The sequence below is a fragment of the Diceros bicornis genome, chromosome 25 (genome assembly GCF_020826845.1).
Source record: "Diceros bicornis minor isolate mBicDic1 chromosome 25, mDicBic1.mat.cur, whole genome shotgun sequence".
In the NCBI taxonomy this organism is placed as follows: Eukaryota; Metazoa; Chordata; class Mammalia; order Perissodactyla; family Rhinocerotidae; genus Diceros; species Diceros bicornis.
The window spans coordinates 10,917,207-10,978,154 of record NC_080764.1 but is presented as its reverse complement, the minus strand read 5'-3'; the positions used below and the strand labels follow the sequence as shown (position 1 = coordinate 10,978,154).

General features: G+C 52.4%; 1 protein-coding gene across 6 annotated transcripts; it reads right to left on the bottom strand.

The window, feature by feature from the left end:
* Nucleotides 1–7,568: 7,568 nt before the first annotated feature.
* Nucleotides 7,569–28,015, bottom strand: CBX7 (chromobox 7). Of its 6 annotated transcripts, none has more exons than XM_058568339.1 (6): nt 27,794–28,015; nt 25,560–25,603; nt 18,796–18,861; nt 14,709–14,775; nt 11,446–11,797; nt 7,570–11,113 (listed from the first exon to the last, which is right to left on the bottom strand). In XM_058568339.1, exons 1-6 carry the CDS (start codon nt 27,860–27,862, stop codon nt 10,959–10,961), a joined length of 753 nt encoding a protein of 250 aa, XP_058424322.1. In that variant the 5' UTR covers nt 27,863–28,015; the 3' UTR covers nt 7,570–10,958. The 6 variants fall into 6 exon arrangements, with proteins under 6 accessions (XP_058424320.1, XP_058424322.1, XP_058424319.1 ...); XM_058568338.1 differs by having other exon boundaries at nt 7,571–11,116; nt 27,794–28,013; XM_058568341.1 differs by having other exon boundaries at nt 7,571–11,116; nt 11,446–11,518; nt 27,794–28,013.
* Nucleotides 28,016–60,948: the final 32,933 nt, after the last annotated feature.

The window sequence follows — 60,948 nt, the reverse complement described above, 5'->3', positions numbered from 1 at the left end:
CCTCCTCCAGAAAATAGTTATTAATTTCAACAGGAAGAAGAGTAACTTCACAGTGGAGAAGCCTGGCAGACACCCCCTTAATCAAATGATCAAAGTGGACACAAGCAACGGGACAAACCAGAATCACATGCCACCTGATGGGGTACAGTGAGAGCAACACCGCATCACTTTGCTGAAGCTCCTGCCGAAGATACATGACCTGAATCTAGTCAGAGGGAACATCAGCGAAGCCCCAGTTCAGGGGCACGCTACAAATCACTCACTTACCTGTCGTTGGTCAAGTAGCACACCTAGCTGTGGGGGGCTGGGGAGGGGCCTGGGGAGGGGGCTGGGAAAGTGAGCGTTCCGTTGGATAATTGCCACTTCCTCCCCTCCCAAAGAAAGGAAGGTTCTATTAGCAGGATGATGAGTTGGGCGTTGATAGGCAACTGTTATGGGCTGAATTGTGTCCCCCCACAAAATTCATGTCGGAGTCCTAATCCCCAAGACCTCAGAACGTGACTGCATTTGGAGAGGGGGCCTTTAAAGAGGTGATTAAGCTCAATGAGGGCCTATAGATGGGCCCTAGTCCAGTATGACTGGTGTCCTTATAAAGAAGAGGAGATCAGGACACAGACACACACAGAAGGAAGACCATGAGAGGACACAGGGAGAAGACGGCCGTCTACAAGTGAAGGAGAGAGGCCTCAGGAGAAACCACGCTGCCGGCACCTGATCTTGGACTTCTAGCATCCAGAACGGTGAGGACATAAATTTCTCTTGTTTAAGCCACCCAGTCTGTGGTCCTTTGTTATGCAGCCCTAGGACATGAATACAGCAACTAACAGTGTCAGCCTCAGCGAGACACTGGGAGAGCCAGCCCACCAAAGGCTCCTTCAACAAGAAGTGGGTACAAGACACTAGGGAGTTTGCAGCTGTTGGAACCACTTTATTCCCTCTTCGCTGTTGTGTCCCCTGACCCTGATGTCCACGTCAGAAGCCTATTGGGAAAGACCCCCTGTAGGAGCCCACCTGCCAGTAATTCCTGGGGAGCTACTGGCCCAGGTGACCACTCTGTTCACATGCCACGAGGCCCTAGAACACGTCATAAAGTCCAGAGTGGAGGTGTTCGCCAGGTCTGTTTGAAAAACTAGACTCTTTGTAGCTCGGGAGGCCCACCCTCCCGTCCTTTACCCCTGGACATGCCCTCTAGCTGCTGCCCATTCAGCTCTGATTGGTCCCTCTGCTACTCTGACCTCAGCCACTTTTATACCTTCCAGAAATTGCTCAATCTTTTGTTGATGGTCCCTGTTGCTGTTCTCCAGTCCTGCTATCCATCTTTCTCTTGTTTTAGCTTTCATTTTATTGATTGGTTGCTTGATGGTCATTTTACTGGGATTTTAGCAGGGAGGAGGGATGATCGCTCGCGCTCGGCTTGCCATTTTGAACCCAGAGGTGCAGGCGGCGTTAGCTGAGTGGCTGGAGAGATGAAAGAATGCAGGGAAAAGTGAACGAATAGCAGACGAAAAACGTGCACTCCTTCTCGAGGACAAAGCATATCGTACTCGGGTAACTGAGGGCTGGCAGGTGGACAGCTCCTGGGCCAGCCTGACCACTACGCTGGCTTATTCAACCAGCACCCTGCCCGGTCCTCCTCTGCTGCCCCGAGACTCCCCTAGCCACACAGCTTCCTTGGCAAAACTCCTTCCTGTCTGCGGTGGGCAGGGGCCCACATCCTGCCACGCCCTCCCAAAGTCGGAATGCACTCAGTGGGGAGAGAGGCTGAAGAAACCACCGGAAGCCACAGGACGAGGGCGGGAGAAATCAGACTTCCAGGAAAGAGGACCAGGGTGTAAAGGTGTTTAGGGTCACACCAGGCACAGACTCCATCTGACTCCATCTCAAAGGTGGGGTCCAGAAGAAGACCAAAGGCCCTGTCGTGCTGTGCGAAGGGACGGACGGGGAGGCCTGACCCGGGGCATGTGGGGCTTGCAGCTCCCAGTCCTGGGACCCGGCTGTTTCCTCCCCTTTCCCCTCAGATTTTCAAGGACAACTGGGAACCTTTGGAAAGCCAGGAAGGCTGCTGGCTGCTCCCCCATAGTCCAGACAAGGGCTGTCTCCCTCTGCCCTCAAAGTGCCCCCTCCCTTCCCCCACCTCCGGGGGAGGTGCTCGTCTTTCCCCTCCTTTGCGCAGTAGCTGGCCTTGTGGTTCTCCACATGGCTTCCCAGGCGCTGTGCCCTTCTCTCCTCTCCACTGCCCTCTCCAGACTGGGGGTGGGGTGAGAGGACGGGGGTCCACTTGCCTTAAACCCTTCCTCTCTTGTCTATCTTTTCTCTCACTGCCTCTTTCCCCCTCCCTCCCTCCCTGCAAAGTTTCACCGAAACTTCTTTCGCTTTCTTGCTTTCTTTCGTGTTCTTCGTGTTCTTCGGCTTTTCCTTCTAGGAGGCAGTGAAGAGTGAAACTGGGATGTTGACAGCTGACCTCAAGAAAAGTCACTTGCAGGGAGCTCTCTTAAGGCCTCAACTAGGAGAAACCAACAAGGGGGCCACATGCCTTCATGGAAAGAGCCAGAACCAGGTCTCAATCTAGCCGTCTACCAGAGCTCACAAAGCGAAAAGCAGCAGCTGTCCGGTGTGGTCCGCAGAGCCTGGAGTCCCCAAGACCCTTTCTGAGGTCTTCGAGGTCAAAAGGTTTCTGTAATAATGCTTAAGACATTGTTTGTCTTCCCCACTCTCATGCTCTCACGAGTGTCTAGCAGAATTTTCTAGAGGCTACATGCCATAGGATATTGCAACAGACAATGCAGAGGCAGGTACGAGAATCCAGCTATCTTCTATTAAGCCAGACATTAAAGAGATTTGGGGAAAAAAAAGTAAAACAAGCCAATTCTCGAATTTTTTTGTTTTGGAAAATATAATTATTTTTCATAAAATGTTATTTATATTAACATGTAATGGGCTTATTATTTTTAAAAGTGAATTTTAAATATTTTAAAAATTTCTCCACTTTGATTTCTAATAGGGTAAATATTGGCAGACAACCCACATACACAAAAGCTCTTTGGGATTCTCCATAATTTTTAAGAATGTAAATGGGTCCTGACATAAAAGAAATTTGAGAGCCGCTGTAGAGAGGTTAGTAATGAGACACAGGTTCAAACTCCTGCTTCAGTGCGTCTGAGCTGTGCGGAGTTGACTAGCTAACCATAACCTCTCTAACTCTTTGTCCCTGCCCATAAAAGTGGGGGCAGTGATAGCGCCCACCACAGAAGGCTGTGCTCAGGTAACACGCCTGAGAGTGAGGCTGTGCACCTGTCCCAGCGTGCCCATGCGACTTTTCTTGGGGACCCAGAATTAGGGTCAAGGCTCAAAGCTGAGGGCAAGGCATGCTAAGTCCTCCGCTTCCTAAAGGGAGCTGTTGAGGAGCTGCCGCGGATGAGGGCCGACTCACCCCAGTGCAGGGACTGAGAGGCAGCAGAGCGCACCCTTCACACACCCACCCACTGCCTTCTCTCCTCCTCTGAACCCCACATCCGCATCCCAGCAAATGTGGGGTAACACTGACAATGGGAAGGATCTGTTCCAGCCCTCTCTCCTCGGCTTGTAGACGGCCACCTTCTCCCCGTGTCTCCTGACTTCGTCTTCCCTTCGTGTCTGTCTCTGGGCCCAAATTTTCCCCTTTTATGAGGACACCAGTCACGGTGAATTAGGGCCCATCCTAATGACCTTATTTTCACTTGACTGTCTCTGTAGAGACTCTATCTCCAAATAAAGTCATATTCGGAAGTAGTGGAGGTTAGGACTTCAATATATGAATTTAGGGAGGCAGGGGGAGAGGCTCACAATTCAACCCATAACAGACACTGAAGCTAAGACAGGTTACTGCACATGGACCACAAGAGCAGATCTTCAGCGTGAGACGTGGAACTGGATCCCCCACCAGTCAGACAGCAACAAGGACCCGATGCTGGAAAAACCAGGGTGGTGAGCGTGCCTGAGGTGCTGCAGCCTCGGCGCAGCCTTGACTCGGGAAGGGCTACGGAGATGCAGCACCGGGATACACGACAGCTCTGGGCCTCGAATGGTGGAGTTGGCTCAGTGTGAAACCCTGAAGAAAGAAAACGGCAGCCTCAAGTCAGCCCACTATCCACTCAGGCCATGCTGTGAAAGCCAGAAGGCCTCTTCTGAGTTTTTTTGTTTTGGAAAATATAGTTATTTTTCACATATATATATATCATATATTTTTTTCATATGACCGCTTTAAAGAGCCCGTCTCCCACAGCCATGGGGCATACCCGGCTGACCATTGGGCCCAGTATTTAGTTGTAAGAGGTGCTGCAAAGGAGACTTAATGCACAGCCTCAGCAGGCCTCTTGTGCTAAGTGGAGGGCCCTGACAGGGAAGGAACAGAATCTTAAGCCTTGGGATAAGAACATTTGGGATCAAGGGACCAGAATCCTCTGATGCCTCAGGCTGGCCTTGGAAGCCCATCACCCTGATGAGGGAGGAGCAGACCCCTCACCCGGTGACCACGTGAAGGCCTCACCTGAGGCAGACACCCCTCAAGATTACACTTTTCCTTCTCAAGAGTCACCTTCGCCTCCCCTCCTTATCCCAGCACAGATCCCAGGGAGTCCTGCCAGCGAGACCCACTAACACACACGACAGGAACGTGGGGCGCACACGTGGGCTAGGTTTGAGGGTTTGAGACTTGGAGGGGAAAATAAACTGGACAGGGAGAAGTACTGACGGGAGAGCGCTCTCTGCAAGTCAAGGTTTAACAAACTGACAAGGACACTGGTGCCAGACCCAACACGCTGCAGAGATAGCTCCGTGAGCCTGGGTGTCGTCATGACGACAGCTGCTACAGGATGGAGATGCTGTCATGAGGAGTCTGAACGCTGAGGGAGATCTGCCCTGAGCTAACATCTGTTGCCAGACCTCCTCTTTTTTCATGTGAGCCACTGCCACGGCATGGCCACTGACAGATGAGCGGTGTGGTTCTGTGCCCGAGAACTGAACCCAGGCCCCCAAAGCAGAGAGCACTGAACTTTAACCACTAGGCCACCGGGGCTGGCCCTGAATCCCTGTTTGATGTTTAACTGATGACAGCTTTTAAGCCTCACCCCTCCTTCTTCCTCTTGCGCCCCACATCTGAGCAAGCTAATAAGAAAGCCTCATGCGCCTTCCTGGGCACCAGCAGGAGATTCACACCATGCAGGCCTCTGCTCAGCACAGGAACGCTCAGCCCGGCCCACCCTCCAGCCCCACGAAGACCCAGACCAGCTCCTTTCCTGGCTCTCCCGGGCCATTTTGACCTGCTTGAGAGGGCTACCCTACTCGCCCCAGAGACCTCAGTTATGTATGTAATCAATGTTTTCATACCCTCCTGGTGTGTGTGGCATAAATCTCAACATCTGAAACAAATTTTGGGTGAGGGGCTCCAGGTGCTTCTGCAGGTGACCATAATAGACGCTAAAACAGACTTGGCATAGGTTTGGCGAAGGAGCCAGAAGGCTCAAGCTGGTAGAAATTTGGAGATGGATTTATTACATCTGACCATGTTCTCTTGAAGAGGGCAGACTGTATCTCAGATTTGTGCCCACTAGAGAGCACTCACCGTAAATAAGACTCAAGAAACAGGACAGAATGATCCATCCATCCATCTGACGGTGGATGACAGGCAGCCTCTGTCCTTGCCACACAGTGCCTGCACAATCAGCCCACCAGTGGATGAAAGGGAGGCTACACGTGGGCCCAACAGCATGGGCTTCCTTTCACAAAGCTGGTCCCAAGGCTAGTTCCCACAGCTGATGAACGTCCAACCTGTCAGAGGCAGGTACTGACAGTGAGCCCTCGATATACGGCCAGCCCTCAAGGAGATCAGCTGGAAACTTCGTGGCAAGTTGATTGCATTAGCCTCCCTTCCCGCTGGAGAGGCCAGCAGTTCACGCTTACCAGATGGCAGACCCACTCAGGACGTGGCTTTGCCTTCGCTGTCCACGGCATCACCACCATCTATGCCATCGCCACCATCATCACCCTGCAGAGCTGGGGCACGGTCCTCCAGGGTTAGTGTATGCACTGAACCAGTGGTGCCGCGTCCAGGGACAGCCAAGGCGGGGACGCTGCACAGGCCCTCCTCACCACTGCAACTTAGACCCTGGTAGACCAGAGGTCCTGCTGCCCAGCGGAGGGAACGTTTCTGCCAGGGGACAGTGTAAGGAATTCCCCAGAAACTGGAGCTACAACTACCGGCTGGTCACTTCGCCAAAAAGAGTGGTTACTAAATTGATGAGGTTAACTGACCATGATTACAAGAGATGCCGGGGTCAGCGCTGTGGGCAGAGAGGAGTTTGTCAGAGATGCTGGGGTCGGTGCTGTGGGCAGAGAGGAGTTTGTCTGCCACCGGGCATCTCTTGGTGCCCAGTGGTGACTGTAAACAGGCACTTGCTGCAACCTCAGCCTGACTGGGCAAGGACTAGTTGACGAGGCTCAGACTCTCCATGGACGAGAGGCTGAGTCTCCCCACCGGGCGAGTAACCCAGCCAGCGGGAACACTGGCTGAGTGCGGGGCAAGTCGGGAAGCAGGGAGACGACGAGTATCAATTACAGCCTCGGGGCCAGCAGCAGCACCGAGGACTGTGGTGTGTGCCACCAACCATCAGTTATCAAGTCTTCATTTACAGAGATTATAACTGGTCCCCTCTTTGAAGACTCAGTGAAAGAGTGGATTTATTACGGAGAATGCACGAAGTGGAGCAGGGCAAGGGGTGAGCTGTATCAGACACCTCTAGTGCCCGCCTTGGGCACTCCTGTCTTGGCCTCAGCTCTGACTGCAGCTGTGGATGGGGCAGACAGTTCCACATGGGATTGTCCTGGCTGCACGTCTCCACTTTCCACCCCAGGCTCTTCCAATACAGTGGACGGGGTAATGGACAGGTGGGAGCCGGCATATGCAAAGCTTGGGAGTTGGGGGATCGGGTTAGCACACCCGGGGGCAACCCTCAAACAACGATGGATGGCACTCAATGGGTAATGCTCCCATCCCTCATCCTTTGGGAGTGGCCAATTCTGGGGGATGTTTGTATACTTCTTGGGTGATCTCAGGTAGAATGAACAACACGCCAGTTGCCATAATGGTGACCTCAATGATGCTCCTCCTCGTGCCTTTTCTTCCTTCCCTGACCCATTCTAATCGTTCATCCCTGCTCCTTGGGTCACTTCCCAAATGAACCCCCTGACTAGAAAACCCTTGTTTTAGGCTCTATTTTTCAGGGTGACCAAGGCACCTCCAATCCTGCTTCTCCTCCTTTAGTCTCCATCCAGATAAAGAACCACCACTACGCAGTTGTCTAAACTGGAAACGCGGGCCTAACTGTGACACCTCCCTCGCCCTCATACCAAATCATGGCGAAAATGTCTTGACAATCCTCCCTCCTAAGTCTACCTCCGGCCCATCCATTCTCCCCTTTCACTGACACGTCCTGGCTGCGGCCTTCACCATCCCCCACCCGGGGGGTGGCAGCAGCCTCTTACCTGTTCTCCCCGCTGCCAGCCCCGCCCGCTCCCAGGCAGACGTGCTTGGAGGACTCTCCCGTCGCTCACTCTTTTCTGCTCTGACCACCACCCTCTGGGTTGGTGGCACAGAATGGTAGATGAGAGTTAGGCCATGACCGTCTCGGGTTCCAGTACCTGCAACTGCAGAGACCTGGGACGCTGACCACCCTACGTTCTAGAACACAAATCTCTTGGCAGGAAGCGGAGATGAGACCAGAAGCTCTGCTCGGCCTCTGACGATACCCTGCGGGGACCCCCACAGTGGGCACCTGTCCGTCTACCCTCCAATTGCCAGTTCCACTCATCACCTGAATCAATCTTCACGGTACGTCTGGAGGGCTCAGAAAACGGAACGACCTGTCCAAGGTCATGGTCAGAGACGGGCAGAGCTCGGCCCTAAATCCCAGCCCGCCACCCGGGGCTGGAGCTCTTTCCCCACACAGCTGTGACACCATCAAAAGGAAGGCTCGAATGCAAGAGGTTTTTTTTAAAATCATTTTTAATGTATTTTTAATAATTTTTTGCCTCATTTACCAGATAAATCATCTAAATAAATAGATGCTATAGTCTCTTACCAATATCAGTACAAAAATAAAACCGTGCTCTGCATCCACTCTAGCTCTCCCCAGCACACACTCACTCAGAAAAGGCATGTGCTTGGAATCGACTCGGCCCCACCTTCCCAAATACATTCATTTCGTCTGAACAAAGCTCGATGCCCATTCTGTGCAAAGGAGGCGTTCCTGTGCTGGGACTCGGAGGCCAGGCTACCACTTACAGAGCAAAAGAGAAACACCTCCCAGCAGCAGAGCGCCCCCCTGGGCAGGAGAGGAGGAGAAAGTTGGCAATGCGATCGCCCATCACCGTCCTAGGAGTGATGCTCATCAGGGCGCCCACGGCTCACGGCACTACAAGTGGCCGTGCCAGGGGAGGAACACCGTCCTCGCCCCAGCCCACAGCCAAAGAAAAGTACCAACTGGTCTCTCTACATTCAAAACAGGTGGGGCTGGGGAAGGAAAGACAGGTGGTCCAACTCTTTCTGAGCACCCCCACCCTCTGGAGTACTGGCCTTCTGGGGTGGCGGTGGGGTGAGGCAGAAGGTCAGTGTCGGCCTTGCCCCCTCTCACTCCTCTGGGACGCTCAGGGCTGGGAGGAGGCCTGCACACCACACCCAACCCCTTAGAGAGGTCTCTAGCCCACAGCCCTGCCCCCGGAAGCCGGCCTGCTGCGGGGTTCAGCCCCCGAGACACAGGTGCCCTGTGGGCCACGAAGGGCTGAGTAAGAGGCAACAAGTGTTCTGAGGCGGCTGACCAACAAACAGCTGCTCATCCCACAAAAGGGCCCCAAACCACAAAGTGCACAAACGGCTCTTCGAAAGTGCCCACGAGGCAGGAAGAGGGCCCACGTTCCCGGGGGATGGGAGGATGACTTCTACTGGGAGCTGCCAGCCACGTCCCAAAGCCACAGCCAACCGCATTCAACTAGAGAAGGCCCCTCTACCCCCCTCCACCCCCCTCACCTCTGCTGGGAAAGCCCCCAACTCCAAGCTGCACTTCGCCCCCCAAGGTCCCACATCTTGGCAGGTAGGATTCCCTGCTGCCCCCCTTTCCCTGACCCACCCCACAGACTCCTCTAGATTCAACTATTCAGGCTGCGGATGTGTCAAGTCACCCCGACGGGACCATCCCCCAGTGGAAGCACTGAATTGACCGTGGACAACAAATGACTAAAGAGGAAGGAGAGAGAGACTCAGGGATTTGGGTATCTTGCCGGCAGTGCACCCCAAACAAAAAGGGGGTGCAGGCTGTCTTTGGTTTGGGAACTTGGGAAGGGGTCTGGGGGAAGAAGAGCCCTATCCTTGCCTCAGCAGGGATTCTGCTGACTTCCTCAGGGAAAGCAGAGAGGGGGAGACAGCTGGGGGATGGGGGGGCGCGGGGTAACAGGAGTGCCCCACCCTGACAATGGGGGGGCAAGGAGCCAGCCTTTTACTGGCTCCCCTGGCGGCCCCCCCCACTCTGGCTTTTTCACCCCACAGGGCTGGGATAGGGGAGAAGTCACTCCTCAATGCCAAGGAAGCTACTAGCCCACGGGGCACACGTGTACAAACTAGAAAGCTTCCTGCCGGCAGACACAACCTGACCCACCGTCCACTGCAGCCCGACCACGGGAAGACACGGCCGAGGCCCGTCCCCACACCGCCCGCGCAGAAGCACAGGTCAGCTCTAGCTGTGGCATTTAGGGTAGATGGCGAGGGGACACAGAAGGGAAGGGGGAAGGGTGTCAGGAGTCGAGGGAGCCCTGAGAAGGTGGTGGGACACTCCCTTCCCCCACCACCCACACCCACGTCTGGGTTGGCTGAGTTGGAAGGGAGGGCAGAAAAAGAGGGGAGTGGGAAGGGCCGAAAAGCCACCTGAGTCAGAGAGGACAAGAGCCCCTCGGGGAGGAAGGACAGGGCCCCCCTGCACGCTGCGGCTGGCCAGGCGAGGCGCCCAAACTGCATCTGCACGCCTGGAGCGTCCACGGCTGGACCCTGCCCTCCGCTGACAGCTGGGAGCAAACTGAGTTGGGACAGAGCTGTCACATGATGTGCCGAGCAAGGTGGTGTGAGTGGAGGGTGCCCGTGGCAAGTTCCTTTGTGCTGTGAATCCCCTCACATTCACCTGGTCAGGGTTTCTAAACAGGAGGTTTGCCAGACCCAGCGCACCCATCTGCAGACACAGACACGCAGTCACAGGGGCGCGAGGGGCAGTGCACGCAGAGCTGTGCGCCTGGGTGTGCACGCAGCCTTTCTCACAGGCCAGGTGGTGGGGGCGGAACTCTCAGCGGAAGGGGCTCCGCTGGCAGCTGGGGAAGCGAGAGGCCTCTCTGAAGGGCACAGACACACTCCAGCAATCTCAAACCCTTCCTCCTGCCCTCCTCTCTGACTTTTGGCCAAAGCCAGCCTCCACATCTCACTGCAAAGCTGGAGCGGAAAGTTAGAAATAAAGACCCCTCCCCCCCAAAAAAGGAAAAGGGAAACCAACCAGAAAGGCTGGGGTGGGCTGCTCATGGGGGAGGTTTGGGGCCCTCCCACCCTCCTTTAGTTCCTAGGACCAGCTGCCATGTCTCTAGAGAAGAATGGTGACGGAAGTGTCCAGGGGAGAGTGGCTCTGTCCCCATCCCGCCCTGGAGATGGCACCCCAACTGACAGAGCAGTGCCAGGCTGCCCTGGCCCCCGAAACAGACCCCGAAGCTTCTCTGTAAACATCACGCGTAGAGAAGGGGGCAGAGGGGTGGGAGGGTGTTGGGTCTCCCCACCATATCTCCTGTTCCATATTTTTTTAAATAAAATAATTACCCCACCCCAACCCCTCCCCATCTCTGGAAGTCCCCACCCCAAGCCCTAAAGAAAACAGTTTAAGAAGAGTAAAAATGGTGACTCAGAACTTCCCGCTGCGGTCTCGGAAGAAGCCCTCAGCTGCCTGGGCCTCGCGGAAGGTGACGGTGATGGAGTTGGCGGTGATATCGGTCACTGTCACTTCACTTGGGGGGAGCGTGGGTGTCCAGGGAGGGGGCCCCTCAGCCAGGTCTGCATCTGCTGCAGCCATGGGAGAAAGACAGACAGACAGACGGGCGACAGTGTTGATGACAAAGGGGGAAGGTGGGAGCAGGTGGCAACATGCAGACCGCCACCACCCTCCAACACCCGATCCTCCTGAGTCTCCAGCCAGGTCAGGGCCCGGCTCGAGGCTGGCCGCTACACCTATCCTCCCTGGCTGGAGGAGAGCTCCTCTGGAGTGGGACTGCAGAGAGGTGCCAGGGTCCCTGCAGGCTGTGTGGCCTTGGGAACACCCCGGGCCCTCTCTGGGCACTGAGGACTCAAGGGACCTTTCCAGTCTCAGGGTCTCTGGGCCTGGGCCGCCTTACCCTCCTCTTCGGGGGGCTGCTCAGCAGGCTCCCACTCGCCGGTCGCCTGCAGGACGTCCGGGGCCGGCGACTCCTGCAGGAAGAGCTCCCGTCGATGGCTGTGGCTCTCCAGGTTGGGCCCGCGGGGCGGGAACTTCTTGCGTGAGAGCCGCAGGTACTTGTGGGCCTTGCGCGGCTTGCGGAGCGGGAAGGGCAGGGTGGGCACCAAGGGGCCCTTGTCCGCCAGCTCAGGCGCCCCCGCCTTGACCACCCCCTCGGGGCTCCCGCTGCCGAGTGGGCGCGCCAGGGAGAAGCAGAGCTTCTCCTTGCCCTTGGCCTTGTGGGAGCTCCGCAGGTCCATGCTGTACAGCCGCTGCGGGGGCAAGCCAGGGCACGGCGGGTCAGCCCCGCCCTCCCACCCACTGCCGCGCCTCTACTCATGCTGTGCCCCCCGCCTGAGCCAGGAGCACCCCAACCCTCCCCCAGCCCCGAGAGCCGCCCCTGACCCGCCCCAGCCCCCCGCCTGGCCCGGCTCAGCCACTCATCTTGGCCCCAGTGCAGCCTCCTCTCCCAGGGGGCTATAAGCGGCTCAGGGATGGGGGCCGTGGCATATTCCTTTGGTGCACAGCAGAGGAGCACACACAAGCAGTACAAATTGAAAACTGACCAATAAAAAACAAATCTGGATTTACGAAGCAGATAAATTAAAGAGTTATTCTTCGTTACGGGAATGGAGTCTTTGCTTACTAAAGGACCCCCAAAGCTGAAACAGCTAGCTGCCAGGGAGATGGTGTGAGACCGAGGGCTAAGTTTCTTAACCGAGTTAACCGAAGGGTACACACAGCACTGGGGTGCACCACGTCACACAGCCACAAGGACAGTGCTCTGCCAGCAGCCTTGAGGCACCCCTCCGCCCCTCCAGGGGCGCTCCTTGGCTCTGAGCTGCAGTGCAGCCCTATGTGGGTCCAGCCCTCTGTTGACGCCCCATCTCACTCTTGTTAAAACAGGGCTGGAGGCCACGCTCTTCCCCTACTCGAGGGCTGGAGTTTTGTAATTTGGGGATTTATCTTATTGACTCTGGAGGAAATTTATACAAATCCAAGAAAGGTTCCTGGTGCTAAGGTGTTACGGGGGCCTGGATCACTCTGGAATAGTACCTTCTACTGCCACCTGTCACCAGAGGCCAAGAGCTCCTAGGAAGAGAGTGAGGCCATCAGATGGAACTTGTAAGTCAAACAGCTCCAAGTGGGGAGCAAAGGTCACACATGCAGGCTCCATTCTCCAGTCCCCCTGCTAATGCCCATCACCAGGCAGGGGGTGCGGGCTGCTACGGGACGGGAGGAGGGCTGAACTGAGAGGGGACTGGGAAAACACAGTCATGCACTGCGTAACGACATTTCAGTCAACGACGGACCGCATATACGACGGTGGCCCCATAGATCAGCACTACAGAGCGTAGGTGTGGAGTGGGCTACACCATCTAGGTCTGTCACCCAGAAATCACCTAAGGGCGCACTTCTCAGAACGTGTCACTGTCATTAAGCAATGCATGACTGTACTGCGATGCCAGGAGGGCTTATTCTACGTGCAGCTCCTTCAGCCTGGCTCATCACAAGCCCAGTAAACTCCCCTACGATTCTGCAAGGCGGATTCATCTTTGTCCTTCCCCATGTCACCATAAGAACACTACAGCTACTAACAGGGATCCAGGAGCACCACGAGTCAGATCTGGGCTCTAATCCAGCTGTGTGGCCCTGGGTAAACTACTGACCTCCCTGAGCCTCCGTTTCTTCATCAGTGAAACGATGAAGAAACTGTAGTAGCCGGCCCTTAAGACAGCCCCGTGATACCTTGCTCCAGGAACTCACACCCTCACGCAGTCCCCTCTGAGTACTGTGGTGCGGGACTTCTGAGACTCGGTTGTTAAAGCCACTGTGCTTCCTCCCTGCTCTCCCTCTGGGACCACCCACTCTGGGGGAAGCTAGTGGCCATACTGTGAGGCCACTCAGCAGACCCATGGAGAGGTCCACATGCTAAGGAACCAGGGCTCCTGGCAACATCAGCACTGACTCGCCGGGCACATGAGCAGCCACCTTGGAAGCAGAGCATCCAGCCACAGTCCAACCTTCAGATGAGTGCAGCCCTGGCTGACATGACTGTAGCCTGAACTAGAATCACTAAAGAACCAGCTAAAGATTCCCAAATTCCTGACCTGCCAAGACTGGCTGATACATTAAGTGTTTATTGCTTTAAGTTGCTTAGTTAGGGGGTAATTTACTACACAGCAACAGATAAGTAATGCCCCTTCCCGCAGGGTTAGAGTGCGGATGAAGTGTGTTTGCCTGTGAGGAGCGTCAGTGTGGAGAAGATGGCCGGCAGATGCTACCTCCCTTCCTGGGACCCAGTTCACACCAAACCCCATGGAAAACGCCCAGTGCATGAAGGGAGGCCCAGCTACCCTGGCAAAAGCCTCGGGTGATCTATAGCCAAGACTGGGCAGGAGGCTGGACATGGCTCACACTGCACGTGGACCAGGAAGCCTTATTTTTGGGCTTCAAATACCTGGCTGGGCCTTATTAAGGGGAACAGCTATTCTTATCATCCTGATTTTACAGATGAGAAAACACAAGCTCAGAGAAGCTAAAAGACTGGCCTCAAATCACATAACCACAGCACCTCAGACTCTACCCGCCTTTCAGCACAAAGCAGTGAAGTCAGCAAAGTGCCCCCAAAACCTGGGTAACTTGGGATGTCGCAGTCCAGACCCCACCTGGGAGGGTTGGAAAAGGAGGGCCCGTAGGTTTCTTCTCACTCAAGAGTGACACATTCCTAGGGCATTCCAAGACTATGGCTCCAGAATTCTAAGAGTGTCCTTTCCTTGGATTCTAAAATTCCAGGCTCCCACGTTTCCTCAAGTCTAATGTTTATGTTTCTAAGGTTCTCAAATACTACAATTTTGTGTTTTAGGGACTTTGAGCATCAAAAAGGCTTAATGACAAGATTCTAAGGTTTCAAACTTCTAGGATCCCATTAGCCATATATCCAGCCTCCCTCCCAAAACAGCACCCCTGCCCCAGCTGTCTTCCTGGGGCGCTAGCCCCACATTCCAACTTTTCCCAACTCCTCCCACTGAAACTCACCCACTAGGTGCCCCACCCCACAGCGCCCTGGGCAGAGCCGAGGAGGTAAGTGGTTCAGCTCAACTAGGCGGTGCAAATGCACGGATGGGGCGGGGGCTGGAGCAAGGGAGACCTGTGGGTGGGCGCCAAGGCTGGTGGAGTTACCTGCAGCAGAAGCCGCTTGGGTTTCGGACCTCTCTTCCTATACCCCGACGCTCGGTCTCTCTCCTCCCTGGGGTGCAAAGCAGATGGCAGAAGAAAAGGAAACACTGGTGACACTCAAGGGAAAGTAAGGCTTCTGCTCCACCCGCCCTCTGCTGTCTATGGGGAGGGCGCACCCCCCACAGGCCACCCCCCAATCCTGGGGTGGGGGCTCCTCCCTGTTACTCTCTTTAGGCCACAACAATGGGGTCACGTGTTCAACTCCCAGGCCTCAGTCTTCCCTCCGACAAAAGGCGAGGGCACAGCCCCGGGTCCCAACTGCTGAGGTGGGACTCAGGTGGCATCTCCAAAACTACGTGGGTCTTGACTGGGCTCCGGGGTCATGCCAGAGCTCTGCTCTACAGGCCACTGGGAACTCCCCAAAGCAATGAGCTCCAGCTTCCACTTGTAGGAGAGTTGTATAGAAACCCGTCAATCAAATTTGCCTTGAATGTCCCGGAGAGCTGATGAGAATGGGAAGGGTCTTTTGTAAGTGAAGCTCTGCCCAGATTTCTCCACATTTGGGATCTGCATGATCATCTGGTCAGGGAAGGGGAGAAAAACTAGCCTGTATTGAGTCTCTAGCAGATGCCATACTCTCTGCTGGGTGCCCTTCCCACACCCCAAACATACAAACACACAGGCACAACCTGAGGATGTGTACAAAGCCACACACAACACACACATCACGACACAGATTCCAACAAAAGTGCCGGAAGTGGTGGAAAAATTCAGTCGTTTCATTCTGCCTGTTTCCACTCCATGCACACTCTCTGTAGCTGCCACTGCAGAGGCCACATGGACGGCAGAAAGAATGTGCAGTCCAGGAGCTCGCCCCTTCCCCTTACTGGTTGTGTGGCCTTAGGCTGGTCTCTCAATCTGAGCTCAGCTAAACCAGCAATCCCGCTCAGCTGTTTTCCCGTCGGCCCTCCCCTAGGCAGTGGCTGCCAGCCCTCACGGACATCCGTCTCAGGGGTGCTAGGGGAAGTGCACCCTGCGGAGGGCGCTCCCCCTCTATGGAGTCACCATGGGGCCCCAGAACCAGCATGTGAGAGAAGCACCCAGGGCGCTTCTCTGCTGCCAGCTCCTGGCAGCTCACCAGGACGGACTCCCCCAGCCCTCCAGGGGAGCATCTTAGCTCAGAACTCGGTGCTGGGTGCCAGGATGCCCATTCCAGGCCCAGCTCCACCCTGACCCGTGGGAGACCTTGGCTGTCACTTCCCCTCTGGGCCTCAGGGCCTCGTCTGGAGTGAGAGGCTCCCTTCTCAGTTGGCCACCGGGGCTCTTGGGAGGAGCACGAGAGATCCCTGCTATGTATCAAAATGGGGGTAAAAAGTCTAAAATAATAAAGTGAGGAGGAAGAGAGAAGGAATAAAAAGAAAAGAAAGGAAGAGGAGGAGGAAGCAGAGACGGGGAAAGAGAAGCGCTTGGGAAAAAAGAAGGATAATAATGTGTCTGTGATATTTCCATAGTGTTGTTTATTACTATTATCATCATGTACTGGACGCTCTGCACAAGGCCCTGCCCTAAACGCTTTAACCCTCACAACTGCCCTACGCTCACTTCACAACTGTGGAAACTGAGGCACAGAGAGGTTAAGTCACTTTCCCAGTGCCAAAATTCTGACAACTTCCGCCACTGGTGAAAACGCTGAGCTCTGGGCTGCGGGCCAGTCAGGGCCAGCAGGGCAGGCCTGGAGCCCGGGCCACATGATCCCGCCTCCAATCCGCAGCAGGGGCTCCTGCCTGCAAACTGAAGGGTGTGGGTGTGTAGGGTTGTGGGGGTTGTGGGTGGTGAGCGGGTGTGGGGAGGTCTATTCTGTCCAGTCCTTACCTTCCTGGGGCCCGGCTTCTGTCAGCTCTGGACCCTTTGCCCATCAGTGTCCAGGGCTGTGGTGTGGAGGCCCCCCTGGTTGTGGTCCCATAAGCCCTCAGTGCCCTCTCAGCCCCTCCGGGCACACAGGGGCTCCCAGTTAGAGGCCCTCTGCCCAACTCCTTCTAAGTCTCTCAAAAACCCTGCGAGGCAGGTGTTAAAATGGGCGTCCGCCCTCCTACCCCTTTCACCCAGACTGAGGGAGAAGAGTAAGCCAAGAGCCACACAGTGGGTCTGCAAAAGTCTCCAAGCTCCAACTTGTTCCTTAACTATTGACTTTCTGACTCATTCAAAATAACATCCACATCCTCTAACAGGACTCACATGGCCCTCCCTGAGCTGGGCCCCACTCCAGCCGCCCTGCTCCTGCCTCATCTCCCACATCTTCCCCAACTCACATCATTCCAGTCAGCCACACTCAGAGCCATGCTCACCTCCACGTTGTTCCTCAAACACAGGCCTCCACCCCAGGGCCTTTGCACTGACTCTTCTCTTTACCCAGATGTTCTTCTCTGAAGTACCCACTGGGCTCACTCCCTCACTTAATTCGGGTCTCTGGTCAAATACCACCACCTAACCAACCCATTGAAACCAGCACCCCCGCCCACCTCATCTTGGCAGCGGATAGCACCATCTGCTCCCGCATCCACTTAGTGGAGTATTTTCTATTGTGTATCTCCCTACTGGAATGTGAGCCCCGGAGGGTGGGCACGTTGGTTGGTTTTGTTCCTTGCTGTGTCCCCAGCACCTGGAACAGGGCCTGGCACATAGTAGGACTTCGATAAAGACTTGTGGAACAAGTGAAAGAATGACCTAGCTGACCCCTGATTACCATCGGGGGATAACTCACGTGTGGGCCACGTGTACTAATTTACAAAGTGTTCTCACTACCTTCACTCCCCCTGAGAGCCCAGGAGGTCAGCACTGTCATCCCCACTTCACAGACAGGGACGCCGAGGCTCAGAGGGGAGAAGGCCGTGCCCGACAACTCGCAGCTGGTGAGTGGCAGAGCCAGGACTCTAACCAGGCCCTTGTCGCCCGCCCAACGCTCTCCTACCACAGTCCAGGACACCCCGCGGGACTCTCCCCGTGTCACAACCCTTTTGGATCAAGGCCCACCAAGCACCGGGTACCAGGAAGAAGCCGTCGGACAGGGATCCCCTGCCTTCTAAAAGAAAGAGCAGTGGCAACTTCTTTGAATCCACAGCAGGAGACCTCCTGGGGGAGGAGCAGGGAGAAGGGGGCGAGGAGGGCAGAGAAGGGAGCCCCGGCTGAGCCCTGGTGGGGCCACTTCCCAGCTGTGAGGCTCCTGGACAAGCCCCTCAGCTCCTCAGAGCCTCAGTTCCCTCATCTGTCAAACAAGATGCTCACCTCCATCTCAGAAGGCTATCAGAAGGGCGACCTTTATCAAACGGGCCCGCACCGTACAGGGTCGGCGGGTCGGGGAGAAGCAGAAGGACCTGGGCTGCCCACCAGCAGCGCAGTCAACAACACTGGGGCTCGCGAAGCAGAGGGCAATGGCTAGATTATGCCCAACAGGCCCCACACCAGGAGAAACACCATTTTTGTCAAAGGCTCTCCCCTTATGGCCCACAGCAGGAGCTGCCACTCACTAACCAAGCTGAGGAATCGTGGCAGAGCACTGGCAGAGCACTCGGCTAGGAGGTGGCCAAGAACCCGGATATCCTGGCTCCAAAGCCACGCTCCATCCCCTGGCCTTTCCAGAGCCCCATCAGATGCCTTCTCTCCGTGGGAGAATCTCTCTCTGCTCTGTCCCCAGGGGCAGGACCGGGCATTACTGGTCTTGCTGCCCCTCACACGCAGGGCATCTCTGTGAAGCACTTTTACATTCTGCACTGCAACTGAGAGCCCCACCTTACGGGGAAATCAGGGTGTGTGTTATTAGGGTGGCCCATCTCACAGCAGAGAGACCAAGGCCGGGGGAGGTAAGGGAAGTGGCCGACATCACCCAGAAACAGGAAAGGGCCCAGGACCCCCGGCTGCCCTGGGACCTGGTGCCCACCACCTTCCCCCAGCTGCAGACTAGACCGGGCTGTCCCTGCAGACCCACCCCGCCAAGCCCAGGACCCTTGTTCAGAGCCAGGCCAGCAGCAGGCTCCCTAGGAACCTCAGAGCCTGCCTTACACCCAGCCCCAATGGCAGGCTGAGCCCCCCTTACTTCTCCTCGTAGGCCATGACCAGGCGGGGGTCCAGGATGTGCTCTTCTGGCTCCCACGTGCTGTACCTGGGGAGAAAAACGAGAGGTCAGAGCCACCCTGCTCCCTGGCATTCACAGAGGCCACAGCTGCTCCACTGGGCCCACTGTCTGCAGGCCCCCGCCACTTCCTGGTCCAGTGTAATTGTCACCTATACCCAGGAACTGTCCCTGGCCACCCACGCTAGGTCAGGGGCCTCCTGGGGACTCCAATGACACCAGAACTCCCCTCAGTCTGAGCACTGATCATAGCACCCTATAAATTGTGTCCAACCCCGGATCAGACCCCATGTTCACCTCAGAAGCACCAGGTGCCTGGAAGAGGGCAAGCCCTGTAAATCCCAGGGTTCCCTCCCTGCGAGGCACAAGAGCATGCAGTAAAGGGCAGGGGCTCTGGAGCAGATTGCCAGGGTTTAAATCCCAGCTCTGCCCTTGCTAGCTGTGTGACCCTGAACAATTTACTTAACGTGTCTGTGCCTCCACTTCCCCATCTGTAAAGGACACGTGCTGACTAAATGTGTTCATGTCTCTAAGTGTTAGAAGAGTGCCTGGTTCACAGGAAGTGCTCTGTGTTTGTTACTGTTGTGTCCCTACCCAGCCTTCAAGCCCCAGCCCAGCAGGCCCTCCTCTGCCCGGGCCCAGCTGTTCCCTCCCTCTTCTGTGCTCCGTGCCCTCACGGCCACGTCTGAAGCTCCCTTGTCTCGGGGCCTGGCACACAGCAGGAATGTGGCAAATGTCTAGTGACTGGACAGGGCAGTGATCCTGTGGCAGGCCACTTGGTATTTCCACAGGGGATCTTCCACCACTCCCAGATCGTACAGCACCCCCTGCTGGGACCAGAGGGCACCACTGCCTGGGCGGTGACAGCTCAGCAGTTCCTGAGCTCAGCCATCCTTGCTCCACCTGCTTGGGGATTTACCTAGTATCTGCCTTTAAAGCAGCTCACTTCCTTTGTTTAAATGATTTTATTTTAAAAGCAAACTTTATATGACTTCCATAAATGGAAAAACCAATATCGCTCACCATAAACAGATACTAGTGCATAAAAAAATTTAAACTTTAAAACATATACATATGTGTATATATATGCATGCACACAAATACACATATACATACAAATACACATATATGTGTGCACGAGTGCGTACAAACAAAAACAAAGCAGTGGACTACGATTTTGGCTGAGGCTGCACCCAGCTCTGCTGGATCAGAAGGGAGGTGAGCAGGTATTGGGGCGGGCAGAGCCCCTGCCCTGCTGTCTCCTCACTAGCCTAGCTAACACCTTCATCTTAAACCACCATGGAACATGGTGCTACCTAACAGTAGTCCAATCTAGATTCCAACAACACGCTCCCCCAGGACAGAATCCTTTCCTCCTTTCTCCCTGACACTTCTGCACACCTACTTCGTGCCTGGCCCCGTGTCGGGCTCGGTGGACTCAGCAATGAAGGCCCATGCCATGAGGACCTTAGAGCCGCGACCCAAGTGCCACACGTTCACATGTCCAGCCTGAGCAGGCAGGGTCCCACCTCCCTTCCTTTGCAAGCGCTGTGTCTCCTCTTGGAGCGCCATCCCTCCAGCGAACTCCTACTCATCCTTTAAGAGCCAGGTCCCTTGTCCCTGATCCTCTGCAAGCTGCCCCACTGGCAGCAGGACAAACCCTCCCCTCTGCTCTCCCCCCCCTTACTGCTGTCCTTTGCACCTGCCACAATTATTGATGAATCCAGCTGGCCTCCCGGGGCAGATGGTAACCCCTCCCCAGAGCGCCCAGCCCGGGCCCCGCCCCCAGGTGCTCTGGAAATAGCTGTAGAAGCCCCTGCAGTTCCGCTCACCCTGAAGAAATGCTGAAAGTGAAACTGGGGTGTTTTACAGTTTGGGTAGAGCCCAAACGATAAGCGACCAGAGGCTGGCAAAGACTCCAAACCTTCCTCCCCCAAACAAAGGGTGAATTTCCTCAACTGTAACTAGCAACAAGAACGCGGAATTCTGTGCTCCTCCTGCGTGTGTGGTCGGCCTCGCCCTCTCTCTCTAGCTGCTGAAATGTCTCTACAGCGCTCCAGTCCTCTCCGCCCTGCCCACTTCCCCACTGCCCTGCCCATTTTCTGCTGATGTAGCTGCTGTGTGGTTCCTGGCAAGTCTCGAACCTTCTCTGGACTTCAATTTCCTCTTCTTCAGAATAACGGCCACCACCACAGTAACAAGAGGTCCGAGAGCAGGGCCACTGCCAGGGAGTCATCCTGTCCTCATAACACCCTGATGAGGTAGGTTACCCCCATTTTACAGATGAAGAAACTGAGGCACAGAAGGTTAGCATCTTGCCAAGGTCACTGAGCCAGTAAATGGCCAGTCTGTAGCTGGAACTCAGTTGAATCTCAGCCACCCTCTCTCTACCTTCGGGTCCCTCACATGTCACGGTATCTGGCTCCCCCAGGCTGTGACGCCCTTGGAAAGGGGGCACGGTCTGATTGACCACGTCCTCAGTGTCTGACCCCGGGCCTGGCACACAGCGGATTCACGGGGGACTGTCCCTGGCCTGGGGCAGCTAGGGGTCTGAGGCAACCTTACAGTATTAGACTTGGCAGTGGGAGGCTTGGCCCTGCTCCGTGCTAGGGGCGGGGAGGAGAGGGGGACTGCACAAGTGTCTCTCCGACACCCCGGGGCCCCCTAAAATGGAGGCCACTAGCGCCGCCCCGCAGAGTGGGGAGCCAGAGGCCACAGCAAGGGCGAACCCGCTTTGGGAACAGTCGGGCGCAGACAGGACAAGAGCGCGCGGCCGGCGGGGGTCCCAGCCTGCGAGCTGACGGGGGCTGGGTCTCCGGGCGGGCGAGGTGCTCAGAGGAACGGGGCGCCCGCTGGGCGGGGACCCAGCGCTCCGTGTTGGGGCGGAGGGCCCCACTTCGCCCCGCCCCCGCGCAGCCGGGCAGCCGCGCGCGCGCACGCACGCACGGAGGCGCGCGCCGGGTTACCGTGCCAACCAATGGGGGGCGGGGGCGGGGGCGGAGCCCGCCGGCTCGGAGGTAAACACGGCCACGTGACCGCCGCCCCTCCCCCGAGCCCGGGTAAACAAGCCGGCGGCCGCCCCGCCCGCGGCCCGCTGCGCAGGCTCCCGCCGTGCGGGGGGCGGGGACCGAGAGCCAGGCCCGCCTCAGCCCCCCACTCCAATGCACAGCCGCCCCAAAGGAGCAGCTGCGCGGGGTACTCAGGTGGACACTGCCGGGCACGGCCGTGCGCCAGGGACTCCGCCTCTGGGGCCTCCTCCTCCCCATCCGTGAAGTGGGCAACCAACAGTCCCTGTCAGGATTGATGTAACGATTAGATGTGTTAAGCCACGGAAAGCACTTACATGTGGTACATAATAAAAGCAAATAAGCGTTAATTAAATACATTTCAAGAGCCTAGAGAGCGCGGAAACCTGCCAGGGCCCGAACCCCAGACTCCGCTGCCGCTGCCCAACCAGTCTTGGAGGAGGAGGAAGCGCCTCCTCTGCCTCTGGCTGTTATGAACCTCTTCTGGTCTCAGGCAGCCTTCAGCAGGAGGCTAGGCCCTCATCTTACAGGTGGGGAAATGGAGGCACAGACAGGATGAGGGCTTTGCCCTGGGTCACACAGCCGGTAAACCTACAGAACCTGGGTCACACAGCGGTAAATCACCAGCCTGGCCTGGCTTGGAAGCCTGAGCACTTCCTACTGAACTGGCCAAAAGGCCACCACACAAGGGATCCTTGGTCACCTTTGGTAGAGCTGGCTGTATATCACCAGGGCTAGGCCCCCAAGCTCTGGGGTCAGGCAGCCCATCCCAGGGGTATGGCCCCAGAGCAAGGACTCCTCTGGTGAGGGTTTTTCTCTCCATCTGTAAAATGGGTTGCAGTGAGGCAATTAAATGGGCCAAGGCTGACCATAATAGGGGCTGACTGATTTGGCAGCCTGGTTATGACCTTACCCACTGACAGTATCATTACTAAAGCTCCACAGAGGCAGTCCTCCCTAAACGGTGGGGCAGCATTCACAAGTGGGAAAGGAAGGAAGGATGGAACGCATTCCCAAAGGGGGAACAGCAGTCCTGGGCAGGCTGCAAGGAGAGTGGGATAGCTGAGGGTGTCTGCAGGCCAAGAGCACCTGTAGCTGATGATGTAACATCCTCGGCTCGGTGCCCCCAGCCCCTGCCTGTGCCATTTGCTGTACCTTCCAGAACAACCAAGACAGCTCCTCTGCCCCATCTGCTGGGGAGGAAGGGCAGCCATTTGTCTGCTGTTGGGGAGAGAAAACAGACAAAGCGTGTAAAGTCTTAAGAGGGGTCTGGCACAGAGAGCGTCGTGGAAAGCACGGTTCCTGTTACTGTTTCTGTTATGACTCTAGGCCTCCCTGCCCAGGGTGAGGAGGGGGCTGCAGAGCAGGAGACTGCCTCCTCTCCCCACTGAGGCTGGCACTGCCCTAGCCAACGCCCCCAGGCCTGCAGGGAGCAGCCTGCCCACCTCCCCACCTCTTTCTCAGCCTCTGCTCCAAGCAAGGCCTCCTGAGTAGGGGAGAGTGAGGACAAAGTGGGTTACAAAGGAGCCCTGGCTCTCCTGCTTCTCCCCTGACTGCACCTCTGTTTTCCCCCAAGAGAAGTGGGATGGCACAGTGGATGCAGGATGTGGGGACCACACTGCACCAGGTTGGCAGTTACATTCTTGTAATGACCTCCTCTCTCTGGGCCTCAGTTTCCCCATCTGAAAAATGAGAGGACTGATCTAAATGATTTCTAAGGCTACTTTGAGCTCCTGAGAGGAGTGGAATCCCCCAGATCCTCTCCTGGCCAGGGGTGACCCTGGAGCCCAGCTCTCTAACTTCCTATTAACAGCAAACATTTACTAAGTGCTCCATCTGGGCTGAGTGGGCACCAGGTACTTTATATCTATCATCTAATCCTCACAACAGTGCTGCCACAGAGGCTTTATTCTTCCAGCTTGGAGACCAGGAAGCAGAGGCCTCGCCGTGTTGGGGACCTGCACAAGGACTCACAACTGTCCAGCAGGCAGCCAGGCCAGGAGCCCAGGACCAAAGTGTGGGGGAGCCAGAGGTGCCCCAGGTCATCTGGTCAAACAGGGCTCCCAGAACCCCCTTGGGAGGGTCACAAAAGGCAGTCATGAGGGCCCATCTGGTGGTCTCAGCATGTTAAGAAACAAGTGGGCCAGGGGCTCAGGCCAGCAGAATGGAGGGGCTGCTCTTGGAGCACTAGGTCCTTCCCTCCTGATGGAAGCTCTGATGGGCAGACATTCATTTGGGATTAATAAAAGTGGGAGAAGGAACTTTTAACGGTAAGTACCTCTGTTTAGAGAAGGAAATCTTCCACAAGATGGAGTCTGCAGGGGATGGAAAATAGCCAGCAGTGCCTTGAAGGCGAACAGGCTGGTGACCTCACTCCGACACAAAGCCTTCTGGTGCAGAAGCTACGGGAGCAGCCAGGACGCCGGGAGTCAGTGCTCGGCTGCCCACCCTGGGCATCTTCCTTTTCTAGCTCTCCTGCTCCTCTTACCGCCCCTTCACCCAGGCCGGAAGTCCAGCTCTCATCTGCCCAGTGGAGGAAGGGATCCTCCTTCAGTCCCGGGCTGTTTGGGAAGGGGCCGCAGGGGTGGACGAGCGCATTATCTGGTTGGCCAGCCACCAACCCCTGAACACATGCCCACAAGGTGAAGGAGCCTGTGAGAGGAGAGTGGGGCCTGGACTATGAACCCATTTTGCAGAGAGGGAAGCTGAGGTGGCAGGGGCTGTCTTCCCCTCTGCTGTCGCTCCCCACCACGCTCCCAAGATGCTCCCAGGACCAGCACCAGCACAGCAGAAAGCCGCTGGCACAGACAGCAGAAGCTCTGGGCAGAGGGGGTTTCCAAGAGTCTCTGGGAGGCAGGGCAGGGAGGTGGGGCACCCACAGACCAATGGGGAGGCCCCACGACCTGCTCATTCCCTCCCCCACAACTCCCTACTGGGAGGTGATTGGTTGGTGGGAAGGTTCCTGATTGGGCCTCAGCAGGAGAGGTGGGGCGACTGGGAGAGATCCTGGACCCAGTTCCCTGCCCCCCAACTCGGAGGTGGAGGAGGCACAGAGGAGATACCTGAAAATGCAGAGGCCCAGTTCAAGTCCCACCTCTGCCTCCACTTCCTGTGTGACCTAAGGCAAGCTGCTCACCTTCTCTGAGCCTGTCTCCTCACCTTTAGAGATCACCACCACCCCTCCCTCCCAAGGCTGCCTGGGAAGCTGCTCTGTAGCCTGGAGAGTGCTGTGCAAAGGCAAGGTGGGCTCAAGCTCTGTCCCTGGCTATGGCTCTGAGGACCCGTACCCCACTGGCTCGACTTGTCTTACCCAGCCCCACAAACCCCCACCCTGTGCTGTACTTGCTGCAGCTTGGGGGCCCCTCCACGTGGCGAGCAGTCGTCTCTGAAGCCAAGATGCTGGGCCTTCATCTCCCAGGTGCCGGGAAAAGCCAGAAGGAGGGGAGGAGGGGTTCCAACGAGAAGATGGAGCTCAACCCGGAGGGGAGCGGGAGAGAAGAGAAGCTGGGGCCCACCTTGACCCTCATGTGCTCCAAGCCCCTCAGCTGGCAGAGGGGAAACTGAGCCCCAGAGAAGAGGATGATTTAATCAAGGTCCGCTGGCCAGTTACTAGAGCAGCTGGAGCTAAAAGCGAGGCAGGAGAGAGGGCAAAGGTGGCTGGGAGGATGTACAGGCAGGCAGACACACACACGGGAGCCTTACTTTGGGGGCCATCCTTTCCACTTCACCAGATATTCGACTTTACCCTGGAAGAGAGAGAGAACAGACACAGTGAGATACACGGCCGCCCTGACAACCACCTTCAGGACAGTAGGGCCCAACCCCTCTGCAGACAAATGTCCCCCAACACACACACAGTCCAAAGACCCCCACCAGATCCCCACCAGCTCAGAGACCCCTACACTTTGGCTGCTGCATGACCACCCCAGACCACCCTCCCTACTAGAGCACAGGAGTGCATCTGGCCCCAAACACCTCTGGGGCTCCTGTGGCAGGAGCTGGGAGCACATATCGCACGTGGGGAAACTGAGACCACACAGGGGCGAGATCACCAAGGATCTGGTGTCTAGAGTCCCCACGCTAAGACCATAACTCTCTTTCCTTTTTAGATCAGAAGACTCTCCATATCCCAGAAAATTCTTTGATGGGGGTTCCCTGTGGCTTTAAGCCCCACTAGCCCCCTCCCTGGGAGAGGCTGCCTCTGGCCCAGAGGCGACAGACCAGTGACTTTAGGACTCTCAACTCAAAAGACCCTGGCAGGAACCCAGAGAAGGCTGACAAAGTCTCCACCTTCAGAAATGGTGGTCACCCCTCCAGTAGTTAGAAAATTGAGCCAGACCCCTCCCTTCCTCACAGCTGACAGGGCCATTTAAAAGTTTCCTGTCCAACCCCATCCAACAAGTGAAACCCCTCCACATGGGAACTTTAAGACCAACATATGTCATCTCCTCAAAGAGGCCTGCCCTGGCCACCCTATCTAATGCCAACCTCCCACCTCATGGTTCCCTTTCCATTAGCACACAGCCTATCCGAGGCATCGGTATTTATTTCCTCTTTCATTGTGTGTCTCCTCTGCCAGAACATCAGCTCCATGAGGGAAGGGATGTACCCCTCCCTGGGCTTAGAATGGTGCCTGGTCCATACACATCCTCAATAAATGTATTTCAAATGACTGGCTGAAGGAATGATGCTCCTCACTCCAGCACTACTGCTCGGGCCCCCTGGAGAAGGGGGGTCATCACTGTACCTGCTTAAGCCACACTGCTCGGAAAGCACTGGGCCTTGTGGAATAAATTAAAATCGAGGAAATCCTGGGGGAAGGGAGGAGGAGGAGGGGGGTAGCCCCAACCTGAAGACAGAGCCCCACCCCTCAGAGCTGGGGGGAGAAAAGAAGCTCATGGCCCACCCTGACCTTCACTCTTGGCCCAAGATGCCAGGACTGTTTTCTCTCCCGAAGAAGATGCGCTGGCAGTCAGTCAGCAGGAGCTCCTGCTCTACCTCCATCTCTAACTTGGCGGGCGACCTTGACCAGGTCACTTCCCCTGCCCGGGCCTCAGTTTCTGCCTCTGCCAAATGGGAGGAGGTGACCTCTAAGACCTCTCCCAGCCCTGCCGCTGAGCCTCCCAAAGGGCTGCAGAGAGGAGATAAGGGAAAAGGACGGTGGTGAAGGCCTGAGAGGAACTTTCCCCCAGGACTTCCACCCCCAACCTCCACTCTGAGCCGAGCCCACTCTGCAAACACGCCCACAGGAAGTGTGGACCGCCAAAACCCAGCCCCGCGGCGCCGGACCCGAACCCAGCAGGACAGACGCCTCATTAAATTGCAGGGTGTCTGTTTTGGAAGCGAAGGGGGAGGAGCTTTAAGGATGCCCCAGTGCCGTAGGCGGCTTCGCTGAGCCGGCCGGGCGGGGCTGAGAGCCGGGGTGGGGACGACAGAGGGGTGTGCACTGGAAAAGGGGGAGAAGACGGAGGTGAGGGTGTAGAAGGGATCGGCAAATGTCGAAGTCCAGCAATTAGACTTCAGAGGCAGGAGCTTGTTCCAAAGCTCCGCCTCCATCTTCAAAGCTCTTGGTACCAAGAGTCCAAGTCCTGAGTTCGAGACCCAGTTCCGATGCTAACACACTAGGCAAGCCATTTCCTGAACTTGGGCCTCTGTCTCCCCATATGAGGAAGCCAGGCATTCGGGATCCCTACAGTCCGATCCGAATCTCCAGCTCTGGCGGGCTCAGATGCCCCCAGCATCCGGGGGCGACAACTTTTATCCTACAAGGTGGCGGGGGAAACTGAGGCACGGACTGGGGAGACGAGCCCAGCAGCGCGGGGCTGCCTGGGGCCTGTCGCCCCACTCTCCCCCCTGCCCCCAGCATGGAGGGGACGGTGCTGGGAACAGGAGGGGACCCCACAGGGGTCCTGGGAGCCGCCCCTGGGCAGCCTCACCTTCCGCACGCGCTTCTTCCGGATGCTCTCCACGGCGAACACCTGCTCGCCGATGGCTGACAGCTCCATGCGGGGCGGCGGGCGAGCGGGCCCGGGGCCAGGCCGGGCCGAGCCGGGGGCGGAGCTGCGGGGCCGCGGCTGCGGCGCGCGATGCTCGGGCCGGCGGGGTCCCCGTCACCCTCGCCCGGGCGCGCACGCGCACGCGCACGCGCGCACACCCCCTCGCGCTCCCTCACGCCGCCGACGTTCCATTTTTGAACCTGCGCAACGTTTTCCTCGGCGCGAGCGAGCGAGCGAGCGCGCGGGGAGGGGGCGGGGCGGGGGCTCGGCTAGCGCCCGGCAGGTCACGCCCCTCCTTCCTGGCCTCCCTCTCCCGGGCCCCGCCCCTGCCTGAGCCCCGCCCCCATCGTGGCCCCGCCCCCGCCGGAGCCCCGCCCCGCGCCGCCGGGTGCCGGGAGCCGCGCGCCGCTCCACGAGCGGTGGGCGCGCGAGACTTATTTGGCGCGGGCGCTGCTGGGCGCCGGGGCGAGACCGGATCTTAACACCTAGGCGCGTTTCCTAAAAGCCCCCGGTGACTGCAGGGCGGAAACGGCGTGGCCCGGGTTGGGCAGATAAGGAAACAGGCAGAGCGGGAGGCCGCTCGCCCCTCCTCCCACAGAGGAGCGGCCGGGGCCGGGGCGCGGGCCTTCCAGCTGCCCGAGGGCGGGGACGGCCGGGTTTCCCGCCCCGTCGGGGGTCCCGGGACCGAGATCTCTCTAGATCCGGCTCCGGAGCGGCGCGGTTAGGCCGGTCCCGAGCAGGCGCCTCTGTGTCCATCCTTCCGTCCATCCATCCGTCCGTCCGGCGGCGGCGGTGCTGAGACGCCCGGGGCAGGCGCGCGCTGCCTCGAGGGCCCCGCTAGACAGTAGTCCTCGGCAGGTGTGGCGGCGGCGGGTACACGTGCACACCGGGGCGGAATTTGCTGCCACGCCGCCCCGAGGCCCCCCACACGCACGCCGGGCACTGGGCACGTGACTATACGTGCAAGGAATGGATCTTGAGGTCCGAGACGAGCTCATCATCCCCACCCACCCCAGCCCCATCCTGTTTCCGCGACGGCGCCTCTATTCATCCTCGCCGGGAACCAGGAGTCATCCGTCCCCCATCCCGCTCCCACCGCACACCTCCTCCCTCCGATGATCCCGAGCCCAGCCTCTCTGACCTCCCCCCTCCACACCCCTGTCCTTTCTCTGGACTGCAGCAACGACCTTCTCCCTGAGCCGCCATCCCCTCGGACGCGGCATGCACGGAGTGTCCACGGAGTGCCAGCATGCACTTTCTAAAATGCAGATCTGACTGGGTCACTCTAGTGCTTGAAAACTTTCCATACCTCCCAGTTCCCCTCCGAATAAAGTCCAAAGGCGCTCAGAAAAAAGAAATGATAGATTTACACTTGACTTTTTGTCAGGAGCAACGGAAGCCAGAGGCAGTGGAATGATATATCCAGTGTCCCCAGAGAAAAGAACCGACATCTTAGAATTATATACCCAGTGAAAATTCCTTTCAAGAATTATGTACCCAGTGAAAATATCTTTCCAGAACGAGGTGAAATAATAACATTTACAAAGACAAAAACTCAGCCTTTGCTGCTAGCAGACACTCCCTAAAGGAAATTCCAAGGGAGGAACTTCAAGCAGGAGGAAGATGATCACAGGGGACGTCTGATGCAATAGAGAGTGAAGAACAATGAACAATGATAATATAAAACAATAACTGTCTTCTGGATAAAAATAGAATTAAAACTTACAAGAACAATGGCATATAACTTGCCATTGTGAGTGGAGTTAAAAGTGTTCTAAGATCCTTATATACAGGAGGGAAGTGAAGATAGATACCAAATACACACAGATTTTGATGAGTTAAGAATGCAAATTGTCATTACCAGGGTAAACACTAAAAGAATGGAAATTCATCCAAATTATTAGGGGGAAAAAATAGAATGAGAAAATCAGCCCAATCAATCCTAAAACAAGCAAGAATGGACAGAAAAATAGATAAAAGATAGATGGGACAAATAGATGACAGATATAAATTCAGATGTACCATAATTCAATAAATGCAACCGGACTAAATATAATTAAAATACAAAGATTATCAGACTAGATAAAAATCCAACTACATGCAATTTATAAGAGACATCCACAAGAGACATTTTCAAAAACATAAGGGTACTGAAAGGGTGAAAATAAACATGTGGGAAAAAATATACCATCCAAAGGCTAACGAAAAGAAGGCCAGTGAAGTTATTTTAAAATCAGAAAACCTCACTAGAGATAAAGAAGGTCACTTTATAATGAAAATGGTCCAATTCACCAGAAAGATAGAACAATTTCAAATTTGTCTGCAAATACCATAGTCTTAAAATATAAGAAACATGAAGAAGTGAACTATACAGAAAAATAGACAAGTCCACAATTATAGTGGGAGATTTTAAAACACATCCCTCTGTATTGGTAGAACAAGCAGAAATATATTCAGTAAGGATATGGTTTAGAAACTTGACTAATGGACTTGTATAGAAACACTGTGGCTACAATTGCAGAATACTCTCCTTTTCAAGACATATGGTATATGTACAAAAACAGTAAATCTCAAAAAATTTCAGAAGTCAGAAATCATATAGAGTACATTCTCTGACCACAACACGAATAAGCCAGAGATAAACAATAAAAAGATAACTTCAAAAGCCCCGTACGTTTGGAAATTAAAAAGTACATTTCTAAATAACTGATGGATCAAAAAAATCATAATGGAAATTATAAGATATTTTTAACTGAATGAGAATGGAAATATTACATATTAAAAATTGTGAGATACAGCTACAACAGGAATTAAAGGGAACTTGATGGCCTTTGATACTTATATTAGAAAAGAGAAAGGCTGAAAGTAATAAGTAAATGCCTATCTCAAGGAGCTAGAAAAACAGCAGAAAAGTAAACCAAAGAAAACAAAAAGAAGGATAAAGGTAAGAGCAGAAAGTAATGAAATAGGATCAGCAAAAACAAAAATTATTTCCGTGAAAAGACTAAAAGTACTGACAAACCCCTGGTGAAACTCGTCAAGAAACGAGAGAAAGTACAATTAACCGATATCAAGAATGAAAAGCAGAAGAGTCTGCAGACATTGGAAAAAGAAAAGATAAAAGATATTATGAATAACTTTATTACAATAGCTTAAAAATTTTAATGAAAGAGGAAAGTTCCTAGAAAAATATAATTTACCAAAACTAATTCAAGAGAAATCCTGAATGAGCACCATCCCTGGTCATAATACCAAAGTAATTAACAACCGGGCACTGAGCATTCGTAACAGGTGCCAGCCTTAGCACTGAGCAGAGCCCGGGAGGCCTCTGGCTATGCCAGGCATTAACTCTTTGATCTATATGTCATCGGAAGGTCTAGGGAGTCTGGGGCAGCCAGGGAGAGGGTATTGCACTTAGGAGGCTGGGAGTGGTGGCTGTGTACCAACTGGTATGAAACCATTTCATCAACCAGAAGTCCTGTGGCATCAGCTGAATATCAGACTTCCCCATAGCTATTAGAGAAATTGAATCGTTTATCAGTAATGTTCTCACAAAGAAAACTCAGGCCCAGAGGGCTTCACCTGTGCGTTATTTAACCAAGAAATAATTCCAGTCTTACCCCAACTTTTCCACATAATAGAAAAAGAGGGACTCTCCCCAATCCTTTTTATAAGTATAGTATAAATAAAATTATAGGCCAGTGTCACTCATGAATACAGATACAGAAATCCTAAACAAAACATTAGCAAACCACATCTGACAGTGTGTAAAAATGATAATACATCGTGACAAAATTGGGTCTTGTCCAGAAATGCAAGGTTGGTTTAACATTTGAAAATCAGTTAATGTAATTCACCACATTAAAGGTTAAAGGAGAAAGAGATAGTCATCTCCATAGAAGGAAAAGTTCATCATCTGTTTGTTTTAAAACTTGTAGCCAACTAGGAATACAAGGGAATGTCTTTATCCTAGTAAAGGTATTGACAAAAAACCTACAGCAAATATCCACTTAATGGTGAAATGTTGAAAGCGTTCCCCTTGAGATCGGTCACAAGGCAAGGATGACTGCAATCCCATTTCCAGTAAACACAGCACCGATATCCTGGAGCTGTGTCTAGTATGGTAGCCACTAGCCACCTACGACTACTGGGAACTTGAAATGTGACTAGTCCAGACTGAGATGTAAGAATAAAATTAAAAACGCATTGGATTTTAAAGACTTAGTACAAAAAAAGCACAACACCATAAATGTCTCATTAATAGTTTTATATTGATCACATATTGAAACAATAGTATTTTTGATATAGTGGGTTATATGAAAAATTAATTTCACTTGCTTCTTGTAATTTTTTAATGTAGCTCTTGGAAAATTTCCAATTATACATGTGGCCAGCATATATGACTCACATCAGATTTCTATTGGACAGTGCCGTCCTAGACAGTAAGACAACAAAACGAAATAAAGGTAAAAAGATTAGAAATAAATACAACTGTCATTATTTTCAGATTTTATGTAGAAAATCCAAAAAATTCTTCATATTATTTATTAGAATTAATAGGAGAATTTAGCAAAATTGATGGATTAAAAAAATCGATATACAAAAAAAGTTGTGTTTCTCTATGCCAGCAAAAAACAATTAGAAAATGAAGTAAAGTAAGATATAATTTATAACATAATAAAAATATGTAAAGTACCTAAGAATAAATCTAATGAAAATGTGCAAAGCTCTTATGAGATAAAATCATAAATTTTTATCGTGAGACATTAAGGAAGGTCTAAGAGTGGAGAGTTAAGTCATGATTATGGATTGAAAGATTCAGTACTGAAACTATGTTGATTCTCTCCAAATTGGTCTATAGATTCAAGGTAATCCCGATCAAAATCACCACAGGTAGTTTTTGGAACTGGATAAGCTGAACGTAAAATTTATATGGAAGTGCAAAGGGCTGAGACTAGCCGAGCTCCCTTGAAGGAGGACAAGGGAGGGGAGAGGATGGTGATGGAATTATCCCTGGTCCATACCAAGACATTATAAAGCTACAGCAAATAAGGCAATGTGTTATTGACACGAGGATAGACAAGTAGGACCATGGAACAAAAATGAAATTCCAGAAAAGAGAGAGAGAGAGAGACTGAACCTGCTGGTCAGTGGGTATGAACTTTTCAATAAATGGTGCTGGATTATTTGTTATCCGTACAGGGGAGAAAATGAAATGCGACCTCCTACATCACCAAAACTAACTCCGTATGGCTTAAAAGCCTAAATGTGAAAGGGAAAACTCTGAAACTTTTAGAAGGTGATATTTAAAAATATCTTTAGTAACATGAGGTAGGGAATAATTTCTTATACAAGAAACAAAGAGCATGAGTCTCATAGGAAACAAGTGATAACTTCAACTACTTTAAAATTAGGAACTTTATCAAAAGACAATACAGAGAGCGAAAAGGTAGAGAAAATATTTAAAACACTCATAAATTGACAAGGGAGAATATGTGAAGAATTCCTGTGAATCGGTAAGGAGGATATAGAGAACCAACTGGAACAAAAACTACAGCAGTGGAAAAGGATGACAGAGGCTTGAACAGGCACTTCATAAAGAGGAACCACAGGGATCAATAAAATGAAAAGTTGCCTGACCTCGTGAGTAGTGCAAATACAAGCCCCCAACCGATAGAACTTCAACCTGACTAGCAAAAATTTTTAAGTCTGATAATAGCAAGTCCTGGCAAGAATTTAGAACAGTGTGAACTCTCAGATACTGCTCATGGGAATAAAAGTGGATTCCGCCACTTCGGAACGAGTTTGGCACTACCGAGTCAACTTAAACCTGTACATAATCTGTGAGCCAGCAATTGTCTCCTAGGGATACACCTTAAAGCAATTCTTGCACATGTGCATCAGAAAACCTGTTTTTAGATGTTCATAGCAACAATATTTGTCAAAACTTGAAACAGCTCCCAAATCCAGTAGACTGGGCTAATAAAGTCTGGAATATTCACACACTGGATTATCATCCAGCATTGAAGCTGAAGGAAGTACGGTGATACACATCAGCTGAAATGAATCAAAACCAGGCACTATTTTGTATAGGGATGCTTGTGTCGATGGCAAAACTAACAAGGAAAAAGAAAATGATTATTGCAGAGATCGGAATGAGATTTCCTCTTGGGGAGGGAGGTGAGTGTGAATGCAGAGGAACACGCAGTCCTGGAGATGTGTCCTTTCTTAATTTGTAAGTTGCTCATGTGGGTGTTAGCTATATTCTTCTTCTTTGAATGTCCATATGTTTTATACATTCTTATAGATGTATTATGTGTCACAATGCAAAAATTAAATTAAATTTTAAAGAAATATTTCTGAAACTGTAGTTAGGGACCAGACTATACAGAGCATTTTAGGCTATGTTAAGGATTTTTGTCTTTATCCTAAAGTACCAGATAATTGAGGGAAAACTGAAGCTGAAAGAGAAAGACCAAGAGTAATAGAAAAAACTGACTCAAAAGAAAATAAAAATAATTCAAGTTATAAAAGTTAACTTGGGATGAAAGAGCATCAGAGATATTTTAGGAGATACCACATATGCAAAACAAGAATAAGATGCTTTGAGAAAGGAGCAATCCGAAAATAAGGAAGAATTCTTGATCATTAAAAATATTGCTGAAATTTTAAAAATTAATAGAAGAGTTAGTTGATCCTAGAACATAGACTCAAAGATGGAGAATGTGGAAGAAAAGACAAGAGCTATATAGATCCTTGGTAGCTATGCAACATCTGTTGCCAGGAGTCTCAGAAAGAGAAGGAAATGGGCAAATAGAAGAGAATTTCCCAGAGCTGAGCGGAGACACAGCCGTCAAATTGAAAGGCTCGTCAAGTGATGAGCAGGATGGATTTTTAAAGACTAACACCTATACACACTAAGAAATATCTGATCATCAAGGATAAAAAGAACATTAATTTAAAAGCTTTCTGTTTAAAAAAAAATCACAAAGAAAGGAACATGAATCAGTCTGGCCTCACCAATAGTAGAGGCCAGAAGACAGCAGAGAAAGGTCTTCAAATTCTAAGGAAAAATTACTTTGAATTTAAAATTAGACATCTGCTGGGCCAGTTAAAAATTTTCTATGTAACAGAAAATATGACTTACAGTGCCTTACACAAATAGGAGGCCACTTTTCTCATCTAACCAGACATCTGGATGAAGCATTGCTTGCTTGTTCAGTAGATCAGAGACATCAGGGCTAGTGTCTCTGTGATTCCACAGGCCTTTACCTTATATTTGTTGCCACATGGTCACAAGATGACTGCTACAGCTTCAGACGTCACACCCACGTTTCTTTCAGGAAGGAGGAGGAAGGGTGGTACCACGTGCGTACGTTCCCTTTTATCCTGATTTTATCAGGAAAACACGGCTTACCCAGGAAACCTAGGAAAACTCCTGCTTATGGTTCGGTTGCCAGATATATATCACAGCTTCTCCTGGCTGCCAAAGACTCTGAGAAAGCAAGTATTTAGCCAACTTATATTGCTGGCCCATACATGGAAAAGGGGTTCTGTGAGCAAAAAATAAGTGAGAGTATAGATATGAGGTAGGCAACTAGCAGGTTAGCCTTACTAGCCAAACTCCAATGTGGGGGCTAAATAAAGACATTTTTCAGACATGCAAGAGCTCTGAAAATTGACCTCCTGAACGCCCTTCATTGGGAAGTTATGTGAGAATCTACTTCAGCAAGAATGGCAATGTGTTAGCAGGGTAAGTAATGCTAGCTATTGGACCAAATAAACACACACAGAGTCTCGGCAGTTAAATACACTAAGGGGTCATTTCTTGACCACCTTAGAGTCTAGTGTGGGTTAGTGGGGGCCAGGGTGGTGGGGTGGGGGGTAGGCTTTCCATCTAGTGGCTCCACCATCCTCTGGGGCCTCAGAGTCCTCCACAGGGCCATTCGGATGCTGGACACGGGAAGAGAGAGAGGAAAGAAGACACACATCACTTCCACGGAAGTGACACACGTTCCAGGCACATTTCCTTGGCAAGAACTAGTCATGGCACCCAACATCGGTGCAAGGAATTGGGTCATCTGCCCCAGCGCCAAGGAAGCGGAGGAGCTCGTAGACTTTGGTGAGCGCCTGCAGGTGCTATAAGAGGTGGAAACCAACCAAGAGGAAGGTGTAGGTAATAAGAAAGAAAGGGATTTATCCAGGAGTCCAGTGGAAATAAATCTCTGGAGCGTACATGTTGCAGCAAGCATACAAAGTGATTTTCATGTCTCATGGGTAGAAACCTAGGAGTGGAATCACTGGGTTGTGAATGGCAACTTTTTAAGAAACTGTCAAACTGTTACATTCCCACCAAGGCTGAGAGTTCCAGTTGCTCCACAGCCTTGCCACCACTTGCCACCATCAGTCTTTTCCATTTTAACTGTTTGTTGCTTGTGTATTGATGGAGAGTAGAGAATTTGCATTTGTCTAATGACTAATGACATTGAGCATCTTTTCATGTGCTTAATTGCCATTCATACATCCTCTTTGGTAAAATGTGTTTTCAAATCTTTTGCCCACTTTTTAAATCAGATTGTCTTCTTATTTTTGGGTTATAAGAACTCTTTATATATTCCATGTCTTCCATCAGATATATGTTTTGCAAATATTTTCTCCCAGACTGTGGCTTGTCTTTTGATTTTCTTAATGATGCCTTTCGAAGAATAAAAGCCCTTACATTCAGGTATATGATCCATTATGAGTTAATTTTTGTAGATGATGTGAGGTGAGAACCAAGGTTCATTTTTTTCCGTATGGTTATCCGTCTTGTCGATTTCTACCAAAAAAAAAGACTGATCAAATTTTTATTGAGATCATGTTGAATCTGTAGCTCAATTTGGAAATGACTGACATCTTAACAATATTGAATTTTCCAATCCATGAAAATGTTATAACTCCCCATTTAACATTTAATATTTAGTTGTTTAATTTCTTTCAACATAGTTGAAATTTTCAGCTATGTTCTATAGTTTTGGGCGTACAGTTGCTAGACGTCTTTGTCAGGGTTATCCCTAAGTGTTTCATTGCTGTTGTAAGAGACATTTCTAAATTTTAATTTCCAATTGTTCATGACTAGCATATAGAACTAAATTTGATTTTTTTTTTTTTTTTTTTTTTGGTGAGGAATATTGGCCCTGAGCTAAAATCTGTTACCTGTCTTCCTTTTTTTGCTTGAAGAAGATTGGCCCTGAGCTAACACTTGTGCCAATCTTCCTCTACTTTGTATATGGGACGCTGCCACATCATGCCTTGATGAGCAGTATGTAGGTCGGTGCCCGGGATCCGAACCTGTGAACCCCGTGCCGCTGAAGCAGAGCACGCCATCCTAACCACTACACCACCAGGCCAGCCCCTAAATTTGATTTTTTATATTCACCTTGTATCTACAACATTGCTAAACTCACCTATTAGTTCTATTAGCTTTTTTGTAAATTCCACCCAGTTTTCCACGTAGATGATCGTGACTGTGAATAAAGACAGTTTTCCTTCATTTCCAGGCTATATGTCTTTCTTTTTCTTTGCACTGGCAAAGACCTCCAGTACAATGTTGGCTCAAAGTATTGAGTATCTTTGCCTTTTTCCTGATCTTAGGGAGAAAGCACTCAGATTTTTTCCAGTGTTTGTGATATCAGCTATAGATTTTTAGTAGACACCCTTTATTAGATTGAGAAAGTTTCCTTCTATTCCTAGTTCACTGAGAGTTTTTGTTATAATAGAGTGTTGAATTTTGCCAAATGCTTTTTCTGCATCTATTGGGATGATCATATGGTTTTTCTTTTCAGTTAATTAATATGGGGTATTAACATTTGATTTTTAAAATCAATAATAGTCAAATATATTTTTTAAAGTTTGATTTTTAAATATAAAAATGCAGATTCTCAGGCTCTGAGGGCTGTCCCAGACCCTCCTTTTGGCTCACCTCCCACCCACTGTTCAATTCCATCCGCTTCTCCCAACCCCTGCAGTCACCACCACACCACCACCCTCCCTCCCAGATCAAGACACCAGAACCTGTCACTTGGGCCCCTGCTACCTCCTCCTCCAGCACTCGCAGCCAGAGTGACCGCCTCACTCCAGACTGACCATTTGTGAGACTGTCATTTATAATAATAAATATATAATATTTGAATATTGAGTATTTGAAATATATATTTGGCCATCTTACCCGTTTCTGGCACAGAACTCCTAAAATCCTTGGAATTTCCTAAGTGGTAAGAGCTATAAGGGTGTCTTGATATTCATAACAAACTCTTTTCAATCACATTTGAGTTTCTGTTGATGAAGTGACTTTTGGAAGCAACTAAGGATGGGGGCTGGTTGCCAGAGGAACCAACCAGATGATTCAAAGGTTCCAACTCACAGCCCCACCCCATGACCTCCGGAGAGGGGAGAGAGACTGGAGGTTGAATCAATGGCCAATGGCCAATGATTTAATCAATCGTGCCTATGTAATGAAGCCTCCATAATAACCTCAAAGGACGGGGTTCAGAGAGCTTCCTGGTTGGTGACCACCCGGAGGTCTTGGGAGAGTGCCGGCCCTGGAGAGCTCGTTCCCAGACCTTGCTCTGTGCATCTCTTCCATCGGGCTGTTCTTGAGTTATATCCTTTTATAATAAGCTGATAATCTAGTAAGTCAGCTGTTTCCCTCAGTTCTGTGAGCCGCTCTAGCAAATTAATCGAATCCGAGGAAGGGTTCGTGGGAACCTCCAATTTATAGCCAGCCGGTCGGTTGGTGACAACTGTCACACAGGTGACAACCCAGGCTTGGAATTGGCGTCTGAAGGGGGAGACGGGGTGGGGGAGCAGACTTGTGGGCCTGAGCCCTTAACCTGTGGGATCTGACACCATCTCCAGGTAGGTAGAGTCAGAAATGAGTTAACTGCTTGGTGGTGTGGGAAAAAACACACTGGACCACCCGTCAGCTCAGGGCCTCCTCACTCTGCCTCTGCTGTTCCCTTCACTAGCGTTCCTCCCCACCCCTCCTCTGATGACTAAGGGCCTCTACCAGTCGCTATTGTTTCCATCCCTCAAAATGAAGCTAACTGCCTCCTCCTCCTTGAAGCCTCCTGGGCTACCCCACTGTCTGCCCCCCAGCAAAACCTCTGGGCTTCCCTCAGTCCAGCCCTGACCCTGCTGTCGGTCTGTGTGCGTCTCCCCGTCAGACTGGGAGCTCCTCCAGGACAGGGAACATTGTTGATTCATCTCACCATCCTGGTGCTCTGCCTGGGGCCAAGCACACAATAGGGGTTTAGCGTCTGTTGAGTGAATAAATAAATGCTCAGTGAGAGGCTGGCCTTCAGCAAGGCACAAAAGAGAGCAGAAGATGGGGGCTATACAGCAGGAGGTGGGAGGGCTGTTACAGAGCCAGCCCCAGTTGAAAAAGTAACTGCAGAGGGCTGGCTACAGGATGCCGGTCGCCCAGAGCTCCTGAAATGAGCCCTGGAGGACAGTGGGATTCGCTCTGACCACCAGGTGGCGCCAGGCTCCCAGGTGTCCATCTGCTCTGCCCACGCTCCCGGATTTCCCTCTGGGATGGAGCCCCAGGGAGGCCAGAGTTAGAACCTGCGGGACCCACAGCAGCAATGCGAGACGGTCACTCCAGGCCAGCCCTCCATGTCGGCTTGGGTCCTCAGAGGATCCTGCCCCATCTGCTTTTCTGTGCCTGAGATTCCGACAGTGGAGCTCGGATGCCTGCTCTAGGCTGCAAAACCCTCCAGGGATGGTGATGGTGTGTCACAAGGAAAACGGGAGAGAGCGGGACTTGGATCCTGGAGACCGGGGCTCAAGTCCCCACCCTGGCACACGGCTGTGTGACTTGGGTGCTCTGAGGCTCGGTCTTGCTGTGTGCAGGCACATTCTGAGCCCTTTACGTTTGTTACTCAGTTAATCCTTCCACAGCCTTAGGATGCAGGAACCACTATTAGCCCCATTTTACAGATGAGGGAACGGAGGCACAGAGAAGTTAAGTAGCTAGCTAAAGGTTACACAGCTAGGAGGTGGGTCCCGGCCCACTGAGATCCTCCTGGGGAGGGATGCCATGCCTGGGGCTGAGAGGAGAGAAGATGGGGGAGGCAGAGGCCCCAGGGTCCAGGCTGGCAGGGGAAGCCAACCAGACTGAGGAGGAGAACGGCAGAAGGGCATTTTGGAGCCAAGCGGGAGAGAGACACAGAAGGTGCTGAAGGCTGCTGAGAGGTGTGGCAGCTGAGGAGTGACAGCGACAGCGCTGGGCGAAGGAGGGGAGGCAGTGTGGACAAAGGAATGGGAGAAGGGTCGGTGGGAGCTGGGAGTCGAGGGGCTTGTCTATTGGTTTGTTTTCAGGCAGATGCTTGAGGGTGAGTCTGGACTGCTGGGGGAGAGGTAGAGGGGCGGCTGGTGGAAGGGGACGAGCTGGTGATTCTGAAAGGGGAAGGCAGGAGAGGAACCAGGAGCACCTCCTGGGCGCAGGCCGTGAGGACCCTCCGCAGAGTGGTGTCTCGGGCCCATGCACCTCCAGCTCTAGTTCTACAGAGGAGCACGCTGATGCCTTGATAGGTAAGTGATCGCTGAGAAACCCAGGCCCAGCCCTCTCCCACAGGGCCCAGCGCCTCCCAGCGAGCTCCTGCTGTGGGCCAAGCCCCCGCCCCGTCCAGGGAGGGAGACCGGAAAAGCCAGGCCCAATGGCTCAACCCCACAGTGACCGTGATCAGGGCCAGGAGACAAGGCCGAGGGAGACAGCCCCAACCTCTGGGTCAGACAGTCTCCCGCCTTCCCTCCCTCCTTCTGTTCCTGTTCTCATCTCTGGGAACGCTGAGGGCCAGGGTGGGCACAGGGTCTGGGCGTGGAGCTGTCCCGGGCATGCCCGGTTAGAAAGCATCTTAGGCTGGCTCTCTGGGCACTGAGAACCTGCTGGGTGCTGTCCGGCCTTCATAGGTGTGCTAACTCTCGGGTCCTCCAGCACCCCAGGAGGGGGTGCTATGACAGTCCTCTTCTTGCAGGTGGGGAAACAGGCACAGAGATGTTGAACGTCTTGCCCAAGTCACACAGCTAGCGAGTGATGGAGCCAGAACATTTCCATAGTGCAGAGCATATTGCATTCTGCATTATTAAAACGCCCCACCATTGGGTCCATCTAGTGAGGCTGCGGGGCCAGTCCTGAGCCCAGACGGTGCCGCTGCAGACCCACCCTCGTAAGCACTCTCCAGGGCCGGAGACCCTCGATTCACAGACGAGGAAACTGAGGCCGAGAGAGGGGAATAACTCACAGAGACCCGCCCCTGCTGTGGAGCAGAAGCAAACCAGGACTCTGGCCTGGTGGCTCCAAGGCCAGGGCCCTTTCCTCAGCGCTTTGTGATGACCCTTTGTCCTGTCCTGTCCTAGGAGACCCGCCCTGCTCCATCAGCCCCCTGGGCCCATCCCTGCACTGCCAGCTCACGCTGCCTCACCTGCTCCAGACTCAGACCGCCCACGGGCCTATAACCCTTTCCTGCAGCCCATTTCTACAGCCCCCAGGAGGATTTCCACCCGGGATCGGAGGAGAGCCTTGCCCCCCACCCCCGGGGCAGGTGCGTGATGGGCACCGGATGAGGAGGCAGGGGGACGGGTGTGGGCAGGCAAGTCTTTTCCGGGTCCCCCCTGAGGCCCTCAGGTGCGGCCCCGAGCCCCACTCGCTGTATTTGGCGCCCGGCTTCCGGCTGCACAGGCCCAGGGCCCAACGGCCAGCGGCCGGGCTGAGACTCATTTCCTCCGGGCCGCCAACCGCACCTGCTCCCGCCCCTCACACATCTGCTTCTCCCTCCCCTCGCCAAGCCCCGGTCTCTGCTCCTCTTCCTGCGGGACACCCCATGGTGATCCCATCTCTTCTTAGATGCCCCTCCTTCCCACTCTCAGCCTTCCTCCAGCTGGGCCCGGGGCAGCCTCCCCGCTCTCCACTGGCCCACCTGGCTCCCACTGCCACAGCCCCCTGCTGGGCCCGGGCCTTCCTCTACTACCTCTCAGTCTATGGCTGGGGAAACTGAGGCCACTAACCTGGGGGCTCCTCAGAGGCATGTCTGGGGCTTGATCATCTGTGTGTCCCCAAGGCCTGGCGTGGGGCCGGGACAGGGCAAGTACTGCAGTGTGGCATTCCTGAGATGGCAAGTGGAGTCAGCTAGCCTGGAATCCAGCTCCACCATTATGTGCTGTGCAGCCCGGGGCAAGTCCTTCAACCTCTCTGAGCCTCCATTTTCTCATTTTTCAAAACTGGGAAGAATGAGGCCTACTTCATAGGGTTGTAGTGAGAATTAATAAAACAATGTATGCAAAATAAATATCTCAGTATAAGGTGGTTATCATTCATTTATGTAGTAAACACTGATTGAGCACCTACTGTGTGTCATTATTATTGAGTTCAAAAGAAAAGAAACTGAGTCAGCAGACTCCAGGTGCTGATCTCCCATCCTGTGCTCTTTCCTGCTGTGTCCCCCGACCCTAATCTGTCCTGAGATAGCTCCCTAAATTACCCAATTGCACACCTCACTGCCCTGCTCAGAAGCCACCACCGGTCCCCTCATGTCTGGAGTACCAGACCCCGACTCTCGGGTGTGGCACTCAGGGCCCTCCATGATCTGGCTCTAACCTCTCTTTCCCCTCAGGTCTCCTCTTATTTTGTGACACCAGATTCCACTGCGGTCACCTGGGTCCAGTTCCTGTGGCCAGCACATTTTGCACGTTCTCACCAACACACCTTGGCACATGCTGTGCCCGAGTGGAACAGCTAACCCCTTTCATCATGGCCAAACAAGCTCCATCAGCGTTTTCTGGTCCCATTCCTCTGTGTGGCCTCCCAGACTGCCCGGGCCGGGCTCTGAACCTCCGTCAGCCTCTTCATGTAAGCTCCCATCCCTCGCGCCCCAGCCTCAGCCCTGCACCGCAGCCATGGGCAGCAACGGCTAGGCCAGCAGCCGGTGCTGGGTTGGTCCACTCTGCAGCTGTGGCCAGCACTCGGCCACTGTCCAGCCCGTATCATTCATGTTCCTCAAGTTTCTGAGGACTTGAATGGTGGCCTCCTCTCCCCTGGAGCCTGCTTAGCTTTCTCTGAGGTCCTGACCCCCTTCTAGATAATGGAGAGAGAGCCCGGGGCCCGGCCCCTCCAGCAGCCCTCCACAGTCACGGCACAGGCACCAGCTAGATACCAGAATAGATTGTATCATCCAGACAGAATCTCTGGGCCAGGGCCCTCAGCTGCCTCCTGGGAGGGAGGGAGCCTTGAGGCTCCTCCGCTGCACCCTCCCCGACCCCAGGGCTCAGTCCCCTCCGCAAGATCCCCCCAAGTCTTCCCAGCCTCTATTCGCCCACCTCTACTGATGGGGAGTCTTTCCCTCACTGGGCGCCTTGTCCTTCTCTGACTGTTGGTTCATATTCAGCTGAACATCGCCTCCAGGGAACTTCTGCCTGGTTTATTCATTCTTTCACTAGTTCATTCAACACGCATTGAGCACCTACGGTATGCAGGTTGGTGTGCCAACCCATTTAAGCTTCATGACACCTCAATGAGGTGAGGAGGATGATGCCGACGATGGTGACAGTGGCAAAGATGGGAAACTAGTGAGGAATAGAGAGATGTCACTGTCTAGCATCTCACAGTCGGGGAGTAGAAGGGCTAGGAGCGGAGCTTCCATCTGAGGGCCCCGGGGCCTGTGCTCTTTCTTCCACTGAGCTGGATGCCACCCTGGCAGGACCTGGGGGATACTGATGCCCCGGTGGGCAGCTGGGACTAGCCTATCTGGTCCCCCAAAGCCTTCAGTGGAGGTTACAGGGCTGGGCCTGGGTCAGGGTTGCTGGGGGAGGCAGGGGAAGCCAGGCTAGCCTTGGGGGTCTCAGAAGTTGGGGAGTTTGGCAGAGGAGCCCCAGAGAAGGATCCCTCTTCCCCCCAGGAGCCTCTTCTGAGAAGGAAGTATTACTTAAGCAACATTGTGCTGGGAGGGGAAATGCGGGGTCCTTGGAGTTCAGCCAGCCTCCTGCCTTCAGGCTGTTTGGTTTGGGGGCTTTTTTTTTTTTTTTCCTTTTTCTTGGGCTAATTGTTCTCATTAAATCTTTTTGTCCTGTTTTGTTTTTACGGGGCTGACAGTGCTGTGCAGTGCTCAGCGCGGCTTCCTGTGTTTCTGCCCCAGCACAGGCCCCCCTGGGGCCTTGCTTCCTGTTGTGCGCTGTCACCATGGCGACTCAAGGCCGGGGGGCTCCACGGCGGTGGGGAGGGGGTGACAGGGTTGACATCACCGGGTGATCAGGCAAGGGGCCGGGGTCCGGAGGGGGGTGAATGGGGCCGGGCAGGCAGTGGCGGGAGCCTGGCGCATTGCTGAGGGGTGACTCACAGCCTGGGAAGGGGAAGAATGCCTTCGCATTCTTTCGGGAGGTAAACAAGGTCAACGAGTGCGGCCAGGATCCTGTTTACCTGACCCGGCCCCTGGGGACCAGGAGCCTGAGTAGGACAACGCGCTGGAACAGAACCAGCCAGACCTCAGGGGCTAGGGGACCTGGCAGGAAGGCCAGGAAAGGTGAGGGGCCGGCGGCGCCAGCCCAGATCCCCTTCATGAGGACTGGTGGGTCCCAGAGCCAAGCCTGGGATTCAAATCACAGTTCTGCTAGGTGACAGCTCTATGACTTTGAGCTGGTCACCTGGCCCCCCTGAGCCTCAGTTTCCCTGATTTCTAATAGGTTACTCCCCCTGTGTAGATGGCTCCTTGTTCTCCAATTGCTTGGTGCCTGGTTCCAGGTCTGGGCAGCCCCTGCAGTGCAGCCCAAGGTTCTACAGTCCTCTCTGTCCCCGCCACTGGCCAACAAGGCCTGGTCCAGGGCTGGGCCCTCCAGACTCTCCCGTCAGGGGTGAGAGGGCTGCACCTGAGCCAGACACAGTGATGCCCAGAGGCGCAGGCCAGCCAAAGGGCTGGGAGCCAGCTCCCTCAGAAGGAGGGAGGAGGTGGGGGCACGGCCTGGGGGGAGGGCACCTCTAGAATCAGGGCTGGATCTGGTGCAGCTCACCCTCTCCCCAACACTTGCACCTCCCTTCAGCCTTCCCGGAGCCCCACCTCCTATCTCTGCCCCCCCCCCCCAGTGACAGCCTCCCCTGCCCATCACAGGGGGTCCAGAGGAGTCCCTCCTGGAGGCCGTGGCCTGTGCCCTCGACAGACTCTAGGTCTCCCCGGCGCTGGGGCCCTGCAAGAACAGCCAGGGAGGAGGTCGGAGCTGAGCTGCCAGCTCCTGTATCTCAGAGACACACCTTCCACGTGGACCCTTTGCCAATGGCAAAACGGACCAGCTGCCAGCAGGAAGGGACTGCCTCTCTGCAGCACGCCCTCATCCTCTTTAGGTGCCACAGGGGTACCAGAAGATGCCCTCCTGCGGCCACAGTGGCGTTGAGGCCACCTGGCCTGGTGGCTAAGAGCGTGGACTTCAGCATCAGACTGGCCTGGATCAAGTCTGGCTTTGCCACTCGCCAGTTGGTACCCTTGGGCAAGTTCCTCAGCCCCTCCGAGCCTCAGTTTCCTGATCTGTAAAACAGGATCTCCCAGGGTTGCTGTGAGATTGAATGAGTTAATACATATGAAGCACCTAGCACATAGTAGGTCCTCAACACAGGCTGAACCCACAGACCCACTGTGTCCTGCCCAGCAGTGCCAGACCCCCAGACTCCCCCGCACCAAGTGCCTGTCCCAGGGCAGGAACATTGCCCACAACATGCTCTGTGGTTTTCCCATAAGGAGGCCGGACTTGGGCTTCCCTGGACAGGGAATATCCTGTTCTCGGAGTGGGGGGAGGAAGAGGAGCGGGAAAGACACAGCCGCTCCGCATTCCTGGCATTCTTGGCGGCAGCCCCGTCCAGCTGCCTCTCACTGCCGCTGCCGGGGGGGCACTGGCCCAGTGCCACGCTGTCCCGGCATGGCAGAACAGCATCCTACTGAGGTGCCCCTTGGATGTGGGGTGACAGAGGACCCCTCTTGCAGTAGTTCCACTCACCCTAGGCTACCACAGAAGCAGACAAATCCCAACCCTGGAAGGAGAGATTTGGAGTCTGAGGGCACTCAGTCAGCAGGGGAGGGGTTTCTGCTTTCAGTTCTACCTTGTGGGGTTCCCCAGCCTGCCTCCCACCCCCAGGGAAGCTCTGGGGAGTGGCCGGGGGCAGGAGTGGATGGGTGGGGAGGGGAGAGGTAGAGGGCTCCTGGGATCTAGTCTTCAGTGCCTGGGACAGTTGCTTTCCCTCTCTGGGACTCAGTTTCTCCATCTGCAAAATGGGAGGTTTGTCGTCCTCCCCATCCCCCGGCATTGCTGCACTGTGATGTCACCATCTAGTAATTGCCTCTTTGCAGAGCCTCTTCCGCTGACTGAGAGCAGCAGCCCAGCACTTCCCTTCGCTGAGCCTGGCCTGGTGCAGGTTACGGTGGTTTCCACTGTTTACCCAAGGCCAACTCCATCCGCAGCCATAGTCCTAGGCGTCTGAGTCTCAGAGAAGAACTGGAAACAACACAGCCCTGGGGGTGGTCAGGCTCCGGAGCCTTCTGCCAGGATGTGTCTTGGAGGCCCTGGGAGGGAAACGACTTGTCCGAGATCCCACAGCTTAGCCAGGTCGAGCTGACTCTGGACCCCACTCATTTACTGCTCCTGCACAAAGCTGCCCAGAGCTGAGTTCATTCTTTTCATGTTTTTTCTGCAAAGAGTCTCTGGTTTCAGACCCTCGAGAGCCAGAGCAGTCTGGGAAGGAGCCGAGACAGGGTGGCTCCCCAGGGGTCTGCCTCAGAGACCTCCTCTCCACAGGAGACCCCAGGCCCTGGCACCCCCACCTCTCTCCGCTCTGCCCTCTGTAGTCAGGGAGCCTGGAGGAGTCACGCAGGACCGGGGGGGCGGGGGGAGTGGAGGGGCGTACTGGGGTGGACACATGTGGGGTCAAGCCTGGAGCTCCAGTCTCTGGACTCCCTCCCTCTCCTCTCCTGCAGCTCAAGGACCACCCCAAGCCCCTCTGCCCAGTCCTAGAGTCCGCTCAGAGCGGTCTGCATCAATGCCCCACTGCGCAGTTCAAGGGCTCACTCTGGCTCCGGGGACAGGGACCAGGGGAACCCGGTCCAGGCCACACGGGGGCACAGAATAGGCTCCTTGCTGGAGTCAGGAGCCCCAAGACGTCCCCACCACTGGATGTCAGCTCCTCCATCGCCCATCGGAGGGTTGGACGAGATAGTCCCTCTGAGCCAGCCCCACTCAGACCCTCTGTGGTCCCAGGATTCTGAGGTTCGAGTTCTCAGTTCTGTGACCATCCACCTCCCTCTGCATACCCTTGAGAGCATTAAGCAGTGTAAACCCCGCTCCGTCACCTGCCCTAGCCTGGAGCTTGCCCCTCAGGGTGCAGCCAAGGCTCTGCTCCCAACAACCCCACGTCCCCACCACCTGATCCCCTGAAAGGCTGGACACCCCCAAAGCCATTGCTCCACCTTCCCTTGGTGCCCCGCTGCCTCCCATCCACTCTCCCTATCTGGTTGTCCTGTCTGTCCGTCCCACTCTCTGTCTGTCTGGGGGACAGGAGGAGGAAAAGGTGGGAACACTACCCTGCTGGGTCCACGTGACCAGTGCACTGTTCACCCTCCGTTGAAAAATCACCTCAGCCCTGGAGATCGGGAGTCGGGGAGTGTGCACCCATGTGTTTGTGGTCATGGGGGCTGGGGGGTTGTGTATGTGTGTGGAGGACAGGGGGTGCACGTGTCATGATAGTTTGTGGTGGAATGCTTGGTTACATAAATTATGATAAGCTGATACAGTGGAATATTATGCGGCCATAAAAATGATGTATTTGAAGAATAGTGATGACATAAGAAATGGTCTCAACATAAGATTTAGTAAAAGAAAACATGTACACCCAGAAGAAACAGTTGAGGTGAATACTTTGAATGCAAAGATAATCATCATTAAGTAATGATTATCTCTGGATTGCTAAATTGTGAGGAATCTTGTCTTTCCTTTATACTCTTGCATATTTTCAACGTTTTCCACAACGAGCACACGTTAGTTTTATAATCAGGAAAAGGAGAATAAATGTAATAAAAAACAAATTAAAGATGAACTAGAAAACAAATAAACATGACTTAAAATAAAAGAAACTAAGGCCTAATAGAAAATATTCAACATTAAACTAAGCCAAGTGTTTGACTCAAGTTAGCAAACACAGAGTGAGCACCTACTGTGTACCGAGGCTCTGCTGAGCTCGGGATTACAGAAATGCCCAAGACGTAGCCTCCGTGCTGAGTGCAATGTCCGTCTGGAGGGTAGGACAGTCACTAGTCACAGGTGGATAACGCAGACACAGGTGGAATATGGTCCTGCTCGAAGGACACCAGAGAAAGAGAGAGAGAGATGGATGAATCAGGAGGTGGAATATGGTCCTGCTCGAAGGGCACCAGAGAAAGAGAGAGAGAGATGGATGAATCAGGAGGTGGAATATGGTCCCCCTCGAAGGGCGCCAGAGGAAAAGAGGTGGATGAATCTGGACGGCTTCAAGGAGGAGGTGACAATCACAGGAGGGCTTCAGGGAGGGCATGTGGTAGTGGAGGGAATTACGGTGGGTGGTTAGGGGATCTACCCTTTGTCTGGAGCACAGATTAACTACAGGCAGGGATGAGAAACAGGTGACAACCTTCAACCCACTAGAAGTCTGCAGTGCTGGGTTGAGAGAGACTCTAAAGCTCAGTGGGCATTCATGGGGAAAAGATGCAAGGATTGATTACAATTAATTCATTCATTCAACAAATATTGGTTGAGTCCTCACCACGTGCCATGCACTGTCTGGGGATCCTGCAATGCAGCTTCCATTCAAATGGAGGGAACGGGCACTAGAACAATTAATGAGCAAAATGTATCAGATGCCAGTGTAAAACGAGCGATGAGGAAAGACGAGGCCGGGTGGGGGGACGGGAGAGGCCGTGGGGATGGGGGTTCGTGTCGTGTGACGTGGTCAGGAAGGCCTCACCCAGCGGGGAATTTGCTCAGATACTAAAGGAAGTGAGGCGTGGGGTCTGGAGGAGGAGGGCGTCAGGCTGGGGGGCACCGCAAATGCAGAACCCCGAGGGAGCACAGGAGAGGGAGGTCAGGGTGGGCCGTAGGTCCTTGTGGGCCGTGGTGAGGACCTGGGCGTTTCCTCTGAGTGAGAGTGGGAGCTGTGGGGGTCGAGCAGAGGAGTGCGCCATCTGACTTACCTGGTAACAAGCCCACTCGGGGTGGGGATGGCAGTGAGGGCTGAGGAGAGGTGGAGGGGCTAGGCTGGGCCGCCAGCCTGGGGGTGGTGCGGAGGAGGAGCAAGAATCTAAATGTATTTTGAAGGCGGAGTTGACAGTGTTTGCAGCGGGTTGGATGGGGGAGGGTAGAGGAAAGAGGAGGGCCAAGGCTAAGGCTTGGGCTAGCACTTGGAAGGATGGAGCTGGGGGCAGGTTTGGGATGGCGGGGAGCAGGGCCAGCAGGCTCTGGAGTTGGACAGCTGAGGGTTGAGATGCCCAGTGACAGATCTGAGACATCCCCAGGGAGGAGGAGCAGGCAGCGGGGCACAGGAGTCCGAAGTTCAGGTCCCAGCCGGGGACACACATTTGTCACTGGCTTGGGGGTGGCAACTACTCCATGAGATAGGACGAGATCACCTGGCAATGGGTGTAGACAAAGAAGAGTTCCAAGGATTGCGCCCAGGCCTCCCCAATATTTAGGAGTCGGAGAGATGAGGAGGGACCAGCAGAGGAGCCTGAAGGGAGCGGCCAGGTAGGTGGGAGGCGCAGGAGAGTGGAGGTCCTCAGCCACGGTCCTCGGCACTGCGCAGCGTGGAGGTCGATGGAGACACAACAGTTGTGAGTCCTGCAGAGCGATGGGTGCAAGTCTGATAGGAGAGAGAGGGTTCGGGAAAGAATAGAGGAGAGGAAGTTAAAAGGGCGAGTCGAGACAACTCCCCCTGCTGCCCTGGAACCCAGGCCCGAGGCTCAGAGGGCCCCACGCTGCCTCCTCCCGCTGCCTCCAAGCCTTGGCCAGGGGCAGCTGTTCACTGCGGGGCAGGGAGACAGTGGACAGAGCTTGGTCTGGGCTGGGTGTCCACACACAGGTGCTCAAGGCTGTTCAAGGCGTGGTGGAGCCAGGGCAGAGAAAAGAAGGATCTGGGCTGGGGCCGAGGCTGGCTCTCCCCATGCCGCCATGTTCCAGGAGCAGGGAATTCTGAACCCAAACCCTTCATGAAGAAGATCTACTCACCAGGTAGAAAGAGAGAACATATTTGATTTCACAGTTGCTTGTCGTGTGCACACCATTTGGATATTTAGACTTGGAGTATGTGAGCCTCATCTGTCCTCCTATCCCAGGCCCTGCAGATGTTAGCGCTGACCTGAGAGCACACAGCCTGAGAGACGGGGTGAAGAAAGGGTTGTTTTAAGTTTTGGCTCCGTTTTTGTTTTGTTTTTAAGATGGGAGAAGAACTAGCATTTTCTCCTGAAGAATGAGCCCAGAGAGGGGAATTGGTAGTGCAGGGGGGGGTGTGAATTGCAGGGCGGATGGGGTTCAGTGAGCACATGAAGGGCGGGCCTTAGCGAGACTCACAGATGCTCCCCCACAGGAGTAGGGGGAAGGCACAGGGCCCAGCAGGCAGGTGGTGGGAGCATGTGGAAGTTCCGCCATGATTCCTTCTGTTGTGTCAGTGAAAAAGCAGCAAAGCCATGGGCTACAAAGAAGGGAAGAAGGCCCTGGAGTTCGCTGAGGAAGGAGAAGGTGTGAAAGTGACCTCTCAGATGGAGGGGGAGCGAGTGGACCAGGGAAATGTAGCAGCATTGCCCAACAACACTCGCAGATTGCACTTTCCAAAGATGGCCATAACAACATCTCCTACCCCACAAGCTCTTCTAGAACCTTCCACTCCCCACCGAGAAGTGGAGTCTAATTCCCCTCCCCTTGAACTTGGGCAGGCTTATGACTCACTCATTACCAATGGAATGCAGTGGAAGTGACGCTGTAACACTTTGGAAGCTACATGAGAAAAGCTTCCATCTTGTAGAACACTCACGCTGGAGCCCTGCGCCGCCACGCGTGAGGAAGAGCAAGCGAGTCCCTGCAGAGAGACCGCGTGGAGAAGCTCTGAGTCCATGGAGAGAGACAAGTGTCCGGCCAGCGCCCAGATGCTCCAGCCCCAACCTCCATCCGACTGCCACTCTGTGAGATCGTAAACAACCCTGCTGAGCCCTCCCCAAATCCGTGACGGAATCCACGAGAGATCGTAAAATTCTTGTTGTCTCAAGCCTCTGCTTTATGATGCAGAATTAGCCAATTGGAACGACCACCAAGGGCCAACTTGAGATTCATGGTCTTAGACATAAAGTGACACGCCCAGCAATAGCCAACACATTTCTGCAGGAATGGGAGGCTGCACAGTCGCCCCAAGTTTCCCCTCCTTGACTCAAGGGAGGAGTAGAGAGAGTGAAGGAGAAAAGGTAGAGGGGATTGGGTCTTGGATGTCAGGCTAGGGTTCTTGAACTTGACCCTGTAGGCTACTGAGACAACCCCAATGAGAGCTATTTATGTTCTGTGCAAGTGTGGGCCCACTCTGGGCTTAGCAATATAGAATACAGCTGCCATCCTCAGATGAGCTGTGGTGGGGGAGGGGGGTCTCCCAGAGGCCTGGGGACTCTGGGCACGGCTGGTCCTCAGCCTGTCCCATCCGCCTGCCCAGCTGTGCAGCCAATAGACTGGGAGAGGGGTGGAGAGTGGTGAGCCTCAGGGCGCCCATCTGAAAAAATGGGGGCCTTGGACTCAAGGTCTCTGAGTGGGCTTCTGGGTCTGAGACTAAGGACAGGACAGGGGCATTTTTGGTCATGTTTCCACACAAGCATTGCTTGTGGTCAGGGCAGATGCTGGGCTGGGCCCTGGGCTCCATCCTGCGAGCTGGAGATGCAGGAAGAGGATGGGAGGCCTGGCCCTCATTATGCTATAGGCCTTGTTCAGGACTTTTAGGTTCCAAGTAACAGAAAACCCTACTCGAGGTGGCTTTAAAAACTGAACTCTAGGGGCCGGCCCGGTGGCGCAAGTGGTTAAGTGCGCACGTTCCGCTGCGGCGGCCCGGGGTTCGCCGGTTCGGATCCCGGGTGCGCACCGATGCACCGCTTGTTAAGCCATGCTGTGGCGGCATCTCATATAAAGTAGAGGAAGATGGGCATGGATGTTAGCCCAGGGCCAGTCTTCCTCAGCAAAAAAGAGGAGGATTGGCATTGGATGTTAGCTCAGGGCTGGTCCTCCTCACAAAAAAAAAAAAACAAAAAAAAAAACTGAACTCTATGGGCTGTGTAGTAACTGAAAAGCACAGGGGTATTTGAGGTTTCAGGTGAAGCTTGATCCAGCCGTGCAAACAGGGTGACAGGACCTGGTTTCTCTGCCTCCATCTCCCTTCTCCGTGTTCTCTCATTTGCTCCTTTCCCAGATGGGCTCTCCCTGTCTCAGTACTGCTCCCAATCAGGTCTGGTCGACCTCCCTCTCTTCACATGGGGTGGAGAGAGAGAAAGTCTGCTTCTGAGATCTCAAATAGAGTCTTTGCTCTGATTGGCCTGACTTGGGTCATGTGTCCATCCCAGCGACAATCACAGTGTCTGTGAGATGGGATATAGTAATTGGCTTAAGCCAATCAGGGCCCACCTGGAGCTGAGGTGGTGTCTACTCACCCAGCTGTGTGCAGGGAAACATGGAGTCCTGTCAGGAGGGAGTAAAGGGGATGGATGCCAAGGAGGCAGCCCCCCAGTATCTGCTACTACAAGACACACTCGAGAACAACAGACAAGGACCTAAGGCGAGTTCCAGGGTCCACCCAGAAGAACCTTCTGGAGACTACGTGCCGTCAGAGAGGAAGTGGTTGAGCACCGGAAAGGGGGGAATCTCCCATCAAAGCTATTTCCAGTACCAGCTGCCCATCTGGCCGGCCTGGAGCCCTGGGATAGGGGTGGCCACCACTGGCAGGAATCCAGGGCCCGGCTGGGACACTTGGGCAGCTGGAGACTGATTAAGCCGGGAAAAGTGCAGGCCAGAGAGAGCTGGAGTGAGGAAGCAATCTGACTCTTCCCTAACACCAAAAAAGGGAACAGAAAATGTCCTCTTAGGCACCAGGAGGATCCAAACAAGTAGCACGTGACACAGCAAATGGCCCTTCCGTCCGGGCTCTGGTCTGCCGGGTATTTCCATACCTTCTCACCCAAGAAGTCTGGGAGCAAGACTGGGTAGCAGTTAGCCCATTGTCCAGATGGAGAGGCCAAGGCCCTGAGAAAAGTGACTCCTCAGGCTTCACACCCTGGAAGGGCAAAGGCAGGGTGTGAACCTGAGCTCTCTCTGGAGTACCCCCTCCTTCCCTAGCACAGCCTGGAGTCAGGCCCCCTCCCATACACAGAGTAACGTGGTGGTGAGGCCACTGGCTGGGAGGGCGTTCCAATCCCCCCATGGCCCCCAATATCTGGGAGGCCTGGGAGACGGAGGAAAGGGCTGCAGGGTCCAGTTGGCCCAAGTTCAAATCCTGTCTCCACCACTCTGGTTGTGTGAACTTGGGCAAGTCAGTGTCCTCATTTATAAAACTAAGAATGGAAGACTTCTGTCACAGGTCATTGGGAGAAGTGATTGACATCACACCTGTAAAGCAACTCGCACAGCGCAGCGCGTGGGGAACGCCGCATTCCTCATGTAATGGAAGGAAAGTGTAAGGTCTGATTACGATACCATGGCGGACATGCTGTGATCCACTGGACCCAAGGCTGCGACATGCCTCAGGTAGGAGACTCTTCCAAAAAATAGCGGGGGCAGGGCATTCATCAGGAAATTAACCAGGGGGTCCTCACTTCCTGGGAGGGACTCGGGTCCAATTCCAGTTCAGCCTCGATGCTCAGTGGGAGCCCAGACACTGCAGCATCTGTGTCCACCCTTTCCCCAGGGACCAGGGCAGGCCTTTCATCCCCTGAGCCTGGGCTCGGCAGGGGTGAGGAGGCTGCAGACAGGGCATCATTGTCCATCCCAGCTGGGCCCAGATTCTGCAGCTGCCAGTGCATCTGGGGCACCGGGTCTTCCTGGACCAGCCCAGCTGTGTGTACGTGTGTATGTGTGTGTGTTGGAGGGTGTTTGTCCCCCAGTTGCCACGGGAGACCCAGATTCTACACTGGGTGTTCTCTCCAGTGTCCTGACGGTGACCCCAGAGCATCTCTAACCAGCAGGCCTGGGTGGGGCCTGGGAAGACAAAGCTGCCTTTGGCTGCCAGCAGCCAGGCTGGCACAGTGCGTCAGCTCCACGGCCAACCAGGGAGACCTGGAAGTCAGCCTTGTCGTCCCCTCTCTGTCACCACGCACATCTTGTTTTTGTCATGACATGACATGACAGATGTTGCTTGTTAATTCTGCCGTGGAAATGGCGGCTGCCATCCAGCCACACAGCCACTGCTGCCCTGGTCACCCCCATTATCTCACCCTCCTTCCTTGTCTCACAGTCGGTCTGTCCTGCATCCACAGCCAGGGGGAGCTTTGAGAAACGCAGTTCCACGGCATCAGTCCCTGCTTTAGAGTCCTTTGGTGAACGTCTGCAAAACGTATACCTGACAAAGGACTTGTATCCAGAATATATAAAGAACTCCTGCAAATCAATAAGAAAAAGAGAGGCTACTAGTAGAAAAGGGACAAGAGACTTTGAACAGGCCCTTCACAAAAGAGGTTCTCCAGGTGGCCTAAAAATCTATGAAAACATGATTAGTCATCAGGGGAATGCAAAATAAAACCACAATGAGATACCACTACACATCTGCCTGAATTGCTAAAATCAAATCATAGAAAATATCAAGTGTTGGTGAGGATATGGAGCAACTGGAAGTCTCAGAACACTGTTGCTGAGGGAGCAGAATTTGGTACACACGCTTTGGAAAGTGGTTTGGCATTGCCTACCAAAGCTGAGCATACGCCTTCCCCACATCCAGCAACTCCACGCCCTGGCGTATGGCCAACAGAAGTGCCTGCGTATGTCCACTGAAAGACATGTGCAAGAACATTTGTTGCAATTTTGCTCATAGCAGCCAAAACCCGGAATAACCCCAATGTCCGTCAACAGCAGTCAGGAATGAGAATGGGTGAGGGACAAGTATCACGACCACACGAACGCAACTCACACAGAGTTGAGAGGAAGAAGCTGCACACAGAGGAGTATACACTGTGTGATTCCATTTATATGAACTTAAAAATCAGATGAAACCACACTGGAGTCAGGACAGTGGCTATCTTTGGAGGAAAAAGAAGGAAAAATGCCTGGGGAGGCACAAGGGGATTTCTTGGGTGCTGGTAATGTCCTGTCTCTTGACCTGAGCACTAGTTACACAGGTGTGTTTAGCTTGTGAAAATTCATCAAGCTGGACGCTTCCAATATGAGCATTTTTCTTTACATATATTCCTCTTCAATAAAAATCTAAAAAGAAAAAAGCCTCTGCCTACATTGCCCAAGGTCCTCCATGGTGGTTCCCACCAGCTTATCCTCGGTTCCCTGGACAGGCCATGCATTTCTCTCTGCCTGGAACTCCATTATCCAGTTGGTAAACATTCTGCTCTGGGGTCACCACCACCAGGAAGCCCTCTGTCCTGGCCCCAGATAGAGGTGGTCACTCCCTCTTGGGGGAGCCATAGGCACTTTCACTTCATCTGACTGTCACTCCACAGTATTTGTTGAACACTTGTTATGTGCCAGGCACATAGACTTGTGAATAAAACAGTCACAAGTTAAAAGGTTAGATAATAAAAAAGTTTTAATAATCACAGAAATAGACACTGACAAATTGCAGTAAATGCCCCCAAAGGGAAGTCCAGACAACCAGTGGAGAATAACGCAGGGATGGGGGAATCAGAAGGTCTGGCTTACACTGGAAGATCGGGGAAGGGCGTCCAGTGAGGAGCCTGAGAACAAACAGGAGTCAGGGCCAGAGCACGTGGGGGAGTCTCCAGGCTGAGGGCACCACGTTGACCGAGAGCGCTGGATGTGAATGTCCTGGGGTCAGGGACTGTGCCCTTCATTCCTCAACCCCTGGGAACTCAGCACAGGTCCTGGCCCAGTTAGGTGTCTGGGAGTATTTTATGAATGAATGAATGAATGAATGATGGGAGGCAGGAAGATTCCAGCAGGGCAATCACAGGCAGGTTTGGGGGCCTCAAGGACACAGGTTGCCCCTTCCCAAGTGCCCCTCCCGCTGGCAGAGCCAATGTGGGATATAAAGGTTGGGGTTCCCAGCAGCACAGACCCCTCACCCCAGCAGGTGTGCAGAGATACAGGCCAGTCATTTCTTCTTTCGTTCATTCATTCATTTGGTTGATGAATATTAATTGGGCGCCTCCTGCGTGCCAGGCTCTGTGCTGGGGGCTGTCCCCTTAGCCTCCCGTTCATGCCTAATTCCTAGGGGCTACTTCAACTGCTAGGATCTCTAGGGGTTCAAATCTCTCCTTGCTTCTGGATGTTTCCACACCCTGTACCTCAATCCCCCTGCACTGGACCAGGCAGGACTCTCCCCTTTCCCCAGGGGAAATCCAGGGGAACTTTGGGTCACACCACGTAGTCATTTACCAGCCCAAACACGATTTAGGGGAAAGTTGTTCACTTTGCCAAAATAATGCCTGCTTTCCCAGAGAATTCCCAAAGCTACTTTAATTAGTCTTCCTGACAGGATCGCCCAGACGCTGCTGGCAGGAGCGTTAACAGGTACTGCCCTCCCAGAAGCAATATGCCAGGACTCGGAGCAGTTGTGACAGCATGAGGCCATGACCCAGTGACCTCACTCCTCGGTGTAAACCTGGGAGCACGTCATACCAGGCCATTACACCCAGGGGGATGCCCGAGACGTTCCTGGCAGCACTGCTTGCAGCGGCTGCGAAGCAGAGGCAACCCAGGTGCCCCCCACTCAGGAAATGAGTGAGTACAAGGTGGTGGATGCATGTGCCGGTGAGAAGAAGGCACCCGTCTTCAGGACAACGTGGATCAAGCCAAAAAGATCTATTTTTGAGTAAAAAGGGAAAGAAATAAAATGGGATGTCTGATACGATACGCTTTGTGTAGACTTAAAACACATACAAACACCAAAAAAAAAGAAGCTACATACTTGTTGAGGATACGTACATGTTGAAGGGCATTTACTGAGGACGTTAGAGGGGCAGGCTTTGAGGGGAAGGCAACAGGAGTTGGTTCAGGGATGAAGGGGAGATTTTTATACACACACACGCACATACTTTATATGAAATAAGAGAGGGCCCTGCATGGATGATGAAAGTGTACTAAGAACCATGGATTTTAATTAACTCAAAAATCTCCACTTGAAGTAAAAAGTAAAGTGAAATTTAAATTTTAAAATTTATTGCTTCTGGGAAGACGCAGTAGATGTACTCTTTTTCCTATTCCTTCACTACGTACAATAAAAACCCTAGACATAATATATAAAACAACCATAGGAGACTGAAAGGAGGGAGAAGGCAGGTTATCCAGGGATCTCAGCACCCAAGGACAACACAGTGACCAGTTTCCTGGTTGTTCTGTTTTTTAAAATTTGCCTCATATATCCCAGACTTGGAGCCGAAGAAGCCAGCAACCTGGAAACACCAAGGCGCCTAGACATTAAAAGCCCCCCAAAAAGCCTGCTCTCTCTAGCCAAGACCCAGAAAAGAGGCACCCTAGCAAGACAGAAAAATTTTAGATAATAATTGCTCTACTCCAGCCAAACACCTCAGAAAAATTTGTGGCCCTATGCATGCCAGCAAGATTGATGTGAGAACCTAGGCTTCCACCCTCCACAGGTTATAACAAGGTGCTCCAATCTCACTATCAGGGTGAAGGCCAGTAGGGAGCTGGGACTTTCCTCCACACCTAAGCAATTATAAGGAGCCCCACCACTGGATGTATCAACAAAGGCCAGGTGGGGAACTTGGACTTCTAACCCCATCTAGCAGGAGTGAGGCAGCATCCCCACTTCCCCTGCTGGAACAATGTCAGAGGAAACCAGCTAAAGCAGAAGGTTGAATAAGTTGCAGAGTCTCATAACATCATACCCTAAATGTCCAGGTTTTGGTAGAAAATCACTCATTATGCCAAGAACCAGGAAGATCTCGAACTGAATGAAAAAAGACAATCAATAAATGCCAACACCAAGATAACAGAAATGTTATGAACATACTTGAAGCAAATGAACAAATGGAAAGTCTCAGCAAAGAAATAGAAGATATAAAGAAGAACCTCCACCATAGACTGGAGGGGACAGAGGAAAGAATCAGTGAACCAGAATATAGAACAATAGAAATTACCTAACCTGAACAACAGACAGAAAATGGGCTGAAAAAAATGAGAAGAGCCTCAGCAAGCTGTGGGCCTATAACAAAAGATCTAACATTTGTATCATTGGAGTCCCATGAGGAGAAGAAAAAGAAGGCAGGGCTTAAAAAGCACTCAAAGAAATAAGGACTGAAAATCTGTCTCAGATTTGGCAAAAGACATGAGCCTACAGATTCAAGAGGCTGAGCAAACCTCAAACAAGATAAATCCAAAGAAATCCACACAAAGACACACCATGGTCAAAATTTTTCTGAAAACTAAAAGCAAAGAAAAAAGTCTTCAAGGCAGCAAGAGAGAAATGACATGTTACTTATAGGGGAAGAACAATTTGAAAGACAGTAGATTACCTTTCAGAAACTATGGAGTCCAGAAAGATGTGGCACAACATTTTTCAAGTGCTGAAAGAAAAGAACTGTCAACCCAGAATCCTTTATCCAGAGAATATTCTTCAGGAATGAAAGAGAAATCAAGACATTCTTAGGTGAAGAAAAATTAGGAGAATTTGTCACCAGCAAACTTATTCAAAAAGAATAGCTAAAGGAAGTTATATAAACAGAAAGGAAATGATAAAAGAAGTTATCTTGGAACATGAAAAAGGAAGAAGAACACAGCAAGCAAAAAATATGGGTAAAAACATTGGACTTTCCTTCTCTTCTTGTATTTGACAGCTGAAGCAAAAATTCTAACACTGTCTGATGTTGTTGTAAATGTATGTAGAGGAAATACTTAAGATAATTATATTGTAAATGGGATAAAGTGAAAAGACTTAAAGGGAGGCAAGATTTCTACACCTCATTGAAACTGGTAAAATGGTGATACCAGTATACTGTGATATATTATTTATATATAGGGTAATACTTAGAGAAATTACTAAAAAAGCTATACTAAGATACACACTTAAAAACACCATAGATAAATCAAAATGGAATTCTAAAAAATATTCAAGTAACCCACAGCAATGCAGGAAAAGAAAACAGAAATGAAAAACAGAACAAACAGAAAACCAAAAAAACAAAAGACAGAATTAAGCCCTAACATATCAATAATTACATTAAATGTTAATGGTCTAAATACACAAATTCAAGACAGAGATTGGTGGACTAGACTGAAAAATATGACCCAACTGTATGCTGTCTACAAGAAATTCACTTCAATATAATGATGTAGGCAGGTTAAAAGGATGGTAAAATATGTATCATGCAAACATTGATCAAAAGAAAGCAGAGGCAACTACATTAATATCAGATAAAGTAGATTTCAAAGCAAAGAAAATTACTAGAAGCAGAGAGAAATATTATATAATGATAAAAGGGTTAATCCACCAAGAAGTCACAGCAATCCTAAACATGCATGCACCAAACAATAGGACTGCAAAATGTGTGAAGCAAAACTTAAAGAATTTAAAGGAGAAATAGACAAATCCCCTATTATAGTTAGAGACTTCAACACCCTCTCTCAATAAGGGATAGAACAAATAGACAGAAAATCTGCAAGGATTTAGAAGAACTCAACAACACCATCACCCAACAGGATCTGCTAAACATTTATGGGACACTCCACCCAGTAACAACAGAATACACATCCTTTTCAAGAGCCTTTGGAACACATACCAAGATAGACCATATCCTGGATAATAAAAAAAAAAAAAACAGAACCTCAGTGTATTTAAAATGATTGAAATCATACAAAGTTGTTCTCTGAATACAATGGAATCGAAATAGAAATCAATAACAGAAAAGTAACAGGAAAATCTCCAAACACTTGGAAACTAAACAAAACACTTCTAAATAATCCATACACCAAAGAAGGCTCAAAGGAATTCCAAAAATATATCAAACTGAATGAAAATAAAAATACAACATAGCAAAATTTGTGGGACACAGCTAAGGCAGTGCTGAGAGGCAAACTAATAGCACTAAATGCACATATTAGAAAAGAAGGAAAGTATCCCATCTCAAGAACCCAGAAAAAGAAGAATAAAATAAACTCAAAACAAGCAAAGCAAGAGAATAATGGAGATAAAAGTAGAAATCAATGAAATTAAAAACAGAAAAACAACAGAGAAAATCAATGAAATAAAGAGCTGGTTCTTTGAACAGATCAATAAAATTGACAAACTTCTAGCAAGATGGACAAAGAAAGAATGAAAAAACAGAAAGAAAGAAGATGCAGATTTCCAATAGCAGGAATGAAACAGCAGATATCACTATAGACCCTAGACATCAAATAGGATAATAAGGAAATACTATGAACAACTCTACACACATAAATTTGACAACTTAGATGAAATGTACCAACTTCTAGAAAAACACAAACTACTACAACTCACTCAATATGATAAGATAATTTGAATAGTCCTATAGCTATCAAGGAAATTGAATTTGTCATTTTAAAACTCCCCAAAAAGAAGTCTCCAGGCCCAGATGGTTTCACCAGAGAATTCTACCAAGTGTTCGACAGAGAATTAATACCAACTCTACACAATCTCTTCCAGAAAATAGAAGAGAAGGAAACACTTCCCAATTTATTTTATGAAGCTAGTATTATTCTGACAGCACAATTAGACAAAGACAATACAAAAAAAGAAAACCACAGACTAATTTCTTTCATGATTATAGATGCAAAAATCCTTAACGAAATACGAGCAAATAGAATTCAGCAATATATGAGAAGAATTACACACCGGACCAGTGTGATTTATCCCAGGGATGTAAGATTGATTTGATATTTGAAAA

Bases quoted from the DNA above. Each gene is read 5' to 3' on its own strand.
- CBX7 (XM_058568336.1), bottom strand. From the start codon at position 25,867: ATGTGCTCCCAGCTCCTGCCACAGGAGCCCCAGAGGTGTTTGGGGCCA. The intron at 18,862-25,559 runs GTAAGGCTCCCG...TTTTCTCCCCAG, and splicing joins TGGAAAGGATGGCCCCCAAA to GTACAGCACGTGGGAGCCAG. The intron at 11,117-11,445 runs GTAAGGCGGCCC...CCATGGCTGCAG, and splicing joins GCAGCCCCCCGAAGAGGAGG to CAGATGCAGACCTGGCTGAG.